Source organism: Tachysurus fulvidraco, chromosome 22, assembly GCF_022655615.1.
Source record: "Tachysurus fulvidraco isolate hzauxx_2018 chromosome 22, HZAU_PFXX_2.0, whole genome shotgun sequence".
In the NCBI taxonomy this organism is placed as follows: domain Eukaryota; kingdom Metazoa; phylum Chordata; class Actinopteri; order Siluriformes; family Bagridae; genus Tachysurus; species Tachysurus fulvidraco.
This window is the reverse complement of record NC_062539.1, coordinates 13,154,758-13,226,846: the sequence shown is the minus strand read 5'-3', so window position 1 is coordinate 13,226,846 and position 72,089 is coordinate 13,154,758. Positions and strand designations below refer to the sequence as shown.

The 72,089-nt window shown below is 38.5% G+C and overlaps 3 protein-coding genes across 7 annotated transcripts in view; 2 read left to right on the top strand and 1 right to left on the bottom strand.

Moving 5' to 3' along the window:
- The window catches only part of LOC113640289 (cadherin-18-like), a 102,112-nt gene extending 94,061 nt beyond the window's left edge, over nucleotides 1–8,051 (top strand). For both annotated transcript variants that reach the window (XM_027142703.2, XM_027142702.2), the window contains exons 9-12: nucleotides 325–446; nucleotides 2,418–2,532; nucleotides 6,511–6,762; nucleotides 7,254–8,051. In XM_027142703.2, the coding sequence (XP_026998504.2) occupies nucleotides 325–446; nucleotides 2,418–2,532; nucleotides 6,511–6,762; nucleotides 7,254–7,774 (1,010 nt within the window). In that variant the 3' untranslated portion in view covers nucleotides 7,775–8,051. The remainder of the gene's footprint in view (nucleotides 1–324; nucleotides 447–2,417; nucleotides 2,533–6,510; nucleotides 6,763–7,253) is intronic.
- A 56,171-nt stretch (nucleotides 8,052–64,222) lies between these two features.
- On the bottom strand, nucleotides 64,223–68,767 carry cahz (carbonic anhydrase). The gene is made up of 7 exons (XM_027142847.2): nucleotides 68,549–68,767; nucleotides 67,696–67,893; nucleotides 66,795–66,913; nucleotides 66,242–66,334; nucleotides 66,085–66,147; nucleotides 65,840–65,995; nucleotides 64,223–64,897 (listed from the first exon to the last, which is right to left on the bottom strand). Exons 1-7 carry the CDS (start codon nucleotides 68,577–68,579, stop codon nucleotides 64,778–64,780), a joined length of 780 nt encoding a protein of 259 aa, XP_026998648.1. The 5' UTR covers nucleotides 68,580–68,767; the 3' UTR covers nucleotides 64,223–64,777.
- A 3,062-nt stretch (nucleotides 68,768–71,829) lies between these two features.
- Nucleotides 71,830–72,089, top strand: part of dlgap1a (discs, large (Drosophila) homolog-associated protein 1a) — a 71,413-nt gene continuing 71,153 nt past the window's right edge. For 2 of the 4 annotated variants that reach the window (XM_027142819.2, XM_027142818.2), the window contains exon 1: nucleotides 71,855–71,999. Coding sequence is in view for 1 of the 4 variants with exons in the window: in XM_027142821.2 (XP_026998622.1) it covers nucleotides 71,976–71,999 (24 nt within the window). In the remaining 3 variants the exon portion in view is untranslated. Of the gene's footprint in view, nucleotides 72,000–72,089 lie in introns of all 4 variants that reach the window. The other 2 variants (XM_027142821.2, XM_027142820.2) reach the window with 2 other exon arrangements.

Here is a 72,089-nt window from a genome sequence, read left to right as displayed (position 1 = left end):
GCTAGTCTGACAGTATTTTTTTTAAAGATTTATATGGTACTACTAGATTTAGTTGGATAAAAAGGTAAATGCAAGCATTAGTCAGCTTGCCAGCTATCTATAGATGAGCTAACTGCTAAAGTATGCTAGCCAGTATCATGAGCTTCCTTGAGAGGATTTGTGAAATACTTTTAAATTATATTTTTAGATGTTAGTAGTCTTTGTGGCGAATGTTAGCCAGCTATCCTGGCCTAGCTGCTATTGTAATATGGAGCAAAGATATTAGCATGCTGAGCTGAAAAGTAAGGTTTGTGTGTGTATGTGTTTGTGTGTGGTATGTTTCAGACAATCCCAAGCTGGTGAGCTCTGTCCCTGTCACAGTCCAAGTCTTGGATGTGAACGACAACACACCGTACATCCAGAGCGACAGTGACATCATCGTGTGTGAGAGTACCAAAGCAGGCCAGGTTGGTTTATCTATTCCTGAAATCTCTTTCTTCATTTTTTTTCACTTGACTCTCCAACACTCTTTCTCCTTGTCACACTTTCATCCCTCATCTATTCTCGGAGTGTCTGGAAACCTTCTCTCGCTCGATTCACCCCCGTCACGCTCTCATATTTCTCATCACTCCCTTTTTCTTCTGCTCGCTCCTCTTCCTCTAAACCTTTTACCACTCAAAAAACACTCTATCCCTCATCTGTCTTTAATTCTGCTTCTCAGTGTGAACTTATAAACACACACACACACACACACACACACACACACACACACACACACACACACACACACACACATACGTACACAAACACATGCAATGTCCCTTCATATGTCTGACACCATCAGGCTTGGATTTATCTGTGGCTCTGCAGACTTCCAAAGCCTATTGAACCCATAAATAATTCAGTGTATCCGGTGTTCAGGAGCCGATACGGTCCACACCAAGGCCCAGGAAATGCTAATCATCACACTTTGCTATTCAGGACTGTGTGCAGCTGAGCAGAGCTCAGATCTGCATCTCTGCCATGCTTCTGACTATCAGACTGTCAGATCTTTTTTCCTATTGAACGATGATCGCAAAACAGGGAGGATGAACTGAGCTCTGGTGTGTAGGAGACATTATTATTGAGCTGCTCTTTATACAGACAAACCTCAGATGATTACACATTTGTGATTATATTCACTGGTTGACTAATAATAGACTCTAAGATTCATGCTGTTATAGGAAAACAATCAACAGTGAGGTGATTTGGCATGAATCTCAGTTAAAACATCTTCATACAGAAAACTTACAAGTCAACATACACATCTTTATATCTGCTTATACAGTGAAGAGGACACTGTACACATCCATGGGAATGAGCTATTGCTATAGAAATGATAACTTGTTATAACAAGCACATTAATATTAACATAAACCTGTGATGTTACAGTCAACCTCATCTGACCTATCAGAGTACAGAATTCAACAGTGCAGTTATGGTATTAACCTTATTTATGGTTTTAGAGCAAAGTCTGTAATTGAGAAATGTATATTGCCGAGAATACTTTTAGAAGACGACTTTTGAATAAGGCAGTTTTTATTGGTCCAACTTCAGATTGTAACACAAACTAAAACAAATGACAGTACAAATGTACAGTACAATAAGTAATGCGTTCTGGTAATATTTGTCTCAGTGCAACTTCTCCAGCCATGGGGTGGTGTAATGAAGTGGATTTATCGTTACCGCCCTTATTGTTGATTACTTTTTCATACCTTACTTTTTACTCTGACTTGAATTCTGAATTTTTACCATGTTGATATGCTACAAATCAAGTGGCTATTGTTTCCTCTGTGTATAAAATCTACAACGTACACCATCACTAAGGTTCACCTCCGAATGTAAAACCTGTCAGAATTTCTTTTTCAGTACATTTCTGTCTTTTTGTGCCAAGTGCGACGTACTACATGACAAGAGAAACAAAACCAGAGCACTGTGTCTCTTGAAGTGGTGACAGCAGTGAGTAACGAGCGAGAGAAGACGCCGTCACAACCTGGAGCCCTTATTAGAAGCAGGAAGCGAAAGTCAGTGTGTGATTGAGTTGGTGTGAACATGTCTCATCCTTCCAGCTTGTGGCAGTCGAAGCCTTCCCCACGCCCACAGGTGAACTGCAATAATTGGTCCGTCTCAGGCATGACCTGCATCAGGATGGCAATTAGGTTAACAAGCTGACAAAACATCATGGCATGCATCTGCTTCCTGCGATCTGGGTGCCATGCTGTGCCAAGCGAGCTTTAATCCGAGCAGAATAAAGTTGAAGGAAGCTGAGTGAGCATGAAGAGATTGCTGGACTAGACAGAGAAGAAAGAGACAGGGCATGCCTTCAGTCTTTGTAATTAAATGGAAGTGTGTTTGTGTTTTATTTCAGTTGTTTAGTGCTGCTCTTTCTGTCTCTGCAGGTCATCCAGACCATTAGGGCTACGGACAGGGACAACTTTGCCAACGGACGCTTTTCCTTCGCACTATCAGCTAACGTTCCAGCCAATCCAAACTTCACCCTAAAGGATAATGAAGGTACGTAAATCAGAAATTAGAGTTCACTACCAAGAGCTGTGGTCAGAACGTCAATAGAAAGTACATTCACATTTTTCTTCCCATTACATTTCTCTTCTACATACATGAGTTTTTAGATCTTCCACTGGCTAGTGTTGCATTGATTTACAGGGCAGAGAGCCATGATGCTCCATTTGTTCCAAGCCATAGATGGCTGTAGAATTACCAGGATTCAAACTTGATATTCTGGTTAGAGGAAGAACAGATTTTGAGAGCCATTGGTACCTTTTGCAGTTTGTTTGCAGTTGTAATCGCCTAGTGGTTAAGGCGTTGGCCTACTAACTTGAAGGTTGTGAGTTTGAATCCCAGGTCTAGCTACCACTGTTGGGCCTCTGTTCAAGGCCCTTAACCCTCAGTTGTATAAAATGCAAGTTGCTCTGGAAAAGGATGGCTGTAAATGTTTGATAATGTAAAGTTCTCCATTAATTACCATAACTGTTTTCAGATAGATCCATTAAGAGCTACCAAAGAACCTTTCACTGGGAAAGATCACGGGATGAAACCTAATGTTTACATACGAACAAGGGCGTCGATTTGGGTAGGGACGGAAGGGACATGTCCCTACCAATATCCAGGGAACACTCAATTGTCCCTAGCAATATTTCGACCAAGAATATATATATTTATACATAACCACTGATATCCATCTGTGTCTTGTGCTTTTTTACTTATTTCATTTAACATTTATCCAGGAATCATTAAATAAGATGAAAATATTTTACAACGGCGTTCTGTAAAAAATAGCGCAACTAGTGGAACACAAATGGTTAACAGATTTACCCCCTGCAATGAATCCCGCCTCTGTAACTCAACTCTCTAAAATGATTGGCCTTTGCCTTTTTTGAGTCCTGCCTCTCTAACCCACATCGCTGCTTGGTTGGCTTTGTCTTTCTCACTAATGTGTTGAGGTCGGCTGCAGCTATATCCCGTTGTATGAAGCAATATGCAACGTGATTATGCAGGTTACCGGTATGTGGGGAAGAAAGTATTCTTATAACAACAGTTTTATGCACAAAATACGGGGAATGTTGTCCCCACCAATGTCAAATAAATTATGTCCCCACCAATGTCAAAATCAAACTTTCGCCATTGCATACGAATCTAAAAAAGTTCCTCAGTATGAGACATAAGTTTATCCCAAGCACCCTGCCATCACATTCACACCTTGCCCTTAATTTAGCTTAGCTGAGACCTTCTGTCACGACGTGACATGGTGAGACAAAAGGCAAGAGAGGATCCAATCACAGATAGAACTTTTACTGAACAAAACAGGAAACAAACAGATAGGCAGGCAAAACAGATCAGGACACTGAACAGGAACAGAGAACGACATAAACCAAACACCAACAACGACCAACACCAGGGAAGTGAACAGACAGAGTAAATGTAGTAAACAGGAGCCAATCACAACGCAGAGATAATCAGATACAAAGACAAGACACCTGGGGAAGAGATGGAATGTAATTAGTGTCCATGATAAGCAATAAGTGGGCGGAGCAAACAATTAACAGGGCAAGGCAGCAGACAGACAAAAAGGAAAACACAGATGGACTCATTACACCTACTATGGGAAAGTTTTGTTTGATAGGAAGATACCAGAGAACCTGTAGGAAACCCACATGGACAGATGTAGAAAATGTGAAGAACTCCTTGTTCTTTGAATTTTCCTTGTTCACACCCAGGACCTATGAAGGGTTAGGCAGAAGCAATACACACTGCGTTAACGTACCTCCCTTCCTTATAGCAAATTAGTACTTAATATGAAATAGCTGCAACTGAAACATCAAAACACACATAGACGTATATTAGTGAAGAATGAAGAATAGGGGAATCTCTCACCTCGTCAAATCAGATCCAGAAAAGCCTTCGTCGCTCACCTCACTAATGAAATTCACCTAGTGAGTGTCGAATCCCACATGTTTGCTCTGAGTAAAGCAGGAGTGCCTCAAGACAAACATATTTAACATTGTGTGTTGTCACATAGATCTTTGCTTGTTCCCTCATCAATCCACGTTGTTCTCATATCAAGAGGCCAGTGGTGTTGCCCTGGAAACCGGCTCTCTGATGGTGTTGCTGTGTCTTTTTTGGAGATGGTCAGGCTAAAATGATTCATGTGCAGAAAGTAGACTGCTCTGTTAGAGGTTTGAGAAAAAGAGGGAACGAGGGAATATCAGCAAAGGAGGCCTGAAGAGGGCCATGAGGGTTTAACTAAGCAATCAGGGAGATAAGAAACAGACGCTATGAGACTCAGAGAGCTCAGAGTGCTGCTGTTAGAGATTTTAGAGCTTTACTCCAGTTTGTTTCGGCATTTTGTTTCTACAGCTGCAACTATATAATGTCCACGTGGAAAAAGATTCACAGGTGGTCCTGTATATTTGTCAGGGGAGGAGGTGTGGCTTCTGTGTCACTCCTTCACTCGTATTGAATGTGGCCTGAATCACTACTCTGCATATTAAATCAGCTGTAACTGAATTCTTGAATGTTTTTAATAAACTGGATTGTGACATAGATGAATTTGGCAATCGTAACATCTCAGATAGTACCTGGGCTTGTAATGTTGGAGACATTTTTCTTCTCATACAAAGGGCTTCATAGGCTTAACTTGAACAGGGTCATGTGACCACACACTTGCCAGTGCCAGGCATGAGCAGCAGTGAAACTAATTAGATTGCAGTTCCCTCCGGACGAATTAATCACTCTTCTGATTTGTAGAAAATGGTGGCTGTTCAAACTGGCTTAACTCTGAATTGAAATGAGGAACCCTTATTCACTGACACTAAAAAAAACCCCAAAAAATAGAGGCCACACTTAGTGATGTAGCCAGTCTGTAATTCTACAAGCCTATAACTCTGTGCCTGCCAGTCTTAGTGAAGTAGGTGTGGCCAGTGTGTCTGTCAGTCTTAGTTAAGGAGGAATGACCTGTGTGTCTGACAGACATTTGAAGCAGGTGCGGTTTCTGTGCTTGTCAGTAAGTCTTACTGATTATGGTGTGGCCTATGTGCCTGCCAGTCTTATTGAAGTAGGTGTGGCCTCTGTGCCTGCCAGGCTTGGTGAAGGAGGCGTGGCCTGTGTGCCTGTCAGTCATAGTAAAGGAGGTGTGCTTCTGTTTGTTGTCTCTGTTCTGTTTGTTTTCCAAACCTTAATATTAAACCTCAGGGTGTTGCTGCATGTGAATCGTCCTCACTTTTATGGCATTTATGTGAATTGTGTTTGGTACCATGTCACATGACTGTTCTGTAATGAGAAAAGTTATGCATGATAAAGAAGAGGTGCTGGTGGAGGAGGAGGAGGTAGAGCTCTCCAGCTGTGTTTATTTGCACACTGTAGTTGGCATGCAGAAGGAGACAGACGGCACCCTGAAGTGGAGATGTGCCCTTCCCCACTACAACCCTCCCTTCATCACCTGCTGTGGATCTGCTCCTTAGAGATCAGAATCAACATTGCAGAGGAGATGATCATGATCACACATACACTGTGGGGCTTAAGACAAAGAGAGAGAAGAAATTAGAATGGGAGAGAGAGCACAAGTAAAAGACAGACAAAGAAGGATGAAAGATTGAGATTGAAACCACAGATGAACAACAAAATGTCTTTTATTCCTTTACCAGACAGTCAGTGAGGTTCCACTGTTTGCATGCTCTTCACTAATACTACTGCCTTTTTTAAATAAAGTGGATGGGGTTTATCTTGGGTTAATATAAGATTTACCTCAACCAATCACAAGAACAATTACAAGTGTGTTGATATTTACATTCAAAACTGTATTCCTGCTCGAATTGTTATTTTGAGTCTTAGTAACTTGGAGAGTGAAAGCTAATCAAGCGTAGGAAAGTTAATTTAGTGAGTGACAGTGTGTTTCCTATTCATATCTGTTATTGTGTCACTTTAGAACATTCAGTGTTTGTGTTCATGCTGTAATATCCGCTGTGTCTCTGACAGACAGCAGCGCGAGTATCGTAGCTCGGCGCTGGGGCTTCAGTCGGGCCGATCAGGAGCTCCATCATCTGGATGTTGTGGTGTGGGATGGGGGTGAGCCGGCACTTAGCAGCACCACCATGCTCACGCTGCGTGTGTGTCCCTGTCAACGCGGCCTCAGATCACCGACCTGCCGTCCTCAGGCCTTCTTCTCCTCTGCTGGCCTTAGCACTGGGGCTCTTATCGCCATCCTGCTCTGCGTTCTCATCCTGCTGGGTAACACACAGGATTAGCATACACTGATATTACCGCTAACAACAAAAAGCTAAGCTTATACTGTTGTTTGGTTAATAAATGTTAACATTACTGTTTGTGTACATGATTGTAGTTACTGGGCTTAATTGTCAATTACTCAATGCTAATGTCACCTCAAATCAGTATATCTATTAACTAGCATTCACTCACATAATCCATATTCATGGTAGTTTCATTTTTAGCAGTGTTAGCATTCTCCATATCACACTGCCATTAACAAGCCACATTCTACTGTTGCTAGCTTCAGTAGTGTTTGTATATGTTTCTTTTTTAAAGCTATGTAGCATAATTTGTGATTAGTGTCTGGTATTATTGTTAGCAGTAAGAGATTACATGTGATTTTCAGTGTTTCATTGTTGCACTGGTTTCACACCTGCCATCTTGTTTTGGTTGTAATGTTAGCACCTTGCTGCCAAGAGAATAACAAGCTTTGTTCTTTTGTTTTTTCTCAGCCATCGTGGTGTTGTTTGTCACCCTGCGGAGCAAAAAGAGCAAAAAAGAGACACTGATCATTTCAGAGGAGGACATTAGGGAGAACGTGGTGACGTATGACGATGAAGGTGGAGGTGAGGAGGACACTGAGGCCTTTGACATGGCGGCTCTGAGGAATCCCGAGGCTGCTGCAGAGCCTCACAAAAAACGTAAAAGGAGGAAGGAGGAGGCGCAGTGCGAGCAACTCAGCGCTGTAGGGGTGGAGACGCTGAGTCCATCCCTATTGCTGCCTGCTCAGGACATCCAGGAAGTTCTCCAGCTGAAGGTAGTGGAAGCAGATCAGGACACGAGCGGGCCGCCATATGACTCTCTGCAGACTTATGCGTACGAAGGCCAGGGCTCTCCGTCCGGCTCCATCAGCTCTCTGGACCTTCCTGATCCTCCATATGAACCAGACACAATGGACCTTGGTGCCTCATGGCCTGATGTTCACTCCCTCGCAACACTTTTCCAGGAGAGAAGCGGCCTGCACACGCTCTAATGTGGCTTGGCGTGTGTTTTAAAAACTCTGATATTGTGTCTTTCATTATTTCCTCGTCGGTGTTCAGATGATCCTGCACAGAAGGCTGTTCCATTTTTACTTTGTTTTTTTCTTGTCCAAATTTTTCGTCGGATTATTTTGACTTCTTGTTTTTTTTTTGAAGAAAAAAAAGAGAAAATACTAAAACAAAAGGACCAACAAAGGAAACTATTTTCCCTGGTGTATATTTTATATTGCTTAATAAAGTCCATGATTGCGGATAAATAAATCAAATTCTCTTTGTAGGTTTGTTTTTTCCCAGCGAGAGGTTTATTATTTTAGTGAATCATCTCACAACAAAAAAGGATATCGGTTTGCATACTGGTTTATCCTAATCAATATTTCTCAGGTACATGCCACTGAAACCAAACTCGGAGTTTCAGAGCTTCTTTTTCCTGTTCCTTAGCATGAGGGACAATAGCACCACTACAATCTAGAAACAAATATTATGTTGCTTCAGGGGAATTGATTAAACTTTTTAAAGATTCATCTTGTATTGGTCTTATCTGTCAAAATTTAAAATATATAGGCCCCACCCCCAGGAGCATGTCTTCCTCTACAATAGCAGCTTATTAGCAGAAAACACAAGTGGTTTTTGCAGTGAATCTGCGGCACACTGTCCCCTGTTCCAATCCACTCATGACTGAGTGTAAATGTTCAACCAGTTGGAAGAGGGCGCTGCATCAATTAGTCACTTAAAAAAAATGCTGTAACACATCATGTGACTTCCTGTTTTAAAAGATGAAATGTACAACTTGTTGATCACTTTAATACAGTGCAGTCCAGTTCTAGTTATCCCACTGTCCTATTTTGCTTCATATTTCTAACATTTATTCACCTCACACAGCATTTTTCATCCTCAGGTCAAAGGGCATGCAATTCAACATAAATCACTGTTGTCAGACCTACAAAAATAACTTATTATAATTTGTGAGAACTGAAAGAATTATAATTGGATTACAGCAGCATTCTGTAGAAGGTAATTGGATTCAAATGCTTCACTGGGCAGCTTTTATTACTTTCCCATGACTTATGAATCAACTGTGAAAAGTCTGTGTTTGCAATCTCGTCCTGATCAATCCCTCAGTCTCGCAGTATGCGCACAAACAACACCGCTTTAATATCTGCTGTGGTACTGCTCACAACCACCGCAACGATGAGGATGATTGTCCTGGCCTAGGCACGGCTTCATAAAGTATTACGCAATATGCGAAAGATAACGGCCAAAGAAGCTTCCGGAAATCAGAAAATAACATGAGGCGGACGATAACGCAATACAAAGCCACGGTGTCGCACCTGAATTTTAAGAAGAAGCCTTCCACAGATACGATACAAAAAAAAAACAGCTTCTTTTATTCATTTTAACTAACATTCTAAATACTCTTATAGAGTTGTTGCCATGGTTACACCTCAGGGCCCCATATCCTGCTCTGTTTATAAACCATTCCTCACTGCTCTGCTCTATCACTCAGCTCACTGCGTAATTCTGTATCATTCGTTTTCTTTATTTTTTTGAAAATGTGGACACGCTGGCCTGCTTTTCTTGCCTGTTACTGTGGTATATGTTTAACATGACTAGACTAGTGTCTATGATTAGTATCAGGAGCATTGAGGCTAGATGTGTGATCAAAAATGTGCATAGCTACTGTATTACAAAATTATTACACAGTTATAACTTGGTTAATAAATAGTTATTAGTCAAATCTACTCTGTTATTACAACATGATCAGCTATTACTCTCTTAATATTGTAACATTTTCATTTGTTACCCAGTTGTTATTACAATCTGCTCTGTTATTATCAGTTAGCAAAGTTTTACTATTACAACATGTGCAGTACGGTGACCCATACTCAGAATTCGTTCTCTGCATTTGACCCATACAAAATGCACACACACAGCAGTGAACACACACACACACGTGAACACACACCCGGAGCAGTGGGCAGCCATTTATGCTGCGGCGCCCGGGGAGCAGTTGGGGGTTCAGTGCCTTGCTCAAGGGCACCTCAGTCGTGGCCGGCCCGAGACTCAAACCCAAAACCTTAGGATTACGAGTCAGACTCTCTAACCATTAGGCCACGACTTGCCCCACAATGACCTGGTTATTACTCAGTTATTACTGAATCATGTTCATTTATTAACCATTTTTTTGCCAAAACTCTAGAACATGTTTATTATCTACTTATTATTCCAAAATGGTCAGTTACTACTGCAGCATTTTCACTTATTACAAAGCCATGTTCAGGTATTATCATGTTATTACAGAAGAGTGCTAAGTGCTGATTGTTCACCCAGTTGTGTGTTATTTCTGAATGATTAAAGAGTTATAAATACATCAGTGCTGCAGCAGGAGGTTAGGAAATCAACAGGAAATTCAAGTAAACACTGCACAACACTGTTTTATAAATATTATAAAAGACGTCAATCACGCAAGGCTTCGCTGTGGCGTTCATCAAACCTGACAGGGAAAAAAATGCAAAAGATTCTGTTCAAATCTGAATCATCAACTTTAAACAAAGTAAATCATAAATGATAAATGTCACAGCAGCTTGAAAGGTCATCCAGAATGAGGTTTAAATCCCACTTCACTGAATTTAGCCATTAATTAATAGGGATAAACATCTGTTTACCACTGGAGTGGAAATAAATTCAAGCTTTCTGTATTAAAGCACAGCCTTAAAATAGAAAACAAACAGAAACGATGTAAACACATGTCATATCCTCAGATAAAGGTCCTTTTTCATAGAGTTAACAGACTTTTAACTGTTTGCTTGGCCATCATTAGCTTGTTAGCTACAAACAAATGCTCTGTGATTTCCAGTTTGTCCATAATGAATTACATTTTCAGAACATTTTACCTAGAAATGTCAGTACTGATTTAGTATGAGTGTTACAGGCAGACATCATTAAAAAATAAGAGCGAATTAGGTTTTAATATGCAAATTCAGGGCAGACAGGAATGATTTACCAAGTGAAAAGAAGTGGATTTGTAGAGTTGGAGCTGTTAATAATTTGCATATTCATAGAACCAGAATTTATAACATTGTGTTTTGTTTTCAGGAAAACGGGTCTTCAGACGACATTTGTGAGAAATGTGAATTTAACTTATAAAAGAAATCATTCTTTTCTTAATTATAGCTCTGGATTTCAACATTCAACAATGTTTAGTGTCAGAAGAGTCACATCCTTGATTACAGACTTGTTTTCAAAATATACAGAATTTCTAATTGGCTGTTTAAGGAAGAAACAAGAGCTGCAGTCACAGCTCCTCATGTAACAGTCGCTGGATAAAAGCCGAGGCCAGTACTGATGAATAATTCATGAGGGGGTGATTGTTTAAGGCTGTGCGCTAAGGCCATGTTAAATCAAATCACGCGGTTGCTGCAGTCCTCAAATGTGATGTGATGAGGACAGGAAAGAGCAAAGCGGCTGCTGGGAGACACGTTCTGAGTCCTCATGCAGTGTGTCTTATCTTAATTGGTATTCAAGAGGCAGACATTTAATTAGTAATCGTTATGATAATAAGAGCACGTCAGGGCTTCAGTTTCACCTCACGTAATCCTGTTCCTTCCCTTTGAGCGGTTAACAGTCTCCTGTGCGACGGCGTTGATAACCCCTCATTACTGTGGGGACGTGAGCTAGTCAAGTCCTTGGTCAAAAAGTCAAAATGCAGTCACATAGCAAGGAACGCTATGTTAGCGTGTTAGACAACAAGTCATTTGTAAGAAACATCTTTTTGAATTATAAAAGGCAGGTGCAGCTGAACACTTGCTGCTAGCAAGCAATTAGCATGACCTCAGTAGCAAAATTTTTATCTGTGGCTAGCATATAATTTGAATGTCTAAGAGTTTTAGGATTGCTATATACAGTATCACATTTCACATTAGCTCTAACTTTCAACCAGATTGAATTTCATTTTAGACTTCATTCTAGTGTTTCTCAAAGCCTCAAATTTAGTTTCAAAGTCTAACTGTGATCGTTCAGATTTAGAGATAATTTCAACCTAATAAAAGCCAAAAAGAAAAAGTTTATTATGGCTTTTTGTAATTTGTGTTATATACTGAATGCGTGTCGTGATGATGTCAAATGCCACACATTTCGGCCTGAATCTGTGGAAAAGCTGAAATTCCTCAGAAAATCGTCGAATTTTCTTGATTTTCTACAATTACAAATGAAATCCTGGAGAGAATGAATAATTCAATGCTGTGCTTTTGTTCATTCCATGCACTTTGTTACACAGGGTTTAAAGGATAAGCTGACCAAGCAATCATTTGCTACACTCGCAACTTACTATAAATTCATTCATCACTTTATCCAATAAATAATTTTAGTCCTTGAAGATAAGGAATTTCTCTGATTAACATTAGAGCTAATTACAGCTGAGGTCTAAATAGTGATATGCATAAATTTGCAATTAAATTCTCGTTATATTCACACAGCACAATTCAAGAACAGAATGTAATTTTGAACTCTTGCTGATTAAGTAAGGCATTTAAAACACACTACTAGTAAAAATCGATATTGATGATGGGTGTGTGTTGTGTTGATGATCGTTTCCTCTCAGCCATTAAGCAAGCCGTCATAGCCGCTCTCCTAGCAGCAGAAAACACGCTCGTTCAGCGCTGCTAAACAATCGCAGCTAATCTCCTGGGAGTCTTTATCCTGTAAATTAGCTGCTGTTGTGAAGCGCACCGTAATTAAATGCCACATCCCATTCACTATTCCTTACTTAATTTGCAGGGGCCACAATGCAATCAGTAGTCGTCAAAAAAAGGCACAAAAGCTCCACAATCAGTGTGGGATTTCAAACCCGGTCAATAAAGCAGCTCCCATGCGGTGATGCGGCGCTAACAGACCCGGGCGATTGATGGATTACAGTAAATTAAGGTTAGGACAGTATTGAAATTCTGTGATGCTTTCAGAGGAGGATGTGAAAGCAACTTCATTCTCGCTGTAGTGCTGATCAAATTTAACGTAATCCTGTTAAGACCTGAACGGAAGCATCGAACTCTTCACAATAGTACTCAAATCGAAGCAACACTTATTTCTCCTTTTTTCTCTTCTGAAATGAGCTCTGAAGCTTAACTCAGGGTTTGAGCACATCATGATTAAGAAATTAAACCTAGTACTGTACTGTGTGTAAATTAAGATTTTATAGTCGCATTGTTCTGACATCATCCAGTGCTGAAATTCTCCACATTTTACAAATAAAACCCAGGAGCTGCAACGAATGACTGTTAAAATAATTCATGTGGATATATATATATATATATATATATATATATATATATATATATATATATATATATATATATATATATATATATATATATATATATATATAGCCAATCATAAATTATAGGGATGCACCAAAAATTCGGCTACCCAAAATACCTAAATCACAGAAACAACACGGCCGAAACACAATTGTAATGATGCAATTAAAAAGCGCAGCCAGCACACGGTTATCTGGATACATGTCTGCGGTGTGGACTTATTTCAATATCTCGGAGAAAGGCCAACGGGTAGCGATTTGCAAAACATGCAATGCTGAAATTTCAAGAGGGGGTGTATCTGCAAAGAGTTTCTCCACGTCGGGTTTAATTTATCACCTGAAATCCAAACATTCCGATGGTCATTCTAAATATGAGAAGAATGCAGTGCAGAAAAGAAAAGTCAATCCGAGCATGCACACTCCGTCTGTAGCGGACGTTTTTGAAAAGTGATGGTGCCACGGCAAAAGGCATAACACAAAAAAACATGGAATTCATTGCCTTAGACCAGTGGTCGCCGGTTGATCTTTGAAACATTCCCTGTAGATTCTGAAAATAATAATTATTATAATATAATATTAGCCCTGCGATGGGTTGGCAATCCGTCTAGGGTGTATCCTTCCTCGATGCCTGATGATGCCTGAGAGGCATTCCATTCAATTGAATGGGCCTTCTAAACGTTCCGTGGTCAATTATTTTCGTATAACAGTTGCTAATAACAATTGACCGCTGTCTGTCTGTCAATACTATGAATGGTAACAAATAAATAATAATAATTTATAATACTAAATAAAAAACTTTTGTAATTGATTTATTCTTCGAATTGCAATGCATTGATTTTAGTGAGGTTAGTACACAGTCATAGCCATAAATGTAATGGTTCTAATAATTGACATAATCTTTTCTTTCAGTGTTTCCGTTTTCGGCCTTGGTTTCCTCATTTTTGGTTTTCGGTTTCAGCCAAGAATTTTCATTTCGGTGCATCCCAAATAAATGACAACAATTAAACAAATAACAAATATGAAAAGCGTTACATTTGTATTACTTACGTATGGACATATGTCATTGTTTGTGGATATTAACAAGTTAAAAATGAATTGCACTGATTCAGTAATTGTTTTTGTTTTCTTATTTGACCTACAGTATACATCACAATTTCACATTGCCTAATATAAATATTTACAGAATAGTTTTATTCTTTTGATTATCAGCACAAGCTATTCAAAATATATAATTTAGTACATTTTACAATGGAAGAAAGTTGAACAGAATTAAGTTCAAGTTATCGTTGGTGTGGCCATCTGACACAATTCAGGTTTCTCATGTGGCCCCTTGTAAAAATTAATTGCCCACTCCTGAGTTAACACCATCAGAAGTGAAAATCCTGCTTCTTCTAGAATGATCTACAGATTCACTTGACTATCACCTATTCTCCAACAGAACCTCAGCAGAGAGACAGACTCCATGATGGGACACTGGTGAGCATCTCAGAACACATCAAAACCCGTCAAAACTAATCCAAACCCCTGAGAACGTCAGAATATGTCAGAACACCGCATAGCATCTCAGAACACCTCAAAATACATCAGAACTAATCTTAACACCTGAGAACATCAGAACTCCTCAGAACATCTCAGAACACCTCAAAACACACAAGAACATGTCAGAACACCCCATAACATGCCAGAACTTCTCATAACCCATACAACACTTCAGAACACCTCAGAACATGTTTAAAACATCACCACAAATAAGTATTTGTTTTGGGTTTAAGTGCATTATCTAGCAACATTACATGGCCAAAAGTATGTGCCCCTTGACCATCAAGCCTGTATGTGCTTCTTCCACATTAGTTGTACAGTATAGAACGCCTCTGTGTGCTGTAGAAATAGAATTCTTCTTCACCAGAACTAAGATCCTGAAACCCTGTTCCAGCATGACAATGCAATATCATCAGTGCACAAAGTAGCTCCATGAAGACAGGGTGTAAAGGTTAGGCTTAAAGTGGAAGAACTCGAGTGTTCTGCACAGAGCCCTGACTCTGACTCAACCCAAATGAACATCTTTGAGATGAACAAGAACTGCTTGGGTATTAACTGGCTTTTTCTTGAAGGTTTTACTGTCTTTCTTTTCTCACTAACCTGTTTCTAATGAGCAGCAGGCAGCAGTATTTTCCCTAATGACTCCTTTTGGATTGTTGAAACATTTTGTTTGTGAATGATTGTACAGTACATTCACCTCAGTCCCTTCATATTGACCTTCCTAAAGGTTATTTGTCCAAACCTCTCCATGATATCCACGCTCGTTATGAGCTTCACGGCTTCAGGAGGAGGTGTGTTGTCTGAAGTAAATGAACACATTAAATCAATGGGCAAGAAAAGAGCTGCAAAAGTCTTTTAATCATCAGCTAAGACCAAACATCGAGCGCCGAGTAAGAGGGGATCTCAGACACAATTCTCGGCGAGTTATCGAGCTTTAAATTCAGCCTAGACACTAGAAAGGAAATGCAGAAGAAAACGATAGACTTAAAGCACCAAGGCTGTAAAAATCTTACAATGAATCACTGAACTCAGTCTCAGTATTTATGATAAAATAAAATAAACGTTATTAATCCCTGAAGGGAAATTCAATAATATTTATGATGCTGCTCCACAAATTCAGAGGAAAAGTCCAACACTGTACACACCACCATTTTTTACTACATCTCCTTTGGCAATTTCCTTCGACAGCTTAATCAAGAACTTTCTCCGATTCTAATCATATATTCTGCATTGCTGAGATGAATGTGGATGGTTTAAGCAATAACAATGTACTAATTCATATTTTCCAGTAGAAAAAAAGCTAACTTTGTTCTACTTTTCATTTGCAATATCTTGAAGGAATCCACTGTCTTTGTCTCCTGTGTCTGAAAAAAAATTGACATTGCATTGAGAACAAAATAATCGAAAATCATTTTTCTCCAAACTCACTGATGACAGAAGGTCAGCTGTTGAAGTTGTTGAACTCAGTCAATAAACATTTATGTAATACAGGTTTTTGAAGCTCTATAACTAATTCAATACACATCAAATGTATTATAGATGTATTAGAGATGAGGCTTTTTCATAGGGAAGGATCTATAGCTGAGAGGCTGTAGCAGTATATAGACTCCATGAAATCTTCAGCAAAGTGTAATGGAGACAGAACTACTTTTTGCAATATCGCACTATCGTTGGTAAGATAAATAAAAGGAGATGTGGCTTGTTGGTGTGTCAGTTGAGGAGGCGTGGTCTCTAAACCTGTCAGTAACAGTGAAGGAGGAGTGGCTGATGAGTTAGTGTCAGTGCAGATGGTTTGGCCTCTGTGCATTCAAGTGTCAGTGGTTGAGGTGTGGCCTCTGTTTTCATCAGTGTAAGTAAAGGAGGCGTGGCCTATGAGCCTGTTAGTGTCTGTGAATGAGAGGTGATTGAGGCCTCTGAACATGTCAGTTCTAGTAGAGGAGGTGTGGCCTCTGTGGCAGTGTCAGTGAAGGAGGTGTGGCCTCTGGACATATCAGTTCTAGTAGAGGATCTGTGGCATCTGTGCCAATATCAGTGGAGGAGGTGTGGCCTCTGAACATATCAGTTCTAGTGGAGGAGGTGTGGCCTCTGAACATATCAGTTCTAGTGGAGGTGTGGCCTCTGAACATATCAGTTCTAGTGGAGGAGGTGTGGCCTCTGAACATATCAGTTCTAGTGGAGGAGGTGTGACCTCTGAACATATCAGTTCTAGTGGAGGTGTGGCCTCTGAACATATCAGTTCTAGTGGAGGAGGTGTGGCCTCTGAACATATCAGTTCTAGTGGAGGAGGTGTGACCTCTGAACATATCAGTTCTAGTGGAGGTGTGGCCTCTGAACATATCAGTTCTAGTGGAGGAGGTGTGGCCTCTGAACATATCAGTTCTAGTGGAGGAGGTGTGGCCTCTAAGCATGTCAGTTCTAGTGGTGGAGGTGTGGCCCCTATGTCAGTGTCCATGAAGGAGGTGTGGCCTCTGAACATGTCATTCTAAGCGCTTTGTCACCTTGCTTAATATCCTTGCTAAATAAAAAACACTAACACAATCAATAACACATTTACTTGTTACTGCAGTCACAACCTTTCATCTTTACCTGTTGTGTTAGCAGCATCTAGTCACATATTTATCAAACACATGATTTTAATGAATAGCATGCGCATGTGTGGGATACGGCGGAGGCATGAAATTATTCAGCACTATATCTACCAGTTCCTCTAAGTGTCTTCACAGACAGTCCTCTGGGACTTTGTTAATTGTGGTGCAGTTCTGCAGTTCTGCTGTTCTGCGCTCTAGCAAGCAGGTCCTCATGATTTGTAGTTTGCTCTCTTGATCATCTTTTCTTATTTTTCAGCAGCAGCACCAGAAGGGTTTGGAGTGACACCCCAGAGCTGACAAGCATCGGTCTCAGGGGTATTCTTATTCTGAGTAGGTGAGTTTGTTTAGATTTGGCCAGGCTCTGAGGATCTAAAGAGCCATCCCTCGTCTGCCCAGTGATCTGAACAGCTTAAAGCGGCGGTCTCCTGAGGAAGTAGAGAGATGATAGACGGGCTGATATTGAAGGCGGCAGCCGAGAAACAAACAAACACTGTGTTTAATTATCCGCTGTGTGAAAGAGCATGACTGAGTCAATATGGAGCTTGTCATTTCACATCTGCTGCTTGAGTTCCAGTTAAACTCACAGAGAACAATGAGTGGGATCATGCCTGAGGGAAGAAAGTGACCAGCAAGAGTAACAAAAACAGTGTAAATGCTAAAATTAAAGTCTGATGGTGGGACATACAGAAATTAGAACATTATTCCATAAATTTGCAGGCGAACAGATGGAGATCACATGGAGAAATAATCAACAAACAAATGGAACAAAAGAGCAAAAGCTGAGACACAAAAACAAGTGGATGCTGTGAAGTTTAATGCTACATCCAATATATGGTGTTTGATCTATTAAAATTAGTAAAATGATCTAGTAAAATTAATTCTGTTAGGAAATACAGTCAGGAACAAAAGAGTTTGCTTTCTCTTGTAGAAATCTCAGCAATTTCAGTGCAAAATGTACAATAATTTTTACACAGTTAAAGATAAAGTTGACATCCTGGATTTCATACAAATGACATACAGTATGTAGATATAACAATGTGATATGATGGTTATCTTCACTTTTTAATTTTATTTTTAATATTTTACATCGATTTCTGATTGTTTCTTACAAAACTCAAAATAGGATAGGGATTATTCCACCTCAGAAATTCTAGCCCCACATTAAAATGTCCATCAGGCTTATATAAAATTCTACAGATGCTTTAAAATTTGCATGAGTTGGGCAGAGCCAGAGCTGTAACTAGCCTATAATGTCTTATAATTAGGCCCAATTCGACAAAAAATTCTCACTAGTAGACTTTTCTTAAGTAGAAACCCTTCAGGTCCACCAGCACCACTGTTACAGCCACTTTAGATGGCTAAAACATGGCTGACCTTGATTAAATCTAGTGCACTAAAATTTCACATGATGCATGGTTGCTGTCCTGCACTGGCCTCATTATCACCATGCCTGCCTAGCCCATATAGCATTTCCTCCCTGTGGTGAGCTCTTCATTTTACTGTCCACTCTTCCAAAATAAGCCTGTGAGCATTTTACTTTACTGTATAACCAGCCCAGATTTCTCTCCCATCACTGTTTCAGAAAGCTTCCTGAAATTTAAAAAAAAAATTTTTTTTACCTCAACGAAGAAAAGAGCAAGAAAAAGATCAACCTGTACATTAGCTTGTAAATTTCTGGACTCGTCATGAAGAACGTCAGCTAGCCATGGTGTTTGTTTCTTTCTTTAAAGTCATAGCTAGTGAACCACCTAGCTAATGGTGTGCTAATAAGAGTGAACAGTATTAAAGTTCACATATCACCTGCTACCCATAGCCACATATCATTTCTATAGTAACAAATTTTTCTCTAAGTATAATGTACAATATGTGTGTTTAACATGTATGGAATGAGTCTCCAGTATCAGTATTAACAGTCAGAGGAAAAACTGGAATATTTTTAATATATAAGTTTTATGTCATAACTTCGAGAGTGACATAGAGATAGAAAAGAAAAGCTGGTGAGGGAAAAAGTGTTTATAGCTGCTATAACGTACAGTAAGTGAGAACAGGAGCTAACCTGTTTTGTGGACATTCCACAACATTGTTTTGTAAATGCTTACATTTAGAAATGGAGACAAAGACTGATGTCATACAAATAAACCATCAGAAATGATGATGTTGTTCATTTGTTTCTAAGCTTCTTAATAAAAAAGCTTTAAAAAGCATCCAAATAGCAGCCTTCATATCAACGTTTTTAAAAGTCCTCTTTCTGCTCATTTTGCCCCCTTTCTGTTTTTATGCAGCAATTGAATGGTGGAAAAAAGCGGCCATTGTTCGCTCTAAGTGCAAGCCGGTTGATAAACAAGCTCAGCACTAACGCACGGTCCACATCTTACAAAGGGCATGGAGGTCCCTGAAAGTAATTACCCTCACAGAGAGCACAGAAAGGCTGCGTGTCATCCGTGGGCCAGTAATGAAATGGGCAATTATGTAGTTCATTATTTTTAATGCAGGCTGCTGTGTTGAACAGGGGCGTGGAAAATCGTCTGGCGTTTGGCACCACGCTATAAAAGCAGTCATCAAAGGAAGCGTGGGAAATTAGGGCGTAAAAGCTAGGTCTGTGCTGTAACGGTTTGACTCTCCAAGCAGTTTTTACGAACGTGATCACACGCATTTGACATTGAAGGATTTGTCCAAGGTCTTTTTCTGTGATAACAAGCATAGCTCAGAGAGAGAGAGAGAGAGAGAGAGAGAGAGAGAGAGAGAGAGAGAGAGAGAGAGAGAGAGAGAGAGAGAGAGAGGGAGAGAGAGAGAGAGAAAGCATCATCTTTGTACACAATCTATTGTTTAAAGATTCGTATAAAGCAGAGAATCATTTTATATGATTCATTATACAGTTCTAAATTAAATTTTTTTTAAAACAGGTCAACCATTTCACTCAAAATGATAGGCCGAGAGGCCACGCCTCCTTCACAGACTCTGACGGGTATGGACGCCGCACCTCCTTCACTGAGCAACACACACACAGGTCACACACCCTAGTATAAGACAATTGAATTATTCTTGAAATACTGATGCAATATACATATGCAATGCAATTCCTTGCAGTGTTTTACTGTAAAAAAAAAAAAAAAAAGTGTTATGTGGAAGACAAGAACAAGAAGGTGGTGGCAGATGGCACAGCAAACAAATAAAAACAACCTGCTAGGAGTGACAAATGTGTTACATTTATGTCACAAACACACTGATGACCTGCCACTCTCATGCACAAACAAACAAACACACACACACACACACACACACACACACACACACACACACACACACACACACACACACACACACACACACACACACAAAGCTTTCCATTAAAGCTATGTCTGACTCATTTATATATTTTGTTGTTGTTGTTGTTGTTGTTGTTTAAATGTGAGAGGAAAAGTAAAAAACGTACCCTGAGATCATATTTAATCTTCATTAGCTATGAAGCATGACCTATGTTAGCAGCCTAACTAAAACAAAACACTAATAGTAACCTTTATATAGGATTAGCTAAATTGTTCACTTTGCTAGTGTGGTTGTTAAATAACATAAATGTTTGGAGAAAGTTTAGTGCTGCTCTATTTGGCTAGGTTAAATTTAGCATTCAGGTGTGTTAGCTAGCTAATTGAAGCTTAGCTTTTCACTGAAGCTGAATAAAATGTCTCATCACACACACACACGAACACACACATGCACTTCACATTCTCACTGAGGTTGACAAAAGCTGCATATTTCACACTTCACATTCTCTGACCATCATGTTATCCACGGTTGATGCAAATCCCTCAACCCTGCAGCCTGACCCTCACCTCCATATCCACGGCTGTGTATCCGAGAGATGACTGTACAGAGAAATATACTGAAATATATAAAAATAATAGATTTGAAATGCAAAATCATCTGTGTTTTTTTATCCTTAGCAACATCTTCCGGTTTTATATTTATTCAAAGCTTCCTCACAAGTTCCCCAAACAGCACTGTTGAGTTCTGGATTTGATTATTGAAATGATTAATGGAAATGATTATTAAACTTATATCATCATATTATTATTTACAGATTTGCACTGAAAATATTCTTATTCTTATTATTATTATGAGAATAACAGATGATTCATATGAATAATCTGTTCAAATGTATAAGCAGGTGTAATGAACATGAGTTAACATTTATTTTGTTATTTTCACACACACCTGAAATTTTTACACAGGAGCATGGATAAAGTCTGCACACGCAGAGAATGAAGCAATCACCATTACTCACTCACACCTCCACTAATTGCCGCTTTAATTCCACGTGCCACTTACACTGCCAATGTTTTTAAACTGAAATGGACATTTTATTTATTCTAGCATCTAAAGACACCAAGAAGCTAACGGAGTGTGGTGAGTGGTTCGTGATTAGTGCTGGTGTAGGTGCTTATTAAAGAGGCAGGTCTTTTCATTCTACCACTTATCCTCATATGGTTCTACGCTGGTCTGCTGTGTGCACTTTTACCCTGATTGAATGGAGGTTTATGGTCAAATTGGTGGTTCTTTATATGTTCTTTAACTAGGTAATTTGTGTGAGGTGAAGCCGTGTGGAGCGACTCGTACAAACATGCCTGCTCGTTTGAGTCACAGTGATTAATTGTTCTAACAGTGCATTCACATTTCATATGCGCAGTGTTCAGTGTGCTGGAGTGGAATTCTGGTGCGCTTTCACCCTCAGCATGGTTCTTTAGGCAGCGAATCATTATTACGGTCCAGAGCATTGAAGTGAATTGGACTCAAAACGCTTTCAACTAAACTAAAAAAGTGAGTCGACTCACCATCTGAAGGAAGTGAATTGAACATGTGTTTCATCATTTTTGTGATGATGTGAAACCGAGAGATGGGGAGAAAGGGAGTGAGATGGAGAGAGACAGAGACAGAGAGAGAGAGAGAGAGAGAGAGAGAGAGAGAGAGAGAGAGAGAGAGAGAGAGAGAGAATGACAGACAAGAAGACACAAGGAGACACACAGATGGAAACAGAGAGATAGACATAATGAGAGAGAGAGAGAGAGAGAGAGAGAGAGAGAGAGAGAGAGAGAGAGAGAGAGAGAGAGAGAGAGGCAGGTAAATTGAACATGACAGTCACAGGTTTGTGTTTCCCCCCGAGTCATGGAGAGATTCCTTCGATAGAAAAAGAGGAGCATCACAGGCTTGAAAGCTGTAATGACTAGGCAGCTGCGCACACACTTGCACACACACAGACATACAGTTCACACTTGCTGGACAAACAGTTATGATCTGAGAGATCCAGGAAAAGCCCCAGCTGCTTCCTTCACATTTCCAATCTAAATAGTTCCATACACTGGAGAGCAGAAGAACTTTCACACAGACTGCTTTGGAGACTAAGATAATTACACTTTAATTAATTACAGCTGCTGATCAGAGCAGAAAGCCTTGCTGCTTGCTGGGCTTCATTCTCACACCCCACACAGATCTTTATCTCTAAAAGGTTAAAGGTGCACTGGGGAGAATCTGGACTCTAATGGTTTAAAGATTAACTACAGAAACAAATGATTTGTTGACTTCTTTTTGATTCCTTGTTGAGTCCTTGTTGACTCCCCAAGTTCTGTCAACTTAGTTCTATAAATTTCTATCACTTCTTTCTCCTCAGCTAATTATGACAAAGTTTGCTATAAACGTGCAAACATTTTTGACCGGCAATTTCATATTTATAGCCACTAACAAATTAGATTATTCGACTCATCTCATCATTACATGACTCATTTCTATTTCATTAAAAGGTCTCTGTGAAATTACATACTGTACATGTGGTGATGCATGTGGCTTTATTTTCATCCATTTTCATCTAAATTTCCAGGTAATTTGTACACAATTCATTCGTTTTCATTTCTGATTTCTATTCAAGATTCGTTCATTTAAACATGATCTTTATATAAATCGTTCATTTTTACATATGATTTATACTCGATTCTATTTTTTTTTTCACATGATTCTTATGGTTCTTTTATTTTTATATCACACTGATAAGCATGGTTTTGTCTTGGCTGCGTGTAAACAGTAGTAGTGCTGAATGGATCTGATGATGTATATAATCCCAGAAATAAACTGTTAGCGTTTTCCCACCACGACTTAAACTCCCACGTATGATTTTACATAACAGTGTGGCTCTGGGAGGAGAGTGAGTGCTCCATCTCTGTGCAAAAGCTGAATATATAGGAGCATGAATATACAGCTGAGTTTGCCTGTTTTTTTTTAATTCACTCCTTTTTTTTCTCCGTCAGGTTCACATGGTTTATTTTCCAAGCTCGGCTTGGCTCTTGTCTGCTCCCTGCGAGAGAGTTTTCCCACAGGCGCAGGCCACGATTGCTGCATGCCGAATGATGGATGGCACCAGAGTGACGTGAAGAAGTGATGTATTACTGGAGTGTGTAGGTGGATGCTGAGGCTCCAGGAAGTTTATCGCACCCAGGTGCTGTATACAGAAGCACAGTAAAGACAATGAAAGCATATTTCACATGCTGAAGTGTGTATACCTGGGGATTCCTGAATATTGCGCAGAAAATGAAATGAAAGGCTGGGGAGGAAAAAAAAGATTCTAAGTCTTAAATATTTCTGTGATCTCAGGAAGAAGAGCGCGCTTCGCTCGGAGCAGAGTCGAGGCGCTACACTGAGAGCGGGTTTGATGTATGTAATAAAACACTTCGTTTCATGCTGCTGTAGGAAAACAGGAAGAGTAACTGATATCGCTTTGATGTTGGTTATTCTTATTTTCTCATATAGCCAAAAAACCTTACAAAGTATTTGTCTTACAAAGTATACCCCAGCAATATGGCAACAACATATGTGGAAGGAGTCTCCAGTGCCAGAGTTTCGTAACCTTTATGATCTCTAAAATCTTCAGGTTAGATTATTAGTTTCTCAATAATATGACAGGAACAAACTTCCTAAATGTAACTAGAAATGGGAAAAAGTGTGACATCATTCATTAATTAAATAGTATGATAATTGATGCCAAATTGTTATAGCAAAAAGAGGAATAAAACACTTGTGTTTGCCGCTGCAGGAAAATAATCAACTGTGGTGCAGTAACTGTATTTCCACTTCATTGTGGATTATTTTTTACATATTGCTTTTATTGCATTCTAATTTTATGTCTCTTTTTTAACTGCTCTGGATAATAGTCAAGCTACACTTTAAACTTACCATATTTTCCGCACTATAAGGCGCACCTGAGACTTAAATTTTCTCAAAAATCGACCATGCGCCTAATAATCCGGTGCGCCTTATGTGTGCACTGAGTTCCAAAAATCTGTAAAAATGTTCTGCGACTTTGGTAAGCGCTCCGCGTGATTGACTGTCGGACCATTTCCCACTGACACAGGGACGTAATACATACAATACGTACGCTGGCAGCGATAAACCAATCAGAGAACATCACGTAAAACGTACAGTACGTACGCTTACCTCCACCACGCCTCCGGTAGGTATACTACCGGTAGGTTGCAAAACAACATTTGTTTCTTCCTAACCATTATGTGCTCCACACTCCAGTCCAGTAGGTGGCGGTAAATGCACCATAAGTTGGTTTGCCATCCGCCAATAAAAATCAGATGCTTACGAGGCACAATTCAAACTACAGGCTATCAGTTACAGGTTGTAAATGGGATTAGAGCAGCTGAAAGAATTCAACATCAATGTATCTATGGTTCGAAAGTGGAGGAAGCAAGAAAATGTACTGCGCCAAATTAAGAAGACACAGCAGATGAGGACTTTGATGGATTTGTGGGAGAAGATTGATTAAAAAATAATGTGTGTGTATTGTTAAATAGTAGAATAAAGTTCAACTAAACTCACTGTTTTGCTTCCGTTACCTTTTTTGTGGACCGTATGTTTTAGCATGCGCCTTATAATCCGGTGCGCCTTATGTATGGGTTAAGTACAGAAATAGACCCCGTAATTGAGACTGCGCCTTATAATCCGGTGCGCTTTTTAGTGCGGAAAATACTGTACAAGAAAACAGAATGTCAGGGTTTTTTTTGTTGTTGTTTTGTTAATTACACATGTATCTTAACAGAAAAGACTTTATCCACTTTGTAATTTTTACAGCAAAAAATTAACCCACCGTGTCTGATCGTCAACATTAAAAAATAAATAGACAAAAAAAGTCCTCGTCTCACTGAATCTGATGGAATGTGTTTTTCTCAAAGACTCCACTTTATGGATTAATTAATGCTCATAAATGATTATACAAGCTGCTTAATCTAACATCTGAAAATTGCTAATTTATTATTATTTTTTTTTACAATTCAAACACATATTTTACGTGTTATGCTTTTATTCTTTTCTTTTTATCCAGCATTAAGTCCAAATATCGGTGAAGTGAAGCACAAAATGTTGTCTTTGAGAGTCAACCAGCTGAAATGGTGAAGAAGAAAACAGTCTGCAACACGAGCGCTAGTTTAATGGCGCATTGTAATTGATCTCTTTATTACAAACCCGCTGCCGTGTGCGCTCGGTTTGAGAGCTTCGAATGAAAGAGAGATATTTCTTCCCCTCTCCACCCTGCCGTGACTCAGGTGGCGGCTCCTTGTCTGCGCTTCCCACTCGAGCGCTTGCTTTGGAAAATTAGCTGCTTTGTAAACAGATCTTTTCAGAAAATTGAGCCGCGTTTATGTCATGCTGTTTATTCAGCTGTGCCAAAAAACGATGGAAAGTGGAACAGGCTGGAAGACGGTTCGAGTTTCTACAAGAACAAAAAATGAAACCACTGCAGATGACCATGTTGACTGAACACTTCGACTAACCAGAAGCTCGTTTTTTATACCACTTAAACTGTCTTAAATAATCGTTTCCCAAAAAAAAAAAAGGCACATTGTTGTTCGGGTGCAAAAGCACACAGTGTTTCTGAGAACATTTCAGCAAAGCACTTAACCTCTATTACACTAAATTGGTTGAACAGAAATTTCCACAAACAGAAGCTAATGAAGGCTGAAGAGACCAATTAGGAGAATTGGTGTATAGTGCGGGTTTTTTTCATCTATTTTCAAGAATTTAAGTCTATAATTTAGAAAGAGCTTTAAAATGATTTCTGTTCGATGAAATTGAATCTCCTTCATCAACCTCAGACTCAATAAAAATCCATATAGAAACGATTCAAAAAACTGTTACCTGCTGAAATATATTTCATTCCTTTATTCATTTTCTATCACTTATCCGAACTATTCGGGTCACGGGTTCCCGCCTCCGCCCTGTGTGTGTGGAGTTTGCATGTTCTCCCCGTGCCTCGGGGGTTTCCTCCGGGTACTCCGGTGTCCTCCCCCGGTCCAAATACATAGTAGGTTGATTGGCAACTCTGGAAAATTGTCTGTAGTGTGTGAATGAAAGTGTGTGTGTGCCCTGTGATGGGTTGGCACTCCGTCCAGGGTTTATCCTGCCTTGATGCCCGATGACATTCAGTTTTTTTCTAGAAATCAGGAATTCAGTTTTTTTCTAGATTTTTTTTCCTTTTTAAAACATCATGATGAGAGCTTTAGGGTGTCAACACTTTTGCTCAGCCAGCTAAAGAGATGGTGTTCATGTTATGACAAAGATGTGGAAAAGCATGTAGCACCTGTGCGCTTTGATTCGAATTGCTGATAAGACATTAGGTTGCCATGGTTACACTCTACACACAGTTGCCTTTATACAAGATGCAAGCGGTTCAGTCGCATCATAACAAATCTTAAGGACTTATTTTTTACATTCTTTTATAGATGATTTTCTTATTTATCCATACTGTATATCTGTCTCTCACTCACTCTCTCAAATCCATGTTTGATGATTAAGAGGAATTTATACTGTATATTTTTTTTTTATCTTTTTCACTCTTTGGTTTGATCTGACCTCATAAAAGTGACAAACCTTCATGCAGAGAAAATCTCACCCAAGGAGGTCCATCATTTATGTGCTGAAGAGTAGACATGCTCTCTTTTGCTCTCTCTTTCTCTCTCTCTCTCTCTCTCTCTCTCTCTCTCACACACACACACACACACACACACACACACACACACACACACTTGTGTGTTCTCCAGTTACCGTCTGTCAGCATGTATGATGGCAAATTTAATAAGGCACATTAAGGTCAACACACACACACACACACACACACACACACACACACACACACACACACACACACACACACACACACACACACACAGTCCATTTCCTCTCTCTAAAGGAAATATCGTCCTCCCCAGCATAGCTTTGACGTTTTTATTGCAGGAAGAAACCATGAATACTCTGTAATTGCGACTTGATTTTAATTATAAAAAGCGAGAACATCTGGAAAAGCTGTTGAACAGCAATGCATAGAGGTGTACAGATGTATCCCCTGATAACATGTTCCTACATACACATATGCACTGGAATGTTTTTGCATTACAAATTAGCTTGCTTCAGGGAAAGATTTGGAAATGCAAATGATTGGTAATGCAAATGAATGAAATCCAAAGATTTGGAAATTGTTTTTATGTTATTAATTAGCTGCAACTATTTACCAAGAATTCACCTAGTGTTAGCCTCAGAGAGTCTTTTCTGGACCTTTTCGCAAGCTTCAGGTTTATGAGCAATCAGTGAGCTCAGACAGTCAAAACGTGTCCATCACCTGATTCTGAATACATCTGACTTTTTTTGTGTTGTAGCTACTAAGTTGTAAGTAAATAAATTGAGTGTAATATTGTGTGTCTGTGTGAGAAACTGTTGGTTGTTAAGTGAAAGTAGGTGTTACTTACAAGGCTTACAACTTAAAAATGCAATACAGAAGCCTCTGGCTAACTAGCTACTGTAATTATCTGAGCTGTTAGCTCTGTGATGTCGTGCTAGCATTCCACCGGCATACTAGCTGCTAATGATTTGCTTTTCTATATCAGAAATAAAAAGATCTTGAAAATAGTCAAATCTTTCACTGAGATAAAGAATTTCACATATATATTTATAGACCTATAAAAGTTTTTGCATTTGTCCATCATTCTGACCCGATCTCAAGAGCGTGTGGGCAGACGGCTGCTTTCAAGACATTGATTTCTGATGCAGTGGACAAACATAAAGGATTGATACACGTCGTATCACAGTCCTGTGCTGTTGCTGCTGCAGCTGCAACTCGGCTCTAACCTACACCATGTACTGTTTATGAAACAAGCGTTTTTAAAAAATCTGATTGATACGTGTATAAATAGACTCTATATATGTGCTGCATAGAAACACAGCAACACACTGACACCTGTTCCTCAGATCTCAGATCACAGAGTAACATTTTCACTGATTTTATTCAGCTGAAGAGCTGAGGGTCTGAAGGGGCTGAAATCTGAACCCACAAACTGTTTTATCCCTCAGATTAGATGCTGAGCTTCTTTTATTTTTAAAACAATGTTTTTTCTGTGTGTGTGTGTGTGTGTGTGTGTGTGTGTGTGTGTGTGTGTGTGTGTGTGTGTGTGTGTGTGTGTGTGTGTGTCTGTTCACATCCTCCTCACGATCAGCAACAAGGTTAAGCAAACTAAATCCTGCATGTCACAGCAGCTGAATGTAATTTCCTCACACTACAAGTCAAACGTTTATTTAAAACTTGATTAAATATTTGAGGGTGAATCATATGAAGATATTTTACACCATATCATTTGAATCCTAATTCATGTCACACTATTGGGCTTGTAATTTGACTTGTATCCCTTGTATATAATTCATTACCTTGAAGACATGTTAATGAATTAATTTCTGAAAGAATGTAAAAAAGTCAAATGTGTAAATTTATTTTTGTATCTTTTATGAATGAATAGCTATATTATAATATGAATAGCTTTTATTTAAGTAGAAATAATTTTCCAGACTTGAGTAACACATTTCTGTGTAGACGCACTAGAGTGATGGGTTTATTTGTGATGTTTAAGAGCCATGTGAAAATGAATATAAAATAGGAATTATTTAATTACATATTAATTATAAAAAAATAAAATAAATAAATAGTGCTTAAAATGGATAAAACTACTGTAAGGACTATAGGGACAATTCACTGCCAGTCCACCAGAGGGGGTGCTGGAAGGGAATTGGTAATCCTTATTTAATTTTATGCACTGCAATGGGTTGGCACTCCGTCCAGGGTGTATTCTGCCTTGATGCCCGATAACACCTGAGATAGGCACAGGCTCCCCGTGACCCGAAGTAGTTCGGATAAGCGGTAGAAAATGAATGAATGTTTAATGTCATGTAATTATGTCTGCTGTTGCGTTCTGTCTGCCAGGTTATGGATGAGGATGTCGTTTGGTAGTGTGGGCTCAGTTGTGGATTTTGCTCTGGCCTTTTGGTTAACTAAGGACATCACTCAGTCATTGAGCTTGCCCATGGACATCATTTGGGACCATGGCAGTTGCCTTCGGATCCATTTATATACTCCCTGGTCTTTACCATTCCTTTGCTTCCCCCTCTTGCTTAATTGTGACCCTCGCTATCTCCTTGCGGCCTGGTTGGAACAATTCTTGTGGAGAGACTTGGTCCGTTAGGAGCCACACCTTAGAGGGGGGATATGAAAGGACTATGGGATAATTCACTGCCAGTCCACCAGAGGGAGTGCTTGCAGGGGTTTGGTAATCCTTGTTTAATGTCATTTGATTATGTGTTTACCTGTTTGTAATTATTTCCTAATGTGTAGCCGTATATATACCTGCCCTTTTGTGTTTGTCATTGTCAAGTCATTGTCTGCTGTTGCGTTTGGTCTTCAGCCTTTTCATTGTTTGTAATCAGCCATTTCATTGTACAGAAAATCATTAAGTGAAGAACATTTAAAACTGCCAACATGGCCAGGTCAGGACGTCCAAGAAAGTTCACCCATACAAGATGCTTAATGAAGTCTCTAAAAAGCCTAAAATATCATAATGGGACCTACAGCAAGCTTTTGAACATGCCAACGTGCATGATTCTACAATCAGAAAGAGACTGAACAACTTTAACTTCAACCTTTCAAAACTTTCGTGTCTAAGAAAAGCATGAGGCAAGTCTGAAATTTGCCAAAGAACACAGAGATAATGGACAAGTCTTCTGAAATAATGTGATTTGGACAGATGAGTCTAAAATGTAATTATTTGAAGACCATAACAGAGGGCATGTTTTGGTGTAAACCAAATACAGCAAAAGAACCCTATACTGTACCAGTCGTGAAACATGGAGGTGGAAGTGTTGTGGTTTGGGTAAGCTTTGCTGCAGCAGGACCTGGCCAACTCATCATCATAGAATCCTCTATATTGTATCAGCAGGTGCTTGAGGAACATGTGACAGCATCAGTCGAAAAATTGAAGCTGAAGCAGAACTGTACCTTGACCATGACACAAAGCATACCAGTAAATCCACCAAGGACTGGCTGAGAATTTGGAAAAGAAATAGAGAATTTTGGAACAGTCAAAGCCAAGATCTAAATCCTACTCGGATCATGTGGGTTGATTTGAAATGGACTGTGCATGTGCAACGGAATGTGCAAGAAATTAACTTGTTGACATTTCTTAATAAAGAACTGAATTGTCCAGGAAGGAATAAAAACTCAAAAGAGTGGTGTAATGAATTATTGATTATTTATAGTCAAATATTTTCAGCACAACCAAAGTGTTTTATTCCTTTTATCGCATGGAAATTTACCATTTGAAATTTTTTAAAATAAAATCTACGTCATACATTTTATCCATTTCAGGTTGTGGAATGTCCATGGAGCATGTCTCTTTCTGTTCTCACTAGTCTTGTCTCTATTTATTCTCTCAATAACACACAGCTGGTTGTGTTACTTAGAAACCACAGAGAAGTGTAAACTACTCTGTCTTGAAGATGTGGGAAAATGTAAAGTTCTAGCTTTACCTCTGACTGATTCACAACACTGACACTGGAGACTCTTTTCTCACATTATACAAAAATATCAATAATGTCACCAAGAAAATGTCTGTAGCTACTCTATGAACAGAATTCTGTTACTAAAACTGTACGAAGGAACAATCTTTGTAATGTGGCATTTCTTTCTTTCTTTCTTTCTTTCTTTCTTTATTTATTTATTTATTTATTTATTTATTTATTTATTTATTTATTTCTATGAACACTATCTATCTGTACACTAGCTGTGAAATTGGGACATATCCTTCCTCCTCTGATCTGATCTTGTAATGAAAAGGGGAAAATGTGAACGGTTGGATTTAGCACAAACGAGTGTGTGTGTGTGTGTGTGTGTGTGTGTGTGTGTGTGTGTGTGTGTGTGTGTGTGTGTGTGTGTGTGTGTGTGTGTGTGTGTGTGTGTGTGTGTGTGTGTTGCATCTGCTATCATTCACATGATAAGCTTTACTACTACACAGCTGTAATATTAATCCTCTTTAGCCATTATAATGTGAGCGAGTGTCTATTCACACGTCTGGTGCTCTTCGTTCTCATCAGCATTCACCTCTGCGAGTCCGGAGCAGTCACTTCTGCCGTTCTTTCAGCTCTCCCGGTCACGAGAGCGAACCTCCTCTGCATACTGATTAAGAAAATGCTAATGAGCATCCTATAAGCCTGCCTTTGTCCTGTCAAGAAGACTGTACGCACCACCAATGTGCTGCTTTGTGTACTGTTTATGACTATTATTATTTGTTTAAATCTATTTATTTTATTTTATGAATTCAGTGTTCCTTGAGGAGCCGCTATAAGACAGGGAACTTTAATGCGTTTCAGCCAGCGAGCTGATAGAAGTTGATGGTTTTGAATCATGAATATAAACAAGTTTATGAAAATCCAGGGCCATTTTTCACAGAAACATTTCATTAAATCGGTGGAGGGACGAGACATGAGAGGAGACGTGAGACGAGACAGAGAGCCGGGTGAAGGTTAATTGAACAGAATAAGATTGCACACAGACAGTGTGGGACGTAATGCTGTCATTTTGTCTCAGGGAGAGTTCTGTTTACTTCCTGTTTTAGCTACGGCTCTGCCCTGGACACACCCACTGAAGGTGTACGTTATAATTTGTCTTGTGTTGTTGGATTGAATTCGGGAAACTTTAACAAAAATCGCTTTTTAACATCCAGTTAACTTTTAACAATTCTACAATAATGTAAATGTGATGTAAATGAACACTTAAAAAGCTCTGACCGCAGTGCAGCTGCACATCACAGGTTTATTTATAATTGCTGTGTTTGTTCAAATACGTTGTCCTTTCTATAGCAACAGTTCAAGTATGGAGTAAATATGGATGGAGTCTCCAGTGTCAGTGCTTTGTTACAGAGTTAAAGCTGTAACTTTTTTGGACTTTTTCCTTTTTCTGTTTCTTGAGTTCATGACAAGCTGTGTTTTATTGAATTTTTTATTTTTTTGTTTGTTTTTGTTTGTTTGTTTGTTTGTTTTTGTATTTTTAAATTGAAGAGAGAATAATGAGACATGCTGGTGAGGGAATCTGCTATAACGTAAATGCTAACTGGAATTATTATGGCAAAAATGAATGTAACTTTATACAGTGTGTGGCAAATCATCTCTTGTTGTTTTTAGATTATGTTACATTTTTCTTATACAAATTTTTGTAAATGAAGATTTCAGTGATTTTATTACAAGTGTAATTTGCTTAATGTCCAGTAGGGTGCATGTAAAGTTACACATTGCTCCTTTAAGAAATGCCAATTTTGCACGTTTCTACACAGATAAACAAATAAATGCTCATGGGCAAAATATTAACAAGCCATTCCAGACTCTTCCTTCTGCCTCCATGATGATTTCAGTCTCTCCGCCTGTAGAATGGATTGTTTGTTCATTTTCTCTGTTTGTTGTGTAATCCAGTGATATCGTTCTGCTCTCACTCCCACTCTCACTGACAGAGAAGAGGAGAGAATTCCTCTTTCATTAGCACTTCATTAAATCGCTCTTCCTCAGGGAGGGGAGAAAACTGCAGAGATCAAAGCTCGAGCTCCACATGTGCAAATCCGACGTAGACGACGTCTTTATCCTGCTGGTAAATCTGAATTTATTGATCGCATCATATTGAATGAGTGATTACACTTTTCACTCACTTCTTCTGGATTTTCACACATGCAGATGATCCTTTAGTGGTTAGTTGAGATAGCTTGATTTAAATTAGCGAGAGAGAGAGAGAGAGAGAGAGAGAGAGAGAGAGAGAGAGAGAGAGAGAGAGAGAGAGAGAGAGAGAGAAGAAATGATTATGAGAAATGGGTATAAAACCTGATATATTCTGAGGCTTTGTTTGTTCACAAATAAACCACAACGTAACATCTCAAATCAATAAATAAAGGTCCTGCAAATCCCAGTTTTGTATTAATGTGCTTGTTCTAACATGTTATCACAGATGGGCATGTACTGTACATAGCAGACGCTATTACAAACCTGTGTGATCATTGAAGAGGAGAGTTTCTCTTTAAACACGACGAGCTGCATTTGTTTTTTCCCTTTTTAGTCTTCTAGCATCGTAACCTTCTGTCTGTTTATACAAAAGGACACCATTCTTCCATAACGAAGAGAGATCAATCTTCTGCTTCAACTCAGAGGTCCAAGCAATGACTCGCTCAATCATTTTCAGAGAAATCACAAGGCCCGTGTAGCCGAAAAAGGCGAAAAAGAGTCTGTAAGCGTCCTTTAATTATAGGAAGGATAATGGAGAGGGTGGCACTGACATTTTCCCAGAACGGACCACTTTTGCACACAATTAACATTTCCACTGGATCAGAACGTATTCATTAACAGGGAACCGTTTCTTTTTTTGACTGTATCAAGCGCACATCAGGTGGGCTTTCAAGTGTCAGTCTTTCCATCCAGACATGACGAGACCACTCAGGTTCTCTCTGCATGAGCTTCAAAATCTTTAATAGTACATTTCACATCTTCGATTTGTCTCCTTCTCTGTATATTAGATTTAAATCAAGATTAAACGATTCAAGTTCACATTTGATGGAATTTTGATAACATTCTTAATGTTCCCATTTTCTGGTGACTTTATTTGTTGATTTTGCATCAATTTATCCAATGCGGGTTGGGTTTAAACGCGAAAGACCTCTTTTGTTTTGTGTATAAAAGTTTGGCAAACACCTGAAAAGACATCCTCTATAGATCTATACAGGATTGTGTCTTAAGAAATACATCTGGTCCTATTTAAGCGTTTAAGTGTTTGGGATTTCATGCATATTAGAGGGTGGAGCTATGCAAATAGATTACCAGGATAAATTAGGGAGTATAAATTGTGAATTCATACAAGTGAAGGGCAGGTAAGATATATGTACTTACTCCTTTTACTCCTAACCCACTGCTGAACTGTATATATATACAATATATATATATACAAAGAAGACAAAACATGTCAATATGAAAGAGGCATTTTATTTAGAAGTCATGACTTTAATACTGTGGCTTTCTGCTGTTGTACTTTCATGTCTAAAAACACATGCTGTAGAGGTTTTTATCATGTTTATTGCACACGGTTGTTGTTTTTTCCACACAGTTCTTATGCACAAATTAGCCTCTTAGTTTGAGCTTGGGGTAAATCAAGGTCTCAGGATTTTTATTACAGCTTTTCTGAGAGTTGTTAGAAAAGGCAGGGGTCATAAAGCAGGCAGACGGCTTTAATGCTGGCAAATCCATTATCACATCCCAGTCAGACAAACACAAGGCTAGAGAACTAGCAGGGGGGATAAAAATCAAGAAACTAAACAAGAAACCTTAAAGAATAAGGTCACAAGGCTGAGTAATACAGCACTGATTGTGTTATCCATAGTCTTCATCAGGCTAGAATGGAAAAAATGTCAAGACTAAACTGTTTACTTGTGTGACGTGAACATTTGGAGTCAACTGATCCAAAACAATAAATGAAACTCAAATTAACCAGAGAGAAGCACAACACCTAACCTCTGAACCCAGAAGAGGAATACAATATACCTCCTGTCTAAACAGAGTTTTAATACCAAAGACCTAGGTGCTCTTTTTTCCCAGTGACCCATATTCCCAGCGAAATATAGTCCCAGTGCCTGAAATTCCTAGTGTCTAAGATTCCCAGTGCCCTGTGTATCCCGTGCTTGATATTTCCAATATCCCTTGATCCGAGGATACTGTATACCCAGGGTCCAATATTCCCATTTCCTCATGTTCAAAGTGCCCAATATTCCCAGTAGCTGATATTTCCAGTGTCCTCTACTTCCAAGCTATTATATTCCCAGCGAGCTATCTTCCCAGTCTTTGAAATTTCAAGTACCCCTTATTTTAAGGATACTATAGTCCTTAGACTATACTATAGTCTAAGGTCCTCTATTTCCAGAAACACTTAATGAAATGTTCCTCCACAGGTAGTTTGTTGTGACGCGAATCCTGGGTGTTTTCCGTTAGTCCGATCATTTGGTGAACTTATCCCAACAATAAGAGTTGACGATTTCAGCCCCCATTTTGTCCTTTACCTGGAGAAAGTATGGAAAAAGTTTAACCAGTTATAATGTGACCAGTGATTTTTCTGAATAAATGATGTGTGTGAATGTGTGTAAATGAGGGAATGTGCATGACAAGTTTCAGGGTTTTATTTCATCATTGACATGTACAGCATTTAACTTATCCAGAGCAACTTACATTTTTTCTCATTTTTATACAACCGAGCAATTGAGGGTTAAGGGCCTTGCTCAGGGGCCCAGCAGTGGCAGCTGGGTGGACATAGGAATCGAGCTCACAACCTTCCTAGTGGTAGCCCAACACCTTAACCACTAGGCTACCACAATCCCACCACATCATAAGCAGAGCTGAATAAGACACTTCTGCACTGATAGCTGAAGTATAAAATGAACTCATGCTACAAAATTAGTATGGAAATATGACAGCTAGAGTTTGTCCTTTACTCACTTTAAGCTTCTGCAATATTAAAATATACAAAAAAGAAATAAAGATTAAAGAATAATAGGCAGTGAATTGAAATTGTAATAAAGGTATAAGAATAAGTAAAGTTTATTGTGCAGAAAAGTGAAAGCAGAGACAGGAAGTGTGTGACAGACAGAGCGAGAGGTGTCAGCTCTCCACTCTAACCCACTGCTGACTCCTTTCACATTACAGATCTCTACTACATTACATTCGCTTTGATCTCAAAGTTTCTTCCCCTTAGGAAGAGCAGTCTAATAAAATGACAATTCTTCCTGTCAAACACTCTCTACACTCTACTCTACTCTACTCTACTCTACTTTACTCAACACAATATTCTACACAATCTACTATGCACTGTAGACTACAATACACATTACACTCCTTACACTACACTCAACTGTACACTCTCTACTCTGTACACTATACTATACTTTACTCCGCACTCTATACACTACACTCTACTCAACACTAAATTCTACACTCTCTACTCTGTACACTATACTCTACTCTTCACTCTCTACACTACACTCTACTCTACTCTATTTACTTAACACTATATTCTACACACTCTACTATGCACTGTGGACTACAATAAACTCTACCATCTTTACACTACACAGTACTGTACACTCTCTACTCTGTACACTATGCTATACAATACTTTACTCCTCACTCTATACACTACACTTTACTCTCCTCAACACTAAATTCTACACTCTCTACAATGTACACTATACTTTACTCTTCACTCTCTACACTACACTCTACTGTACACTTTTTGCACTGTACACTATACTATACTCTTTACTCTCTACCCTACACTCTTCTCTACTCTAGTCAACACTATATTCTATAATCTGTACTCTGCACTATACAATGCAATACACTTGTCATGAGCAACGAACCACCGCGGGAGCGTCGCCCTAGAGACGCGTCTCCTGAGTACTAGCACGCTTCCACACTACACTTCCCATCAGCCACCTCTCCTCCTGATTACACCACCACCTGTTTCTCATTTCCCATTCACATAAACGCTTCAACTCCATACCTGTGCATGGTCTCGACTTGTAGTTCTGCAGTCATTCTGAGCGTTTCCTGTATTCCGTTTCCACGTTATTACTTCTGCTCTCCCTTTCTGACTTTCTGATTGTTTGCCGCCTGCCCCGACCTTTGCCTGTCCCCGATTCTGATTCTGCTCACTGTCTGTTATCGTGTTTTTCCGGTTCTGACCCCTGCCTGTTTGACTTCGCCTGTGTTTATATATTTAATAAACTACTGCTGCTAATGGATCCCCAGCCATATGCCTCCTCGTCATTACAACACTCTACTCTCCTTACACTACACTCTACACTGCAACACTCTCTAAGCTCTCTACACTTCACCCTACTCAACACTCTCTACACTGTACACTGTACCTTACTCTACTCTACACTCTCTACACTGTACACCCTACTGTACTTAACACTATATTCTACTCTCACTACACTACACTCTTCTCTACACTTGCTACACTTTACCCAACTCAACACTACAGTATATTCTACACTCTCTACACTACACTCTACTCTGCTCTACACTATACTACACTCATTACACTCTACTCTACTCAACACTATATCCTATACTCTTTACTCTGCACTCTACAATATAATACACTTCATCACACTGTACTCTACTCTGCTCTACACTATAATCACTACACTCTACTATACTGAACATTATATCCTACACTCTTTACTCTGCAATTTACTCTTCAATATACACTACACTCTCTACTCTACACTATACTATACCTTACTCTACACACTACACTCTACTCTACTCTTCTCAACACTATACTCTACACTCTCTACACTACTCCACATTCTACACTCTCTACACTACACTCTACACTACACTATGCACTACACTCTACACTCACTACACCCTACACTCTCTACACTATACACTACACTTTACACTCAATGCACTCCACAATACATGCTCTACTGTACATTAACAAGGTTTTTAATTTTTTAAATCCATGAATATATTTCTATGTGAATTATTTAGTTTATTACTCTTTCTATTCTATTGTATTTACAGATATGTGAGCCAGTCTAACAATATATACATGTTACTGTTCATGAAAGAAAAAGAAAGTACTGTAGGTAGAGAGACAAGACCGAAGGATGCAGTGTGTGGAAATGTCGCTTTGATCGCTGCATTATCCTCAAGGAAGAGCAATATACTGAAGAGCAATTTAATGAAATAGAAGATCTGCCCTCGACACAATGAGCTTCATTGACATTCAGTCAGCGGATGTAGAGAGATGAAGTCATGCAGCCATGTGAACGGTGTAGATGTCTATTAATATGGCTGACTCGCTGCCCTCAGTCTCAGCACCACAGAACTGCACTGCTTCCTAGAGCTTTATAAAGGCCGGTGTGACCAGCAGGGCCGCGCTCGTGAATTATTTAGACAAGTCAACGAGTCATGAAAACGATGAAGAGCAAGCTGTTCTGTCGGCCTCGCCTGTACGCGCTAGTTGCCCTTTGATCGAGAACTCTGCAGGGTGCGTTGGGAGGCGTCTGAATGAAACAGTCGGCTCGCAGCAGCATGCTAACAGCTCACTAATGTTCACCAGTTCTGTAGACATTCCAAGATATACCTCGATCCTGCAAGTAGCAAGAAATCATTAAAAATGCAGTTTGAGTCCCATCTCAGAGCTGGAGTCAGAGTCGGTGTATCTGTATTTCCAAACTCTTATATTTCCAGTGTTCACTGTTTCCATCATCTTTCATTTCCATAACTTTACATTTCCAGAACATTCTGGTTCTTTCCTCCAGACAGAACCAGCCAGTATTGGTGCCTGTTGCACTCAGCTTATTGTGGACTATTTGATGGAAAGTGACAGGAAGTATCTGTAAGTGTGGCAGCAATGTTTCTGCCCTGGAGCACAGGGTTTACAATGGAACAGTCTTTTCTCTTGTTAACATAAATAGGCCATGTTTTGTAGCTCTAAGTTTAATTTTTTGTTTTCTTTCTGAGAGATAACAAGCAAACACTGTGGATCAGGCAGAAAAACACGGCGCATTTTTTAATATTGGCTCTTTTTGAGCAGCAAGGTTGCGGTTGGAGCACTTGATATAACTATAACTTCTTTAACTATAATGAAGTGGAACCAGGAATAAAATTGTAATGTTTTGTAATGGAGGAACAGAGAAAACAGACATTTCGCATGGACGTACAACTGTCTTCTGATTATGGTTTGTTTAAAAAAAAACATAAATATAACGCATACTGTAAGACGAAGTGTCTGAAACCCACATGTAGTGATTTCTTCTATTTGCATGTGATGATGAAATAAATCCAAGCATCTGAGGATAAATGCTGTGGCAGACTGAATACAAAACTCCTTTAGCTGCTGCTTGTTTTGTGTTTGCTTGAATTTTTTTATTTATTTTTTTTTTTTGTGATATTTGCAGAGATATGCTGCATCATGTGGATAAAATCATTAAATGCCATTCACCACAATAGTGAGACGTCGGGTCATCTCCAAACTCCCAAATCGGAAAAGCGGAGGTTTGAATGTCAGTGCTAAATCATGGGTCGTGTCCTGGAGGATAAAAAGCTCCGGTATCTTTTCCATCTTGTCGATAAGAGTCAACATTACGTGACTTTTTACCTGCAGATGTTTTAAATCCACTTTGTTCACCAGCAGCCTGTGATTCCTGACACTGTTTATTGATCATGGTGTGGAATTATTTATGTAAATAAAAATTCCTAAGCATTTTTCACATTCAGGGAGTGAGCTTCTGTACTCAGCTGTAAACAGTCTCTCTTTATTAAAAACACCCAGCTTGTTATATTACAGTGTAAACTCTTCTGTACTGAAGACTTCAGATACTGTATCTTTTCAGCTTCACCGCTTACTGTTACAAAACCCTGACACTGGAGACTGAAACAACAAACATGATACACAAAGTTGTAACAGGATGCAACGTGATTGAATTTAATTGAACCAATCACGTTGCTCCTTTAGTCTTCTCCAACTGTATACAAGCTAATAATTTATAATCACACAATCCATTGTGTCACACATAAAAGCACTGGCTCCATTTTGAGTCTGGTTCTTCACAAGGTTCCTTCTTTTCCACCTTTACATCCCGGTTTCTGTAAAGCTGATTTTTTGACATTGTCCAGTGTTAAAAGTGCTGCACAGCTAATTTTATAAAATTTCAATAGATCAGGGTCTATTTCTGTGAATAGGGTTAAATTTGTCATATGAAAATAAAATCTCATGTCACTATCAGTCAATTAAAATGATATCACAAAGGAGCCAGACATAAATCTGAACCCTGCTGCGCTCGTGTTCTAAATTTATCATAAAGTCAATTACAGCTGCTGGTCATGAGAGGTCTCAGGTTTAACCTGCGGCTCGATTTGCTGCTCATTTTAGATCTAATCTGTCAGCTCAACCTCTGCAATTGGTGTTCGCACCTCCACCGACCTCCACCATGTCTCCCACTGAACCCTCATCGCCACCACCTGTCCAAATCAGACGTGTCCGCCCTGGCTTTGATCAGACCCGTGGCTCGCTCGTCTTCCATCTCTGTCTGAGCGAATTAAAGGTTACGGCACCGCAGGAGCGCTGACCCATGCCGATCTGCTGTTCATTCAGAGAATTTCAACATCCGAGACCTGTTTGTTCTTGTTTTTTTTTTCATATATTTCCCAGGCAGGATTTGGCTCAGCAGCAGCAGCCTGAGCAAATCAAAGGTGACCTTTCGGCCTGTCTGATGGGAGGAGCCCTTTATTCCTGCGCGCCCGGTGCCAGGTGCTGCATGCAGCTCGTCTCGCAGCTCTCTGGCATATGAGCGCAGAGTTGAAGTAAGACAATTACACTGAAAGGACTTCAGCAGAAGATCATGTCACTTCTGTAATCCTCTCAGCACTGACTCCTAATTTGCTCCGTTGAACGATAGAGCCAAGTCTGGCCCACCAGGAGCTCTGAGGAACTCAGTATTTTGTGTATTGAGATCCTCCAAACGAACACCATAAAGAGGTACAGTTACCTAAGTAAAGTAAAATATGAAGAGGTTTTTATAATGATGCTGATAAGTGGTTATATATAATCCAAGTAAATACACCACAATGTACCATGTGACTAAAGATCATCATCACTACATCATGTTGTATTCAAAAGAAACTTCCCTAGCTTATTACATTGGATAGATTTTCTATATGTAGTTTTGTTTATCTGTACTTACTTATTTATTGTTTGTTTATTTATGATTCACTATTTGTCTACTCTTACATTTTTCTTCTTCACATAATGTAAATGAGAGAAATTCAAAGAAATGAAATTCTAGTTGAAAATTCTAATGAAAAATGTTAGTGCATTTTAAAAAAGAAACAATAAAAAGTGGAATTTACAAATGTTTATAAATAAATTCATTTCATTCATTTATTTATGTATTTTTACAAAAATGTCTATCACATTGTTGTACTGTATTGCATTCAGTTCAGTTTCAGCAGCTTTACAGTTTTACAATACTGCAGATTGTAGAGATACAGTAAGAGATTTAGAGATTTTTAACAATCTGTCTGTAATGAATTGCCAGTTGTGCATAATTAAAGTTTATAGGATTGAGTGAAACTATTATTGTTCTAAACATTTCAGATGATTCTCTAACTTAATAAAGCGTGGCGTGAATCGTAAACCTTTTACAGTGTTAATATTGATATCACTGAGTGTTTCAGCTGTAATTATTATACGCTTGTTAGATCAGAGCGTGCTATTGTAGTTTAATGGAAATCGATGAAAGATGTTTGTTTTATTGCTGTAGCCTCTTTAAGCGTTATTTAAGACGTGAGGTGAGAGTCAGGACCGAGCTTGTTCACTACTGTACTGATGACCAGTATGTTACCGGTTCAAATCCCAAGACAAGCATTTCATGAGCAACACTTTAGGTTGTGCTGTCACAAGTGGTGCAGTGGTGCAGCATATATATATATATATATATATATATATATATATATATATATATATATATATATATATATATGTTGTCCTTCTTTAGCATGTCTTACTTACTAAAGTTAAAGTTGTAGTGTGGTAGTAAACTGTTTGTCATATTAACTAGTGATCACAACTAAGATTCTATATAATATTATTATTTATAGTAACATAGCATTTTAGTGTATGTTAATATATTTTCCTCACAGATCTAAAACTTCCTCTTGCTGATCTTCCCTGACATTCTTTTCAAAAATAAAATTAAATTAAAAAACACAACAAATTTGTGATTTTATTGTCCTATGAACTATGGGGAAAAAAATTTTTTTTTAAGGGTATAAGAGAACTATCTCGAGCGCTATATAGATACAAGCCAAAAGCGTTCTCTGCCCTATTCCACATGTAAGCTCACATATGCTCATGATTGGCAGGCGACACCTTTCCCTTTGCCACGCCCACTCAAAGAGCATGGCCTATTTTGCTGTTTCTGTAGAGTCTAAATAAGAAAATGTGATTGGTTGAAATTTGGTTTATTATTGTTTATTTTACAGCTAAAATTAATTAATTTTACTGCTGAATTTTACAACAAGATCATTTGCCTTCAGAGCCAATAATAACTCCTGAAATATTAATCAGTAAATCATACTGTGTATTACCTTAACAAGTACAAATGTTTACTGTATTTTTATATAGCCAAGTATGCAAGTACTGTATTTTTATATAGCCAAGTAATGCAACTGCCTTAATTAAGGACTGTTTTTGCACTTTATTCAACCAATATCACCTTAACGTCTCCTGCTAGCCGTTTGGGGTGAATTGCCACATTATTTGTTTTTTAATCAGACCAACAAACGTGTCCCATAATTCGTTTGTGAGGTAGCGACTTTGCAGCTGCAGGTGGTGATGAGCAGTGTTTTGGGAGCAGCAGCAGTTCAAACCTGCACTTTCTGGAGACTCTGAGGGATTTGGACTGAAGACCTCTGATATATTGTTTAATAAAATTCATTTTTAATCATCCACTAAACGGGCTCGCAGCACCACAGGAGATAAAATGTTTGCCTAGGGGATGTGATAGATGACGTTAAGGCTGAGATTGGATACCCAGGGCATCGCTGATGACTGCAGCACTCCTTCCTCAAAATCTAATCCCTCCCGTCTCCATCACTGCTTTTTCATAAAAGGATTCTTGCAGATTCTCTGATTAACTTTTAAAGCGCATCTCAGTCACATTTTAATTACTCCGGCCATGCGCTCAGACAGAAGTTCAATTAAAGCTCATGTATTAGTAATTAAATTCCAGGGGTCGGCTTTTCAGTCGGCGGAACGAGACCGTCATGGCTCTTGCTTATCTGTCTCATTCCGGATTGTTAATTATGTGCCCCACTAGCCTTAACGACGATGGAGGACGCTATAAAACCGGCTGATTTTCTGGAAGAACATTTTACTGTGTAACACGTAAGAGCAGAGAGCGTCAGCAAATCCGGAGTGTGGAACGACTAACCGAGGGAAGATCTGCTGATCCTGAAGAAGTGCAACGAGAGGAATTTCTACCCAGTAAATTTTGGACAAGAGCATATATCCAAATTAGCATTCTGGGAAACATGAGCAGCATCCGTGCTTTTTAAACGTAAGCTATACACGATGGTGAAATTGAGCTCATATATTATAAAGTTAACTCTAGATTTTTGAAGAATAACACAAAGCAGGTATCTTTTATACACTTAATTCCACAGTGATGATGAATTCTGATTGGCTGGTGATTCATAGCACTGGTTTACATTGATACAATTTTGTACAAGCATGTACTGTGGATGCTTCACGTTATCCGTGTGGAAGAAATCAACATAATGAAACTTTTATTTTATTTATTTATTTATTATTAATTCTCCGCTGCCAGTGGTAAAGTTTTTTGACATTTCTGATATTTTCTTGTGGTTTCTATGTAATGACAAACTTTTCTTTCCAAAATGTTTGTTTTTCTTGGATGTCTCCAATCCTGCATCCAATAAACATCTTGACATCACTTTGCTCTTTTCTAAAAAGTCTGGAAGAACTATAGATGTGAAATGTTCCTCCACTGAGAACAATCATCATTGCTAACCGCTAACTAAGCACAGAACATGTTGAGTTTAGCATCTAATTTGTGTTTGTTTTGCTCTTATAGAAGTCCACAACTTCCTTAATGGATCGATTTTTATGTTTGGCTTGTAGCTGCTGAAGCTGCAGTGTGCATGCTAATGAGCTAACCTGTAGCCTGAGAGATGACAGATGTTAGCCTTTTAGCAATGAAAACCATCAGCAGTCACTGCCACGTTTATTAGCGAAACTGCAGCGTCTAGGCAGAACAATGTTCGAAGACCCGATCTGCTTAAATCAAGGACAGAACCAAACATTTACCCTGAATTCTCCCACCTAGGGAAGCTTTCAATAATTCAGATGAAATGTACTTTAATAATTCAGTGATGAAAAGCTTTAATTTTACCACAGAGTTATTTTCTCATTATCCATCAGCATGTGGCTCGTGGTATATTAGACACCACCAAGAAGAGCTTTATTAAAGATGAACTTCAAGGTCAGAGCTGAATCATACAAACACACACAAATTGAACTTGTAAATACAGAGAATATGGCAAACAACTTAGATTTATTCCTGTTTAAAAGCTCATTCTGTCCTGTAATTTAGTATGAATATATATATTTTTTTTTGTGTTTTTGTGACCAGATGGAGGAGATCGTAAAAAAGGCAGGCTTTGAATGAATGAGGTGTGCTTAAGTAACAATAATTGCAATAAATAACAGCATTTTTCATAATGTTTTATTAAATAATAATGAACTAATTAAATAAATGATTTATACTGCTTTAAAATAGTTTTACATACATTAAAAAATTTATGTAAAACTCTTTACAATTACAGTACCAGCTCCTTCACAGTTAGAAACCACACCTTCTTCAGTATGACTCATTGACACAGAGGCCACCTTCACTGTGACTGACCTATACAGAGGCCACACCTCCTTCACTGTGACTGACCTATACAGAGGCCACACCTCCTTCACTGTGACTGACCTATACAGAGGCCACACCACCTTCACTGTGACTGACCTATACAGAGGCCACACCTCCTTCACTGTGACTGACCTATACAGAGGCCACACCTCCTTCACTGTGACTGACCTATACAGAGGCCACACCTCCTTCATTGTGACTGACCTATACAGAGGCCACACCTCCTTCACTGTGACTGACTGATACAGAGGCCACACCTCCTTCATTGTGACTGACCTATACAGAGGCCACACCTCCTTCATTGTGACTGACCTATACAGAGGCCACACCTCCTTCATTGTGACTGACCTATACAGAGGCCACACCTCCTTCATTGTGACTGACCTATACAGAGGCCACACCTCCTTCATTGTGACTGATTGATACGGATGCCACGCCTCCTTCATTGTGACTGATCGATAAAGATGCCATACCTCCTTCATTGTGACTAACTGATACAAAGACCATGCCTCCTTTGTAGTGACTGGCTGATACAGAGGCCACGCCTCCTTTATAGTTACTGGATGATACAGAGGCCACGCCTTTTTCACTCAGACTGAAATGGAGTAAGGAAGACAGAAATGTTCAGATCTGTTCCATCTCCGTAATGAGTTTCTGTGACTGTATTATAAACATAAACATTTCACGCTTTTTGGCTTTAATTAACACTTTTGATTTTTGATTTCCTCGTAAAAAAAATGTTTCCTTCTGAATCTGATTACACACTCAGGTGTATGAGCTTCATCTGAAGTGTTAAAAAACAGACATGGTGTGATTCTGTCTTAAACCTTCAACACCTTTCCAAGCACAAAATGATTAGCATATTTATCATTTTCACTCCATGCAATTAGCACAGTCCATGAACCAAAACACAGAGCATTAGCATTAGCAATAAACTGGAGAGCTAACTAGAGTATTCTAAAACCATGTTATTTAATATCACTTCAATTATTAAACCAGGTACCGATCCTGTGTAAATCTTTTAAAAGAATGTTCTGCTTTAAAAGGTTGCACAATGCTGCTTCAAAAAAATTATGTGCTTGCTGTTTGAAAAAAACAGTTACATGACAGTACATTTTAAGAATAAACATCATAGTACATCAAGTACATCATAGAATAAAAAAGACTATCTTAGAAAGTTAAATTTTTATAAAAGGTGAGACATTTTTATTTCATTTCTCGGGGTTGAGAAAAAGAAAATATTCGGTCACAAGTGAAGCTGCGTATAAAAGAAGGTCATTCTCCTGTCGATCTCTTCTGCTTTTCAACTGACACAAAGTAATGCAAGAAGACAGTTTTCTTTGCGTATAATCTGTTAAATAGCTGCTTTGTTTCCTGCAGACGGGAAAACGTCCTGTAAACACGGTGGAGCAGCAGGAATGTGGAAGTAAATCGAACGTGAACACAGCAGGAAGCTGTTATGTTGTTTTGCAGCTCCATTATCATTGCGAAGGCAAACCGGTTCGAGGCAGAAGAGATAAAATATAAGATAGATCTCAAAAAGGATGTTGCTGTCATTGACGCGGGATAAAAACGGACCCAAACACAGGACAGCTAAACAAAAACAGGATTTATTAACTAAAAAACATGAAACAGGACACAGATAAAACCAGACAGGAAGACAATAGGATTCAGCGCTGCACCATTATACTAATAATAATCATGACACATGAGGGGCAGGTGTGCAGAGGCGGGGAGGAAAAGGAAAGGGCGGGGCAGACACGTGAACACCAAACATAAACAAAAAAGGCACATAGCCAAAGTCCAGACAGAGTCCTGACAGTACCCCCTTCTCGAGGCGCGGCTCCCGACGCGCCAATCCGTCCTGGCAGTCCCGACGGGTCCGGGAGGGGGGAGCAAGGCACACGGCGAGGCAGGTGGGGGGAGCAAGGCACATGGCGAGGCAGGTGGGGGGAGCAAGGCACACGGCCAGGCAGGTGGGGGAGCAAGGCACACGGCGAGGCAGGTGGGGGGAGCAAGGCACACGGCGGCGCAGCCAGAGAGGGCCGAGCAACGTCCACAGCCGAGCTGGAGGGTCAAGCAACGTCCACAGTCGAGCTGGAGGGCCGAGCGACGTCCACAGTCGAGCTGGAGGGCTGAGCGATGTCCACAGCCGAGCTAGAGGGAGGATGGGAAAAAAATAATCCCCCACAGAACAAAAATAATCAACAGAAAAATACATGGGGCAAAACACGGGCCTGCAACACCCCCAGCGGACAGGAAGTGAGGTTGCGGCCCTTGCGAAGAAACCGGAAACGGAGCAGCGTCCCTCACCGGAAAAATGTGGACCGATGTCACCAAAACCGCAAAGTCCAGGGAAAAAAAAATCCGACAAGAAAAAAAAATGCTCCCAATCAGCCGGTCCAAGTTGCAACTATCCTGCTGGGTCCTGGTCTGGTGGAATCCTTTTGTCAGTTTACGCGGGATAAAAACGGACCCAAACGCAGGACAGCTAAACAAAAACAGGGATTTATTACCTAAAAAACACGAAACAGGACACAGACAAAACCAGACATGAAGACAATAGGATTCAGCGCTGCACAAGGCAACGCGGCTTAACTAAATATTAATAATAATCATGACAAATGAGGGGCAGGTGTGCAGAGGCGGGGAGGAAAAGACAACGGCGGGGCAGACACGTGAACACCAAACATAAACAAAAAGGCACATGGCCAAAGTCCGGGCAGAGTCCTGACAGTTTCAGAAGGTTTGATGAAAAAGATTTTGAAATTGTTGCACAACACCTTTGTCTGTTGTTGGGAACAGAGGATTTGTAGCTATTTCCGTGTCACCGGATAAAAATAACGCGAGTGCAGAGAGATCAATTTGTCAGGAGCATCACTCAGGTGATTACAGTCAGATACCTGGGATTAGTCAGAGTAAGTTGTACAGAGGAAATAAAACGACACGTGGTCAGTCATTCTAACAGGACATGTATTTAGTTTTTGTTTTATTTGATTTTTTTACAGTGTGACCTTTAGGTGAGTCCAGATCAGATTGCAATGAACACATTTATGCTCAGATTTTTATTCACGTCTCATTTTTACTTTTATCTAAAGTTTTTACCATGTCTACAGATGCACTGTGCACCGTCAAAAGCGATAAATCTTGATGAGATTAAATGAGACTAATTAAAGCAATTATATTTAACAATATAGTATCTATAACTGTGTTTTAACATGATTATTACATTGCCCTATTGACCTCACACACAGATGTCTCATTACTAACATGAAAGCAAGAGGTTTGATCATTAAAACTGTAACACAGACACAGTACAGTATATAAGAATGTTTATAATAAAAGTAGGTTAGTTTATAAGCTGGGCTCTAGTGTGCACCATTGACAAGATCAGATGCTGTGATGTAGATAAAAAGAATTTTCTTCATCAGTGAATTCTGTACCTCTTCAGGTGTCTAAATCCCCTTCATTATGAAAGGGATTACAGATTAGTTCTGAATGCGAACAAGCCAGAGAGCTGATGCTGAACATGTTACAGCGTGAACGTTGCTGCCTGCACTGCCCCCTGCTGTTCAACCTGGAACACTACAGCTAGATTCCTGCCGCCATTAGCATGGATTAATGTTTCGTTGTTTGTCTATTTGTATTTTTTCCAGGTCTGTCTGAGAACAGTAGTCTAAATGACCACAAACTGTTTCCCAATTTCTTCCAAAAATAATTTTAAACAATATATTTTAAAAAAATAATAAAAGTGGTTTCTTATTTTCTTACATTGCAGCCATCAGACTGAGAGATTGAGATTTAACAGACAAGTGGGTTTCAGTTTGCACTCAAGAAGTAAAGCGTTTGTCAGCTTCAAGGTTGAATGTTATTTAGTGGCTGAAAAAAAATAAGAGAAAGCTACCGAGACAGAACAAGGAGATGGATGGATGGATGGATGGATGGATGCATGGATGGATGGGAAATGGATGGATAGATGAATGGGTGGGTAAAATGATGGATTGAATTATGGAGCAGGATTAGAAAAAGTGGATCTCAGCAATACTTGTTTTTGATAACTGAGTGTGTGGATGAAAACACAGAAACTTCCTAAATCCCTAACTGTTTCATAGGGTGTGGTAGTGTAATGGTTAAGGTGTTGGACTACTGATCGGAAGGTCATGAGTTCAAATTCCAGATCCACAAAACTGCAACACTAACCTGAGCAAGGCCCTCAATTGCTCAGTTGTATAAATTGAATGTGAAATCTGCATTTTTTGGTCTCTTGATTCTCATTTTCCTCTTGACAATAAACCATAGATTCTCTATAGGTTTCAGGTCTGGTGAGTTTGCTGGCCAGTCAAGCACTCCAAAACCATTGTCATTTAACCAACTTTTGGTGCTTTTGGCAGTGTGGGCTTGGATTGATTTTGCTTGACAAGCTTCTCAATGCTGCGGTTCTCTCGGTTGGTTGTGCATCTTTTTCTTCCACACATTTTTCTTCCACTCAACTTTCATGCTTGGATACAGCACTCTGTAAACAGCCAGCTTCTTTGGCAATGAATGTTTGTGGCTTTCCCTCATTGTAATGGGTGTCAATGATTGATTCTGGACAACTGAAAGTGGATTTTTGTTAAATGTGAGCCAAAATCATCACAATTAAAAGTACCAAAGACCAACTTCGGTCTGTGTGTACTGAATTTATATAATACACAAGTTTTACTATTTGAGTTGAGTTGTTCCATCAATCATGTCCAGTCAGAGCTGCTTGTATTTTCATTTACATACTCACTGATATGCCCACATTTACATATATGGACTTCTTGTGCTCTACATATAAAAACAATGGCTATAAAGTTTCTGCTTTCAATTTGAGTTCTACATATGGATTTATATGACACACATGCTTGTATTTCCATGTACACATTCATTGGCACACCCACATTTCAAGCTGCAATAAAATAATAAACCTGTATTTCTTTTATCAAAGGATTTTTTTTAAATATTATATTTCAGACCCAGACCTCTGGGAGGCTTCAGGACCTGAACGACCCGGTTACAGTTTGCTAAAAAGTGCTTATTAAAAGCCAGCGGCTGTGGGCGAAGTCTCAGCTGAGATGTAGTTTAACCTTTACAAGACTAATGAAGTGAGAAAAGTGTTGTGGAAACAAGGACACACAGGATTGCTGATGCTACTTTTACAGATCACCCAATGGCCGCACTCGTCTCCGCTCCCCGACTCAACCCCAATTCTTCTCCACACCAGAGAACACACACCTTTATGAGGAACTTCTGACTTTACCAGTGAGTAGAATCATGGATGCTGCTTTAGATACAGTGTGTTGTTTAAAAATGGTCAAATGTTTTAAATCTGTAAAGTGATACAAGTACATTTATTCATGCATTCATTCTTCCATCAATCCATCTATCCATCCATTAATGAATTTAAAGTGCTGTTTGCAATTTTAAGCATTCCCTCAATCATCCATTCAACCTTATCCACCAATTCACTAATCCATGCATTTAAGCATCAGTTTGTTCTTTCGTCTGTGCATCCATCCTTTCTCTCAACCATTCATCCCTCCATCCATCCATCCATCCATCCATTCATCCATCGAATCATCCGTTCATTTTCAAGTCATCATCATAATCATCATCATAATCATCATCATCATCATCATTAATAAACCATTATGAAGTTTGAAGACTGAAGTAAAAACCCATCTAAAAGTAGTTGAGTGTAAAAATAAAAGGATTGAAGAGGAAGAAGCATCTGAGTAAAAGAAAAAGAACGAAATGTTTCAGCATTTCTCACACCATTTCTCCTTAATTTCAACATATTCACTAGGAGAAAGACAGAACTACAGACTGGAGCTGCGTCTGTCGGCACACCTGCTAATAATCTCATATCATCATGAGCGGCTAGTGTGATTCACTGGAGGGGAAATAAATACCAGATGCCTTACTAAGAGACTTCCGGGGGGGGAAAAGCTACGATATAGTTTTACTGATTTACCACCAGGTGGCGGTGTAAGCTCATGACGATTTACAGGGGAAATTAATGTGGTATTTCTATATAATGTAATTACACCAGAATTCTCTAAATGAGCTTTTGTACATATAACAAAATAAAGTGGTGTGTTTATATTATTCCTACTACCACACTGTCGTAACTGTGATATTATTATTATTATATCATTAAACTTGGATGCAATTTACATGCAAGTACAGCAATGTTATTAGAAAAAGTGACACACTTGTGACACAAAAGTGAATTATAAATATAATCCGAATTTTACTCGGAATCTTATTTAATCAGAAACTGAGTCTTAAATCTGAAATCGATTCTTCATTTGATTCTGACTCTGACACTTGTATCGAGTCGCCCATTTAAGAGCGGTGTACATATCTCTGAATCTGAACCTCTTGCAGTTCTTTGTTGTATGAGGAATAAATCTCACTTTTGAGTCTCATGTTTTCTTGTCTTTGTCATATTCCGAGCTTCAGTTCTAATCTAATCTAATTACAGTCTCTTGTTACGCGTCACTTTATCTGACTCTTAACAATCGTGTGATGTGCTTACACAGTAGGAGAGCAGTGAGTGTACAAAAACAACACCATAATAAAGCTGCTCTGTGGTCATTCAGGGAGATACAAATCTAGGTGAAAAGAAAATGAGGAAACATTTTTCCAACTTTCTTGAGTTATTGATCTTTATATTTACATTCTGATGATGGAAAAATAAATTCTGAAAGACAACTTTAGTTTTAAGATTATATAATTAATATAAAGGTATAAATCCTTCGTATTCTTAATCAGGTGTTATTTACCACATCTCCTGTAGGCGGCAGTACAAACACCACTGCCTAATGATGAGTGTTTTATAATCTGTTCTTTTTTTCCCCTCAAACACCTCTGAAAGAATCAGAATCATTTGTTCGACTAAAAAAATTTCGATTCAGTTATGAGGCAATGCAGAAAGATTAAGATGTGATAAAGCCTTAAATTTAGCTAGCTAGACTGTTGCTCAATGTAAATTTATCATTGTAATAGAAGCTAATCCTGTTAACGTTGTTCTAGGTCTCAACAAGCTGAAGAATTACCTGCGGTAATTAACAGTGCTATAAAAGGGAAAAAAGAAATAAACATTCCCAAAGAGAGTGCGAATGTGTGAGCTATAGAGATTATTATTCACCCTAAACACTGTGTGGGAATTTGGGATGAATACCATGAAGAGGCTAACCTCCGTGCGATGGGAAAGGTCACGGCTAAACAAAGGGGGTTCAGAGAACGATGGAGACCCTGAACCAGTCTCTTGTGTGTCCTGCAATTATGTAGCGCACACACAACACAGCACAGCAGTAGTTAAAAATGTATTTAAACTTAGAATTATTTCCTTTTCCTTAGGAGAAAAGTCTACAGCACCTACACAGGGAACCTACACAGGGAACCTACAAAGGGTTGAGTGAAGTGTTAAAAAACCCAAAAGACAAATGGAGAGATTTGGATATTCTTGTTTTACATTGTTACCCCGTTGTTCTTTTAGAAATTTTTAAAAACACAGTGCATCTAAAAATCTAAAAAACAAAAAACTGATAATTTCCAAATGGGTGTGTAAAATTTTTAACATTTTCAGTTTCTTTGACATCCTGAATTTTTGTCAGAGGGGTGTGCAAACTTTTGCAATTAACTGTACACATGTAGATTGAGTTCTAACATGAAATAGTGTTACAGTTACTGATAGTGACACTAATGATGGAGATTTAGCTCATGTTGAAATGTTGTACTAGTTAACCGATTAGACAGCTGATGATTAACTGGCTGCATTATAACTAGCGCTTATAACACGTTAATAAGCATCTTCTTATAATGCTTTGTGTAACGTGATATATGTTATGAGCACTATTATAATTATTTTTTTGTGAACTTTATCGTGAGCTATAAAGTGTAGAAAGTTTTATAGATACTAAGACCCATGTGGAGTATGTCTTATGAAGGCTTTATAACATGATGATGTGGGGGGATGTGGTAGCCTAGTGGTTAAGGTTTTGGGCTAACAAACAGAAGGTTGTGAGTTTGATTCCTACGTCCACCAAGCTGCCACTGCTGGGCCCCTGAGCAAGGCCCTTAACCCTCAATTGCTCAGTTGGATAAAAATGTAAATCGCTCTGGATAAGGGCGTCTGCTAAAATGCTGTAATTGTAAAATGATGAGATTCACTGTTCTGTCAACAAGATTGTGATAACTGCACTGACACAATAAATCATGTATTTACCCAAAGAGCCTTTAATTTCAAGAGCATGCATCACTAGATGATCTGAATCCTTGATGCTGCCTGTTAACTCATCTAATGCACAAGGATTCACTGATGTTTCGGGGCTTCATCCAGCTCCATGTTTCGGAGCTTCAGTCTGCATCCTACTGTAGCAGAAAGACATGGAGGAAATGCTGCATGCAGACAGTCGTATCAGAATACACATGATTTTATTTTAGCAGGGTTAAACCTCAGGAGTATAATTAGTGGTCAAACTGCCCATCATGAGGAAAACCACTTGCAAACTCTTCTGGAAAAGAAAAGCAGCCTGGTTTTTATTTTATTAATGTAATGCCATGCGGTTAGTGTCACGGGAAGGTCAGCATAAGCAAAGTTTTTACACCTTTTACAGCATTCTCATTCATTTAGACATATATGAACACAGCAAACCAGCTCAAAGATGCACCAAAACAACCAAATACAAATGAACTTACGAAGCAGTATGTTTGTGGTGAGAAAGCAATCTGACTCAACAGGCCAACCTGTATAACAATGAACGATGGGAACAGAGTGTAACAGAACATGTTTATTGTGTTGTTAAGCTAATGGCACATCATAAATCAACTATTATTTTTAACTAGAATAGATTATGAACTGCTCTCATAAACTATACAGAGGAATTCATTCAGGTTATAGGGGGCAAACAAATGAAACATTTTATCTGTTCTATCTTCCGTGACAACAGCTTTTGTGTAAAGACCTGAACATGTCGAGTCGCTGAGGTACGGCAAAGGAAATGTAATGAATCACTTTTAACAGAAACTGATTATCAGTAAAACAGATAAAAATGCAGGCTTACATATCCTTAACATCTTGAGGAAGCAAGCAATCAAGCAGATGCTTATCAGTGGTTTAACATCTTTAATCTTTTCATCTCTACACTGGTCTCATTCTGCCTAAAGTCCTGTTTTTACCTGTTTGTTTTGATAAAAAAAAAACTAACAGATGTTTTTTTCACATTCTGTCACAAATCCTCAGACCATCCCTGATTAAATCACATACACGTTTAGTTTTACACTTTTTATTCAACTGCTTCCATCTCTGCATTGGTAATAAAGAGGCTTCTGTATTTCAGTAACACAGAGAATGTGTGCTGTGGTCACTGAAGCCTGAATGAACCCAGGAATTGAACAAAGCCTCCACTAACCGAGAGGGTGAGAGCCGCTCTGCTGCATCTGTGTGAGCTCAGGTGCACTTCCGGGGATAATGACTCTGCTGAACAGGTTCAGTTTTCATCAGCTCAGGAGTAAAGACTGTGTATGAGGAATTTTCATTACTGTGAAAGAGCTTGACGGATCCACACGATAATGTTCACAAGACTGCAGTGAAAACTACAAAGAAGCCAGAAATCCCTGAAAGCTTTTGTACAACATTTGGTTGAATGCTAGCACTTGGACTACATCATCACCAGTGTGAAGCATGCTGGTGGTAGCCTCATGTTGATGGGAACCTATGCTTCAGTAGCAAAATGAAAGAATGGAACAGCACAAAAAAAAAAATCCAAATTTGACTTTTTGCTAGTAACAACCTATAATGGAGAACTTTACAGCTAAACTGATTCAATTGCTTTTTTTTTTCTTAATTTTTGATATAGCTTTGCATTTGTTTGTATTTATTTGACGGCTACACAGTTTAAAGAATTCCCCCGGTTTTCAGTTTAATTCCATTTATTTGTATAGCACTTTTTACAGTTCACATTGTTATGTGGTTATGTGTTATGTGGAGCATCTTTCATGGTTAAGTACCAGGAAATGAGCTGTTCCTATGGTAACAGAAAGATTCAGAAAAAGAACATTGATATAAACCGATGATCTGCGGTTATAAAAAAGTAATCAACACCTCCTGGCCAATCAGATTCCAGAGTCCTATCTGACAGAGTAATACAGTGCCTGATTTAAGGTAAAATGGTTTATTTGATCATGTGTGATTTTGTCTTGTATTGTATAGTGACAGACCCGAGGTAGTTCAGATAGAATGAATGAATGAATGAATGAATGAATGAATGAATGAATAGTGACAGAAAAACAGACATTTGAGAAGTGATTTTGGATAAATCCAGACAAAACCCATGTGTGTATATGCCTGTGTTTGGGCTGTAGGGAGAAGATTAAAGGGCATTTACCTCTGAATCAGTCGACATTTCCACTACACCATAACTGTGAACATGCAGTTGCTATGGAAACCGTGAGCACTGAGGCGTTACAAACAAGGAAGGGAAAAGAGACGAAGATGAAAAGGGAGTGAGGAGGATGGTGATGTGTGTGTGTGTGTGTGTGTGTGTGTGTGTGTGTGTGTGTGTGTGTGTGTGAGAGAGAGAGAGAGAGAGAGAGAGAGAGAGAGAGAGAGAGAGAGAGAGAGAGAGAGAGAGAAAAACAGGTAGGCAAAAATAGAAGGGGGAAGGTCAAGAGAGGCCAAGAGAAAATGCTAAGCAATAATGTGTGTGTGTGTGTGTGTGTGTGTGTGTGTGTGTGTGTGTGTGTGTGTGTGTGTGTGTGTGTGTGTGTGTGTGTGTTTTTGTGTGTGTGTGTGAGAGAGAGAGAGAGAGAGAGAGAGAGAGAGAGAGAGAGAGAGAGATTAAACTGCCTCATCTTTTTATTTAGGGTTAAAATCCCCCCTTTTGCAAACGTGTGTGTGTGTGTGTGTGTGTGTGTGTGTGTGTGTGTGTGTGTGTGTGTGTGTGTGTGTGTGTGTGTGTGCGAGTGTGCGAGGGAGAGCACATGTGTGCACTCTCTAATGCTGTGTCAGTGTACCTGTTCAAGCTGCCCTCTGCAAAGAATACACACACAATAAACACACACACACACACACACACACACACACACACACACACACACACACACACACACACACACACACACACACACACACACACACACACACACACACACACACATTATTAAAAGTTATTCATTTTCACAAGTGATTCATTCATTTTCAACGATTTTAATAATATGGGATTCATTACTGTAAAATGTGATTCAAATTTTGACAGGTTATATACTGAAGATGTTACTGATTCAGTCATGCATTTACTCTGCTCAGTGCTAAACTGGTAGCTATATGTTGCATGACTAGGTAGCGAAATTAGCCTTATAGCAAACTTAAGAAGGAAGTAATGAGACACTGTATAAATTTCATATTTGAATAAAAACTTTCTTTGATTTTTTAAAATCTACATTTGATTGACAGCTGATTGAACAGTGATGTCATCAGGATTAATAATTAGTGTCAGTAAAAAAAAAACATTTTTAAAGAAGTTAAGAGGAAGTCTGTGGGACTTTTTTGGTCAGTGCTGGATGTCATGACATTATATGTGTGAATCACACAACTTTATTTTCCCTCTCACTTACTTTGAACTAAACCTGATACATGACCTCATGGTTCATTCTAAAACTCTTGTTACATCCCTCTGGTTATTTGATGCACAGGAAGAGGCACGTGGGAGGTGAGGAATGTTATTAAACATGCAAAGACATGCTGCCCATTTCAAATCTCCCCCATGAATATTACAATGGGGCGGTCTTATCTCTGATCACAGCATGTACAGGCAGAACACAAAATGCAGAACTCTGCATTCTCCAATTCTAAACACCTGATTATTTTTTTTATATTAATTTCATATTCAAATCTATTCTATATGTGCAGCTATTGCTTTATTGTAATAAGAAGTGTTTTTTTTGGGGGGGGGGGGGCTGGAGGAACCATGAAAAAATTAATTGGAAGAAAATTTTGTACATAAATTATTACATTAATAAAAATGAAATCTATTTTCATGACTGCATATTGTGTTAAAAATGATATTTTAATAACAATTATTATTATTATTATTATTATTATTATTATTATTATTATTATTATTATTACAAATAGTTAAGTGAAATTAAAAATCATTTCCAATTTAAATTCAAATGCAGTATATTTTATATTAAATAAAATTCATTTATATTATTAGCACTATTTTGATTTCATAGACATTTTATTTATTTATTTGTTTATTGCATACTTTATTTATAGAATAACACTTATAAATGTTTGCAAAAGTAAAAATTCAATAAAATAAAGCTGTACTTTTAGATTTACAAGAAGAATAAAACTTTGATCTTATACCACAGCAATTGCTCAACTTATTTTCCTTCATGTATAGAATATTATTCTGACCCTCAGGGGGCAGTGTCGAGCTCAAGAATAAAGGGATTGCTCTTAACCCAGGGATCAGTGGGTACTTCTCAGTGGGTATACATCCATCCTGGAGGTTGTACCAACCATCTTTATATCACGCTGAGAGAGTCTGTGAACATCTCCCCTGAGGGGATGCTGGGTCAACAGGGTGGGAAACAGGGGTCTAAGACAAGGTGGCCAGTCATGATTAGAGCAGAGAGAAACCCCACCCACCTCCACCCAAATACTAGTGATCATACAGCATGTGAAGAGAGAGAGAGAGAGAGAGAGAGAGAGAGAGAGAGAGAGAGAGAGAGAGAGAGAGAGACTAAACTGCCTCATCTTTTTATTTAGGGTTAAAATCCCCCCTTTTGCAAACGTTTGTGTGTGTGTGTGTGTGTGTGTGTGTGTGTGTGTGTGTGTGTGTGTGTGTGTGTGTGTGTGTGTGTGTGTGTGTGTGTGTGAGAGAGAGTGAGCAAGAGATGCTGTGTCAGTATACCTGTACAAGCTGCCCTCTGCAAAGAATCCGCCCCCACACTACACACACATGAGAATGTCATAACCCAGAGAGCTGAGAGACGGAAAAAACAGGATTCAAGAGATGATTTAATACTCAGATGTAATAATGAGGAATGATGGTCAGCCAATAACTCATGGGATTGTTGTGGACGGAGCTGCATATAGACTGTCATGCTTTCTTTGAACCAATGTTGTGTCAGTCAACTGTATGGTCTGGTCTTTATCAGCAATCATTTGAAGACATTGGCAGGAAGAAATTAGTTTTAGGTCTGTGTTGATCTCAGAGTTTGCGCTGACCCATTAGTACCTCAGGAGCTCTCGGTTGCATTATTATGAACTGTTGTAGAAAGGACATTATTTACGTTGACATTATTTACTGTCCAGTGTCACACAAATGAGGATGGGTTCCCTTCTGAGCCTGGTTCCTCTCAAAGTTTCTTCGTCTTATCATCTCAGGGAGTTTTTCCTTGCTACATTCGCCTCCGGCTTGCTCATTAGGGATAGATATGTAGTATTTTATGTAAATTATTATTTATATTACTGTTTTTAAATAAATTTAAACTTCAATTATATATATATATTTATTTATTTTATTTTCCTCTCTTCTGGTTTCTATACTTCTGTAAAGCTGCCTTGGGACAATTGGAATTGTTAAAAGCGCTACACAAATAAATTAAATATGAATTTGGATTTGAACACTGAGGGTGCCAAAAAAACTCTCAAATAAGTCATAAAAAGTTCAAATAAGTTCAAATAATTTTCAAAACGTTTTGTTATTTAAATTTAACAATTAAATAATAATATTTGAATAACAGTAATAATAAGTGGAAATAATATTTCCATGGACGATTAAAACAAAATGCTGAATATTCTGCAATGCAGTATATTTGTTTAGTTAACATTAATTATCAAACTCACTGATGTTGCTATTCTGTGTAGCTCAAACAGCTACGCTGCTAGCTAGAGTTACCTTATCTGAACGCAACAAAAATAATTTCTGTTCCTAGAAAGTTTTGTGAACAGGAAACGCCTGCTAAACTGACACGGCAAGCTCTGCTCACATTTTCTACATTTACTCAGACACTCAGAATAATTGGTTAATAATTGTATTAGGTTAATGTTTCTCTGCTAGCTGGTGAGCAAACTTGGTAGTGAGAAAAAAAAATCTGTTACACTTAGAAAAAGTCTTTTAATGGTTTTAATGGTTCTAGTGTGTCTGGGATAGTATCTGGGATAAAACTAAAAAAAAAAAAATTGCTCTTTTCCTAAATGCATGTTGACGCTTGTGTGATGCAGTGATTCACACTTACATTATGTGACAAAGAACAGGAGTGTGTTAATGAACGCTACTACAACATGATTAATGTCATGTCTGGAAGAGAGTGAACACGTTCAAGAATAAACAGAATGACAAGAAATATGAGTTTTAGCAGTTTCACACACACATACACACACACAGACACACACACACACACACACACACACACACACACACACACACACACACACACACACACACACTGAACTCGTTCTTCAGGTTTGTATAGTCATGCGATTAATTACACATAGCACATTTCCACATAAATAAGGTTCTAGGTTAAAGAAGTACAAGATTTGCTCTTTGGTCATTTGATACGTAATCATCTAAGAATCCTCAGAGGCCGCCTAAAGACAGTGTCACAATCATGTAGGAGTAACAACACCTATGATGGGAACGATGGGCGTATACAGCGCTAATGCTAGTCATGCTTAAATACTGTTCATACCAGTAGAAGCTAAACCAAAGGCTAGAGCACAAACTATCTGTTCCAACAACTTCTGCAAAGTTGCCAAAGAGTTATTGCTATCAGTCCTTTGCCATAATGCATTGCAAATACCAATAATTAGTGCCGCAAACATCCAAACTGGAATTGTAGGAAGTCACAGAGCTTCTTGTTTTTTCTGATGAACCGAGAATTGAAGCAACTCACTTCAATAAAATCTAAAATCTAAAATGCAGTTATTTTGATTCATGCTTTAGTTTTATAACAAATTCTACCATACACATGATATATGTTCTGCTGTTACACAAAACTATTCAACAGTGTATATGATGTAAGTACACTGAGTTGCTTTCTTCATAGACTGCAGCGGTTGGGAAAGATTTAAGATTAACACGTCGTACGTTTCTCCACCACAGGTTGTATTTAATGTCTATGAGTTCATCCCTGTTTTCTTATTTATGTTATTTGCTAATGCTACTGTACCTAATTTTAGATAACAGCAAACATTATTAGCCTGTGAACTAGCAGGTTATAAGTTCATTACAGAGTCGGCATCAGCAAAGAGTTGTTTGTTTTTTTTTGTTCCTGAAGTTCTCTGTAATTCACACACGTAAATCTGGTAGCAGAGGCACTTAAAGTTTACTGATTTATACATGTCACTGATCATGCTGCTAACACCACTTCAAGGGAGAGGTGTACCTGAAAGTATGCTTTATGACTCAATAAATAATTATGCTCTTTACAAAAGTATAATCCGTCACAAGACATAAAAAATACGCTGACAGAAATAAAAGAACTGCAGTCAAAGCAGCATGCTAATACAAACAAATCAGACTAGAAATTAGTGTTGGTATTCAGATCACTGGCTCCAAATGTCATTATTTAGTAGCAGTTTACATGATATGAGGAAACACACGCAAAGCGATATGTAAAAAGAACATAACAGAATTAGCTAGAAGAGCTAGCGAATTACACAGCAATTGCACAGCCGTTATTAAAAAAGGAAAGAAATAAACGCTGTGTGTTTGTGCACTGCATGTTGCATAATTGTACAGACTGGGTCACACACCCAGCTCTTATCAGCCTGTTTATCAGTGTGCCCACAGCCTTGAGACTCGCCTGCTGTTCTGCTAAATCATCTAGTATCGCTACCGGTGTGAGCATGAGCTTTCAGTAAAGTGTTCGCTTTAATTCAGACTGTGTTGCCTCAGTGCTAGTTTACTGTACATGTCTAACTTCCCTTTGAATTTAAAGTTCAGTTAACCATGATTGTCGAAGCAAAGAAACAAGCATTAAAAGAAACTGTTATGTATTCATTTTTTTTGTTCTGGTACTATGTAAATCCTGTGGCTCAAACCATCATAGTGAGATAAACCTGAACTTTATGGCTAATCGCTAAAGATGCTACCCATGTTTGTCCATTTTTGATTCTTTCTAAGCTGCTAAACAATTAAACACAGAAACAGTGAGCAATCCATACCCAAAACATGTACTATTTTATGAGTGATACTGTACTGTATGTTCGTTTTTTGAGTCTTGCGTGTCTGATAATCCTGTAACTCAAACCATCAAATAGTGAAAACGCTGAGCTTTACAGCTAGTCACTAATAAGCTACATGCCCATTAAGGTGGAACAGATTACTTTACCCACATCTGTAATGGATAGCAAAGTCCTTTTTTTCACTTTACTACAGTATATGACACTAATCTACTTTGTAGAGATTTGAGGTGTTTGCGTGAGTCATTGTGCAAATGAAGGGTTTTTATTCCAATGATTTTCTGATTACATTCTCTGATTACTTTCCCATTGCTAACCATGTGAATGTTGTGTGCTACTTCTAAAACCCCAGACTGTGCACATTAGGATAATTAAACTCACACACACACCCTTTCTCTCTCTCACACATACACGCAAACACACACACACATAGTGCAGCTTATTGGTTTACCATATAAATGCCAATTTTTCCTGCATGTATTTGAAATGTTTTTCTTCTCTTTTGTGGCACTTTTAAGTGCTTTTTAGTTTTTCTGATCAGAGCCACCAGGCAACATTATGATTTGAATAGCCTCTGCCACAGAAATTAGAAGGAAAATATAAGACAATTTTTACACAAAGATTATTTGTATTGTTAAACAAAAGAGCAGACTAATGGCAGCTTATATTACCCGAATATATTTCCTCTTGCTTTCAGTGGCTGTGTTCCTGTGAGTAAGCAAAAACACTTTCACTCCTCTGATCAAATCCTGCGTTGTGATATTTATTCAGACTCATTTTATAAGATTTATATTAAATAATGTATTCAGAAGAACCAAGTTTCTTCACTTCACTTTTCAGTTTTATGGTTTTCTGGCCCTTAAATTAGCTCCACAGTTTACAGATGCTACTAAATCAAAACTTTGAACTTTGTCCAGGAAAAACTAAAGAATACGGACAGTCCACTCAACCCCGAGCTGAGACTTCAGCAATTCTAAATACCGGACAAGCTTCTTTAAATCAGTCAAATTACCAACACATTGAACTGTTGAATGTATAACACTGAATATACAGTTCAGAGGAAAATACACATCACTTAACAAAAGGCTAACAAAAGGAAGTCTCAGGAAGTGCATAGTACAATGATATTGCATGTAAAAAAGTGACTTGTATTGGGTATGCAGACATTTGAAGAGTTTTGCATAATAAATAAACTTTATTGTGAAGGTATATACTTTATTGTGAAGTTGTATATCAATATGAATGGGGCTCTACAGATGAATATTAATTTTACTATTCACATTATGTAATTATAATGAATAATCCAAGTAGTTGGTGCACTAAAAGAGGAGGCTTAAACTCTCTTCCTTGGCTCATGCTCCTTGTTTGTCTTCTGCTCGTTTTATCATCACTCCTCTGTGTCTTGTCCCTGTCTGTCTGTCTGCCCTCTAATTTCTCTCCTCTGTAACCAAGTATAAGACTGAGCTGTGTATGTAGGTTGATTGCGCTTGCCTGCAGCGTAAGCACAACTTAATTACACATTCTTTCTTTTATGGAACTCTGAATAGGAGACTTTTAAGGATTTAATACATGTGGGACAGAGAATAAAGACTGACATTTCTGTAATGCTCACGCTCTATAGGCTGAAGATCGTCTTACACTGCAGTAACAGATACAGGGCACAACAGGTACAGTACAAAAGCAATTATTTTATTAGCAAGACTGAAAGCATGTACTGACCAGGTCCTGTTCATTTTATTCAATGTACTGTAGCTGAAAATATTCTATTCAGATGTTTTTTTTTTTAATATTTTATTTAGAAGTATGTGTGCGAATCTTTGCATTCCATCTCCAAATGCACAAACAAAGCACAACTACAGTACTTGTTTTTTGTTTTTGTTTTTTTTCAGCCCTGTGTTCTCGCTGTGTCTCATTCCGTCATAACAAATTCCGTCATGATAAAATCTATTCATGCTCGGAGTAAGCAAAGCTGGCAGAGACCTCAAAAAAGAACAAACACCACAATCACACACACTCCCTACACAAGCCATGTGTCAATGCAGTAATGAGAAGTGGACACATGGCACTCAGAACTGTCTGCCAACACCTAATGAAAGAAACGTCTTTCATAATCCCTCGTTCAGTAATGAGCTCACTGAGCAAACAAAGGGGAAAAGGCATGGGGTGGATTCACTGTTTAAATCGACGTACATTTCAGATGACAATAGATAATGACACAATATTTAACTTAATTGTTGTTTCTGGTTCCCACTGAGCTGATCCATATACTCCAAATGATTAGTATCATTTTACAGTTCTTCCTATTTAGAATTCACATAACTAATGTTAAAATGACTCAAGAGCTGAATCAACTCTTAATTCAAAGCATTTTATATGCGTTTAGAATTGAAATACAGCAACTGATTCATCTGAGCCAACTACAACAAATTAGTTAATTTTTGCATTCAAAGTGTTTATATTATTTTAGATTGTTTAGGAATTCAAATAAAGTCTGATTATTTTTCCAGTTTAGACAAGGTTGTAGAAATGAGTCAATTTTTCATTCAACGAGTTTTATATTATTTTGTATTACTGAAGAATTCAAACAAGTATCTGTTTGTTTAGACAAATTCAGAAGATCATCATTTAAATTAATTTTCAAAAATAAAAGGAAAAAAAAAGGCCTGGAGAGAGATAGTGGCAAAAAGAGCCCGAGGATATTTTTACATGCCATAATCAGTAGCTACTAGTACAGTATGTGTAGTGCATGCACTATGTAACTAAAGATTAGTCTAAAATAATATGCAGGTAAAGGTGTGGAGTTTAAAACTTGTTCCATTTTGTCAATCAGTTGCACTAAACACACCAGATTATTGAAGTTTTAATAAATCACAATCAAACAAAGATAAGTCTTCAGATCTTTATTTTGAAATATATATTAACTTTATTATTTATGAGTTAATCCCTCTGACAAAAATTTTTTGTAGCTTAATAATAAACACTTTTCTTTATAACTTTTCTTTATTGCTGCTTCTTAAAGTGAAAAGTGCTTCACTAGAGGGTTTCTTTCTTCTTTGTGCTCTGCACCTTGAACATTTCACACATCTCAAATTAAAACATATATAACTGAAAATAATAATAAATGATAATAATAATAATAATAATAATAATAATAATAATAATAATTAATCCATTAGATGAGGAGTAAGGGGAATTAAACTAATGGGAACACTGAGGATTAAATGCACAGGTTAACATTTTACAATTAAAAGCTTGTAACAGATTGGGAGCTGATTCATTTGAATAGATTAACCAACTGACAGCATTTTCTATTGTTTTGTTGTTGTTTTTTCCCTTAAATTTAGATGAACCAAATGACGAGTGATTCATTACAGTTCAAATGAATGAACTGATTCACTGAGATGTGTAGAGTGGACAGGGTCAGAGGTGTTTTCTGTATTTTACTTAAAATTGGCGCGGACTTTGCGTCCTTTTAGGGGCTGAGGGGGTCTGTAGTTATTGCACATACAGACAGGTTTTTCGCCCGGTGAGGTGAACAACAGTTTGCGGAATTTCTCCATCTAAAGAAAAAGAGATAAGGAGAAAAATGTAAAGTATACAAATTACTACCTGTATAAACATGCACAGCCACTTGACACCGAAAAGCAGGTTGTAATGTTAACTCCACAGAGCCGTTCTGTACCCCGTACATATACACTTTCATAGAGCATGTGAACCTTTATTTCACCCCGAGTTTGTGGGAGAAGAGTAAACATAGAGCAAACATTCACAGCTGTGCCCACTTCCTGTCTGCACAAGATGCACTCCTACTCACTTCCTGCATGTGTCACAGTGCGTGGCAGCCACTTTGACTTCATGCTGCACTATATTTAATCATACAAAATGAGCTCCATTAGAAATTGCTGGTTATTGTGGTGACATCCATAGGCCTTACAAAAATACGCCTTAACCAAGGAATGATGGAATATTCTAGCAAAAACCAGCGCTGCCAGTTGGTTGGTATCTTCTCAGAGAAGAAAAAAGTACAGGAGGTGTGAAGAGATGGTATCGACATAAAGAGGTTCATCTACTGCTCAGCCTGTTTAAAAAATGATCTGTTCCTTATGTTACGCTTATGCTTACTTCGAGGCGTGTTTAAATAATCTAATCTTGCTAGACACTAGTCGCGGATACTCCCTGTTTTTTTTTTCTTCCAGTCACTGACTTTCACATCATAGCCACTAATGCTAGCAGTGTAAATATTAATGTAAGCTGTGTACATATGAACTTATGAATATGAATTGCCCAATAAATTAGAAAACTGAAAATTTTATGGCTGAGCAGTTTCAATTGGCTTTGTGTTGAGATACAAACAAAATTTTATAGTTTATTAAAAGTTAGGGTTAGAGTTCCTGTTGATATTTTACTTTTTTTTACTTGGGCATCGGTTTCTATCTAGGCAGTTTCTATCTAGGCATTATTATAGCAGTTTTGGCTGAATTCTGACTAAATAAATTGCATACCTGAGCAGAGCTCACGCTAATTGGGTCTTTGAGGACGATCCAGGTGACGCTCTCATGCAGAGGTGGTGTGGTGAGAGAGCCTTCGTATGTCCAGAAATTCAGGGAGGCAGGCAACAGGTTCTTGGGGTCAAAGTTCGTAAAAGTGGTTTGCTGACCCTGAGGAAATTTTGAGAAAGAAAAGTCACCAAATGTTGTAGTTTTGAACTAAGAAACAGCAAAGAATTAAGGAATCAATTTTGAGTCACCTTTTCTTTGATGGCATCAAAGACATCCAGAACTTTCTGCAGTCGGGGATTGGCAGGACCAATCTGAGATGAAGTAAAAGAAAACAGTTATGTGTGAAAGATCTGAATATACAAACCTCAGGAGAATCATCTTAGATGTTTTGGATAAAACACTGACCTTCAGAAAAACTCCAATCACCGCCAAGCCATCAGATTTGTTGAGGGCTTCACCAAAGTTTGCATACTTGGTGTTCCAGTGCACCAGATGCAGCTGAGGGCAATAAAAAAACAAAGCAAGATGTAAAACAGCGGTTCTTGAGGTTTCTTGGTGAAACCATCTGTGGTGTCATAGCTCAGATTGGAAGAAGCTGAGAAAAGCAAAACACTGTTTCTGAGTTTAAGTTCCCACAGTTACTGTTCCCACAGTCAGAAACCTTACAGAAGTGGGTAGGAGTGGTCTGAATATCTACAGGAGAAGGTGGGAGTGGTGAGACTATCTACAGGTGATGATGGGAATAGTCAGTATATCCAAAGAAAACAGTTGATGTGGTCAGAGTATCTAAAGGAGAGAGTGGGCATGGTCAGAGTATCTAAAGGAGAGAGTGGGTGTGGTCAGAGTATCTAAAGGAGAGAATGAGCGTGGTCAAAGTATCTTAAGGAGAGAATGGGCATGGTCAGAGTATCTAACGGATAGAGTGGGCGTGGTCAAAGTGTGATGTACATTTGGTTACCTCACAGGGGTATTTGGCACCATCGACTGTGTGCTCGGACCCTTTGTCGTCACTCGCACCCCAGTGGCAGTGGAATTGCTTTAGCCTGTAGGTGCCAGTGATGGGCCCACCAGTCAGAACTACACACACACACACACACAATTTATAGTTAAGATGCTGCAGTGTACATTGTATACTCATGATATGTGCTCTGACCTAAAGAAGTTTGACAAAATCTGACCAAAATAAATACATTTTCATGTTGGTTTGTTTCCTACATGCTTTATTATTTATGATACATTATTTGGATTAAAGGTCACTTGAAGGTAAACAAAGTGCAGAACAGTAAACACTATGGCAGGATGGCTGTGTTTACTCTGATAGAACAACTTATCTCTCGTTTCATGCACTGACACACTTCCTGCAGAGCTGCATCTCAAGACACAATATCCAGTGACTGTAATTAAGCCTTATGCTATAACCCTGCTAAATATTTGCTGACATTATGGATTGATACCATTTATTAAGAATCATTTTATGTTCTGTAATAAGGAACGAAACACTATGTGTAGGAAAATAATCCAGACCAGATGGTTTAATACTGATTGCTGATATGGTGGAAGTTTTATGTCTGCAGATTTATTGTATAAATGTGTTTATTGCTCACATTTCTCTATATTAAAAGTTAATGAGATAAATCAGATATTAATGATAAACCCTATACACTTCCATTAGGTCAGAAATGATCCATCGACTAATTAATCAGCTCTCTCTCGGGGGAAATTTTGCTAGAGCAGAAATTCATCTTTTGTTTTAAGAGAGTCAGAATGTTTTCATCTTAACAGCTATGGGTACTGGAGTGAAAATGAATCGGATATGAATTTATTGCAATACAAAGTAACCAAGCGATGGATGCACTAACTTGTACTGTCGTTGTCGTCCAGGTAGCTCACTTGGAATGTATGCCCATTGTTCAAGATGTCTTTGGTCCTCGATGAGTCATACTGGATCTTGAGCGGCTTGAGAGTCGAGTCGAACTGGGCCTGGCTCGGGATGATGTTAATGGGAGACTGCCGGGCTCCGTTAGCGATGGGGAAATGCTCAGCCCATTTATCAGGACCTGGACAAGGAAAAGTTGATATTTATTTAGTAAAGGTGCAGGCAATAAAGTAGTTTGCAGTGAGCTTGCATTTTCAGAAACAATGTAGTCGTCTTCACTGGGGTGCAGGACAGCGTGCATTTCTTTATACTAGACTTCTGTATATGATCTCTGCAGGAGGAATCGCACAAAGCTGCTAACAACCTAATCTGAAACTAGCACTGAACTAAACTGAACTCTTTAACCACTATAGAGCAAATATAAACCAGAAAAAAACAAACACTTATATTACTGACACACTTGGTTTGGTTTATTCAATTTTAGAAACAAATGTTTGTTGAGTTAAAACATAAATAAAACAAAATAAAACATCAATGAATAAATCAACATATTTATTTATAAATAGATTTTAAATATCAGTTGTATATATATATATATATATATACACACACACCTTTTAGAAAAAGTTATATAGTTAGATAATTTAGTCAATTGTTAAAAAAAAATTATTTTATTATTTAAAAACTGATCAAACATAAATTGTTGAATCATTAAAACCACATGACATTTCTCTCTAAAAATACAATACAACACTCACAAATAGGCTACATTTAGAAACTGTCTATTTATTTTACATTTTCATCCTGACACATTAAATATATTCTGGTTTTACCACCTTGAGTGCCGTAATCCCAGCTGTGAGACATGTTTACTTGGTACTTCTCCTTTCTGCAGGTTCCTTACAGCCAGAATGCTGAGATGACTCTCAATGTGAAGAGCTGATCAACCTCCAGCTTTTATACACACTCAGAGACCTGCCTCACAATGAGGATCTCAACAGCAGAGGGTTTGGATCACATAAAAGGAGGTTGGGTCAAACCAGCTCAGTGGATCAGTGAATGTATCAGTGAACACTGTAAGCAGGTACAGGTTTAGGTTCAGGTGCATGTTCAAACCAGACACCAGGATTCAAGCACAGTGAAAAACATAGTTATTGTCATTATTATCCTTGAGAATCGAATCACCATGGTCTGAACCGATACCGAGTCACCAATAGTCCAGTGCTGTTACGTGTAAATGTAAAAAACGCATCCACAACAATGTTCTGTTATAGTTGTTGTCGTTCTTCTTGTTGTTTTTGTTATTTTGTAGAATTATCTCCAGAATTTCTTTTGTTCTGAGAGCTCGGTTAAGTCTCCCTCGTTTCTTCCACGTCATTCATTCGGGCTGAACCACGGAAGACTTTTTAAACAATTCACTCAGAAAACACACAGAACAGCGCTTTATTACAACGCTTTAGTATAGATGTGTCTTTAATTACCTGTAAATCCGGATTTTTAGAGAAGGAAATCCATCAGAGCAGCTTCACATACCGAGTGACTCCCCCGCGGGTTATCCACAAAAATGAATCGACTCTTTTTTTTTAACCGACTCTTTTGGAGTTTAACCGTCTGAGATACATACTGTATATGTTTTATTTTAAATACGCGTGAATATGATTGGCTGAATACCACGAATAACAGAAATAGCAGGAACTATGAAGCTTGCCACTAACATCAATTGTTTTTGTTTTTTTATATAAAGAAAAATAATTGATGTTAGTGGCAAGCTTCATGATATTCAGCCAATCAGAATCGATTTCATATATTATATATATAATATAATTTGAGGTCTGTATTGGTGGTTAGAAAATGCCTTTCCAGAGCTCTGCAATATAATAATATGGTATAAAATAACAATATAAAGCATACAACATGTTGTTGTGTAAAATGATTATCATATTATATAATAAATTGTCATTAAGCTCACTTTGTCGAGCAATGTATATTTAATTATCTAATTTACAAGATCCACCGTCTAAAAATTTAAAGGGTTTGTTTTATTATTTAAAAAGACTGAAAAAAAAAGACCGAGGATGAAAAAAAAATTGTCTGAAACTCTATCCCACTCTAATACCATACATCTGAAGGGAGAATCAAAGAATCATGAATCGTGTTTGTTCCGAAAGAATCGAATCAGTAAAGAGACTCGCCAGCGCGTGACAGAACTCCTGTGGCGCGCACATTTAATGGGACTCGGGGGAAAATACCGCAACAAATGCACCCATATAATTACTTTAAATATAGGTTACATGAGTCTTTTTATTAATCTGTTATTGCTAGATTATAATAGATCAATACGCTTTGTTTAAAATAACGGAATGATGAGTGAAAGTTGTCAACTACCTGTGAGACTTTTTCAGGCTTGTACTAGTCTATGACCTTACAGTATATGACTTTTTGTCATTTTGATTAACGCTGGCATACCAGTCAACAACAACCACAATGGTTTCTGACTCCATACCATTTCATTTTAATTAAAAAAGATGGGTTTTATTTTGTTGAACTTGACGTAATCAATTATTATTATTATTATTATTATTATTATTATTATTATTATTATTATTATTATTATTTCTGTTTAAATATTGATATTGGCATGAAAGGCGCGTGGCAGGTTGTGGGGCGTGGCCTTCACTTTACTTGTGTCAAATACACCAGCGACATTGAAACTTTGCTGCCACCTTGTGGCTACAACATAGAACCGCAGGTTAATATAAAACAAAAATAATTATTTAGATGAAAACGTGAGCTTCATTCACGCAACCATTCATCTTAAATTGTATAAAGTCACTCTGTATAAAGGTGACTCCTAAATGTCATAAATGTAAATAATCAAGAGGCAGTGGGTCAGGAATCTATACTAGTCGTGATGGGACCCTACACACATTTACACTGGAGCCAAATTTGAGTCACCAGTTTACCAGTATCTTTTTGGCATTTGGTAGGAAACTGGAGAACCCACGAGGAAACCCATGTCATAAAGAGAACATGTAAAACTCTATTCAAACTGTATAACCCGAGCTCATGATCAAACCTGGGATCCTGGGGCTATGGGGCAGCATCTGTACCTGCTAATAAATAATAATAAAGAGATAATCAAGAGACTTGTGCAGGGTTACTCAGCAGCATAAAGAAGGGAACGAGCTCAATTTTACTTCCCATAATGTATTTATCTTTTGATCCTCATGAAGTAGAAAAGATGAAGGCAACATCTTTGTTTATTTAATATTATATAATATTATATACAGGCTCGTCTAAGCCACTTGAAATTAAATACAGCTAAAGCACCTCCTTCTGTACATAAATGTAGAATTTGTAGAATATTTCATTTTAGTATTCCTTCAGATTTTGTGTCAATTCTTTCAGGAGCGTTTCTGTTTATCCTCTTTATCTCTCAAGCTTCTAACTCTTTCAGTTTATTCACCACTTTAAGCTCTAAAGCTGTTGAATATTTAAAATAAACCCCAGTTAGTTCAGTTCACTTCTGATCGAAATCCTTTCCAGATTTTCTACAAATCCAACCTGAGCGCCAGATCAAGGGCGCGTCTCAATTCGACTGCTACTTCCGTCTTCAGGGACCAATTATCTAGTGCGTTCCTGTGTACAAACCGTTCAGATGTGATGGAATTTTCTCATTATTTCTGAATCTCCTGCAAATTCGGTGGACACACGAGCTTCTTAACTCTTCTAGTCACCCAAAACACCTGTCAAAATAGCCAAGAAATGCTAACGTGCTGTAATTCTCATTGCTAACACTTTGAGAAAGATAATTGGCATAATGAACTAGTTGATATACTCTGAACTAAATTAATATATCTCACCGGACTGAGAGGAACGTTTGACGTGTAGAGACGATTATGTAAATTAACCTGGGAAACCATGTGACAGAATTCAGCCAATGAAGCAGACACTTTTTCTTCCGTTAGTATAAGATGAAATTCACCACTAGGAGTCGCTTTACAGAAGAAACCGAGGAACCGGTGCTCGATTTGAGACGCACCCATATTAGAGCGTCGCTGTCAATTGTGTGTGTGCGTGTGTGTGCGCGCGCGCGCGTGTGTGTGTGCGCGTTTGGGAAACCGCTCTGCTTCTGCGTCTCAATCAGCTCTCCTTCATCCAGCGCGCTCCCCTCTCTCTCTCTCTCTCTCTCTCTCTCTCTCTCTCTCTCTCTCTCTCTCTCTCTCTCTCTGATCCTCATCCATCAGCTCTGCAGGATCATGAATGGTGATTAATAAAGAACGCCAGGTAAGATGAAACCTCACTTTTTTGATCGCTTTATGCAGCTTTATTATAGTCTGGTGTGTGTGTTGGTTGGGGTGGGGGGTGATGGGGGAT

Coding starts and splice junctions, on each gene's coding strand:
- cahz (XM_027142847.2), bottom strand. CDS start 68,579: ATGTCTCACAGCTGGGATTACGGCACTCAAG. Junction 67,894..68,548: donor CTGGGATTACGGCACTCAAG/GTGGTAAAACCA, acceptor TTCCTTGTCCAG/GTCCTGATAAATGGGCTGAG. Junction 66,914..67,695: donor GGACGACAACGACAGTACAA/GTTAGTGCATCC, acceptor GTGTGTGTGTAG/TTCTGACTGGTGGGCCCATC.